Source organism: Choloepus didactylus, chromosome 25, assembly GCF_015220235.1.
Source record: "Choloepus didactylus isolate mChoDid1 chromosome 25, mChoDid1.pri, whole genome shotgun sequence".
NCBI classification, from domain to species: domain Eukaryota; kingdom Metazoa; phylum Chordata; class Mammalia; order Pilosa; family Megalonychidae; genus Choloepus; species Choloepus didactylus.
In genome coordinates, this window is record NC_051331.1 from 3004647 (window position 1) to 3076735 (window position 72089).

The 72089-nt window shown below is 42.3% G+C and overlaps 3 protein-coding genes across 3 annotated transcripts; all 3 read left to right on the forward strand.

The window, feature by feature from the left end:
- Window positions 1–10265: 10265 nt before the first annotated feature.
- On the forward strand, window positions 10266–30602 carry LOC119520212 (olfactory receptor 1361-like). The gene is made up of 9 exons (XM_037817914.1): window positions 10266–10353; window positions 10663–10770; window positions 11272–11325; window positions 11420–11509; window positions 13814–13965; window positions 15402–15441; window positions 20443–20556; window positions 20656–20810; window positions 29661–30602. Exons 1-9 carry the CDS (start codon window positions 10266–10268, stop codon window positions 30600–30602), a joined length of 1743 nt encoding a protein of 580 aa, XP_037673842.1.
- A 23609-nt stretch (window positions 30603–54211) lies between these two features.
- LOC119520611 (olfactory receptor 10H1-like) lies at window positions 54212–55162 on the forward strand. Its single transcript, XM_037818571.1, has one exon. It carries the CDS (start codon window positions 54212–54214, stop codon window positions 55160–55162), a length of 951 nt encoding a protein of 316 aa, XP_037674499.1.
- Window positions 55163–63985: 8823 nt separating this feature from the next.
- On the forward strand, window positions 63986–64936 carry LOC119520586 (olfactory receptor 10H1-like). Its single transcript, XM_037818532.1, has one exon. It carries the CDS (start codon window positions 63986–63988, stop codon window positions 64934–64936), a length of 951 nt encoding a protein of 316 aa, XP_037674460.1.
- Window positions 64937–72089: the final 7153 nt, after the last annotated feature.

Consider the following 72089-nt stretch of genomic DNA (forward strand, 5'->3'; position numbering starts at 1 on the left):
TTATCTTCATTTTATTGAGATATATTCACATACCTTGCAGTCATACAAAACAAATCGTACATTCGATTGTTCACAGTACCATTACATAGTTGTACATTCATCACCTAAATCAATCCCTGACACCTTCATTAGCACACACACAAAAATAACAAGAATAATAATTAGAGTGAAAAAGAGCAATTGAAGTAAAAAAGAACACTGGGTACTTTTGTCTGTTTGTTTCCTTCCCCTATTTTTCTACTCATCCATCCATAAACTAGACAAAGTGGAGTGTGGTCCTTATGGCTTTCCCAATCCCATTGTCACCCCTCATAAGCTACATTTTTATACAACTGTCTTCGAGATTCATGGGTTCTGGGTTGTAGTTTGATAGTTTCAGGTATCCACCACCAGCTACCCCAATTCTTTAGAACCTAAAAAGGGTTGTCTAAAGTGTGTGGAAGAGTGCCCACCAGAGTGACCTCTCGGCTCCTTTTGGAATCTCTCTGCTACTGAAGCTTATTTCATTTCCTTTCACATCCCCCTTTTGGTCAAGAAGATGTTCTCCGTCCCACGATGCCAGGTCTACATTCTTCCCCGGGAGTCATATTCCACGTTGCCAGGGAGATTCACTCCCCTGGGTGTCTGATCCCACGTAGGGGGGAAGGCAGTGATTTCACCTTTCAAGTTGGCTTAGCCGGAGAGAGAGGGCCACATCTGAGCAACAAAGAGGCATTCGGGAGGAGGCTCTTAGGCACAACCATAGGGAGGCCTAGCCTCTCCTTTGCAGCAACAGTCTTCCCAAGGGTAAAACCTATGGTAGAGGACTCAACCCATCAAACCACCAGTCCCCTATGTCTGTGGTCATGTTAGCAACCATCGAGGTGGGGTAGGCGAATACCCCTGCATTCTCCACAGGCTCCTCAAGGGGGCACTACATCTTTTTTTCCTTGTTTTTCCTTTTTTTTTTTTTTTTAACTTTCCCTTCTTTTTAAAATCAGCTGTATGAAAAAAAAGTTAAAAAGGAAACAAACATACAATAAAAGAACATTTCAAAGAGACCATAACAAGGGAGTTGGAAAAAGACAACTAACCTAAGATAACTGCTTAACTTCCAACATGTTCCTACTTTACCCCAAGAAAGTTACCTAATATAGCAACATTTCTGTGAACTTGTTCCTACTATATCCATCAGAAATTAAAAGACCATAGCCATTCCTGGGCATCCCCAGAACGTTAAATAGCTTATCTGTTCTTCTTGGATTATTGTTCCCCCTTCCTTAATTGCTCTCTATTGCTAGTTCCCCTACATTCTACATTACAAACCATTTGTTTTACATTTTTCAAAGTTCACATTAGTGGTAGCATATAATATTTCTCTTTTTGTGCCTGGCTTATTTCGCTCAGCATTATGTCTTCAAGGTTCATCCATGTTGTCATATGTTTCACCAGATCGTTCCTTCTTACTGCCGCGTAGTATTCCATCGTGTGTATATACCACATTTTCTTTATCCACTCATCTGTTGAAGGACATTTGGGTTGTTTCCATCTCTTGGCAATTGTGAATAATGCTGCTATGAACATTGGCGTGCAGATATCTGTTTGTGTCACTGCTTTCTGATCTTCCGGGTATATACCGAGAAGTGCAATCGCTGGATCGAATGGTAACTCTATATCTAGTTTTCTAAGGAACTGCCAGACTGACTTCCAGAGTGGCTGAACCATTATACAGTCCCACCAACAATGAATAAGAGTTCCAATTTCTCCACATCCCCTTCAGCATTTGTAGTTTCCTGTTTGTTTAATGGCAGCCATTCTAATCGGTGTGAGATGGTATCTCATTGTGGTCTTAATTTGCATCTCTCTAATAGCTAGTGAAGCTGAACATTTTTTCATGTGTTTCTTGGCCATTTGTATTTCCTCTTCAGAGAACTGTCTTTTCATATCTTTTGCCCATTTTATAATTGGGCTGTCTGTACTATTGTCATTGAGTTGTAGGATTTCTTTGTATATGCAAGATATCAGTCTTTTGTCAGATACATGGTTTCCAAAAATTTTTTCCCATTGAGTTGGCTGCCTCTTTACCTTTTTGAGAAATTCCTTTGAGGTGCATAAACTTGTAAGCTTGAGGAGTTCCCATTTATCTATTTTTTCTTTTGTTGCTTGTGCTTTGGGTGTAAAGTCTAGGAAGTGGCCGCCTAACACAAGGTCTTGAAGATGTTTTCCTACATTATCTTCTAGGAGTTTTATGGTACTTTCTTTTATATTGAGATCTTTGGTCTATTTTGAGTTAATTTTTGTGTAGGGTGTGAGGTAGGGGTCCTCTTTCATTCTTTTGGATATGGATATCCAACTCTCCCAGCCCCATTTGTTGAAAAGACCATTATGACTCAGTTCAGTGACTTTGGGGGCCTTATCAAAGATCAGTTGTCCATAGATCTGAGGGTCTATCTCTGAATTCTCAATTCGATTCCATTGATCTATATGTCTGTCTTTGTGCCAGTACCATGCTGTTTTGGCAACTGTGCCTTTATAATAAGCTTCAAAGTCAGGGAGTGTAAGTCCTCCCACTTCGTTTTTCTTTTTTAGAGTGTCTTTAGCAATTCGAGGCATCTTCCCTTTCCAAATAAATTTGATAACTAGCTTTTCCAAGTCTGCAAAGTAGGTTGTTGGAATTTTGATTGGGATTGCATTGAATCTGTAGATGAGTTTGGGTAGAATTGACATCTTAATGACATTTAGTCTTCCTATCCATGAACATGGAATATTTTTCCATCTTTTAAGGTCCCCTTCTATTTCTTTTAGAAGAGTTACATACTTTTCTTTGTATAGGTATTTTACATCTTTGGTTAAGTTTATTCCTAGGTACTTGATTTTTTTTGTTGCTATTGAAAATGGTATCTTTTTCTTGAGTGTCTCTTCAGTTTGTTCATTTCTACCATATAGAAACATTACTGACTTATGTGCATTAATCTTGTATCCCGCTACTTTGCTAAATTTGTTTATTAGCTCTAGTAGCTGTATCGTCGATTTCTCAGGGTTTTCTAGATATAAGATCATATCGTCTGCAAATAATGACAGTTTTACTTCTTCTTTTCCAATTTGGATGCCTTTTATTTCTTTGTCTTGCCGGATTGCCCTGGCTAGCACTTCCAGCACAATGTTGAATAACAGTGGTGACAGCGGGCATCCTTGTCTTGTTCCTGATCTTAGAGGGAAGGCTGTCAGTCTCTCACCATTGAGTACTATGCTGGCTGTGGGTTTTTCATATATGCTCTTTATCATGTTGAGGAAGTTTCCTTCAATTCCTACCTTTTGAAGTGTTTTTATCAAAAACGGATGTTGGATTTTGTCAAATGCTTTTTCAGCATCTATTGAGATGATCAATTTATTTTTCCCTTTTGACTTGTTAATGTGTTGTAATACATTGATTGATTTTCTTATGTTGAACCATCCTTGCATGCCTGGAATGAACCCCACTTGGTCATGGTGTATGATTTTTTTAATGTGTCTTTGGATTCGATTTGCAAGTATTTTGTTGAGGATTTTTGCATCTATATTCATTAGGGAGATTGGCCGGTAGTTTTCCTTTTTTGTAGCATCTTTGCCTGGTTTTGGTATTAGATTGATGTTAGCTTCGTAAAATGAGTTAGGTAGTGCTCCATTTTCTTCAATGTTTTGAAAGAGTTTGAGTAAGATTGGTGTCAGTTCTTTCTGGAAAGTGTGGTAGAATTCCCCTGTGAAGCCATCTGGCCCTGGGCATTTATTTGTGGGAAGATTTTTGATGACTGATTGGATCTCTTTGCTTGTGATGGGTTGGTTGAGGTCTTCTATTTCTTCTCTGGTCAGTCTAGGTTGTTCATATGTTTCCAGGAAATTGTCAATTTCTTCTACATTATCCAGTTTGTTGCCATACAGTTGTTCATAATATCCTCTTATAATTTTTTTAATTTCTTTAGGATCTGCAGTTCTGTCACCTTTTTCATTCATTATTTTGTTTATATTGGTCTTCTCTCTTTTTGATTTTGTCAGTCTAGCTAGGGGCTTGTCAATCTTGTTGATCTTCTCAAAGAACCAACTTTTGGTGATATTTATCCTCTCTATTGTTTTTTTGTTCTCTATGTCATTTATTTCTGCTTTAATCCTTGGTATTTCTTTTCTTCTACTTGGTTTAGGATTGGTTTGCTGTTCATTTTCTAGCTTCTTCAGTTGATCCATTAGTTCTTTGATTTTGGCTCTTTCTTCCTTTTTAATATATGCGTTTAGTGCTATAAATTTCCCCCTTAGCACTGCTTTTGCTGCATCCCATAGGTTTTGGTATGTTGTGTTCTCATTTTCATTCGTCTCTATATATTTAGCAATTTCTCTTCTATTTCTTCGTTAACCCACTGATTGTTTAGGAGTGTGTTGTTTAACCTCCAGGTATTTGTGAATTTTCTAAGTCTCTGATGGTTATTGACTTCTAATTGTATTCCATTGTGGTCAGAGAATGTGTTTTGAATAATTTCAATCTTTTTAAATTTATTGAGGCTTGTTTTATGTCCCAGCATATGATCTATTCTGGAGAAAGTTCCTTGAGCACTAGAAAAGTATGTGTATCCTGGTGATTTGGGATGTAATGTCCTGTATATGTCTGTTAAATCTAATTCATTTATCAGATTGTTTAGGTTTTCAATTTCCTTGTTGGTCTTCTGTCTGTTTGATCTATCTATAGGAGAGAGTGATGTGTTGAAGTCTCCCACAATTATTGTGGAAACATCAATTGCTTCCTTTAGTTTTGCCAGTGTTTCTCTCATGTATTTTGTGGCAGCTTGATTGGGTGCATAGACATTTACGATTGTTATTTCTTCTTGTTGAATTGCCCCTTTTATTACTATGTAGTGGCTTTCTTTGTCTCTCAAAACATCCCTGCATTGAAAGTCTATTTTATCTGAGATTAATATTGCTACACCTGCTTTCTTTTGGCTGTAGCTTGCATGAAATATTTTTTTCCATCCTTTCACTTTCAGTTTCTTTGTGTCCCTGTGTCTAAGATGAGTCTCTTGTATGCAACATACTAATGGTTCTTTTTTTTTTGATCCATTCTGCAAATCTATATCTTTTAATTGGGGAGTTTAATCCATTTACATTCAACGTTATAACCATGAAGGCATTTCTTGAATCAGCCACCTTATCCTTTGGTTTATGTTTGTCATATATATTTTTCCCCTCTCTCTATTAATATCCTTTATTGTACCCATACTGAATCTCTTTAGTACTGAACCTTTCTCCAAGTCTCTCTGTCCTTTCTTTGTTTCTCTGTCTGTAGGTCTCCCTTTAGTATCTCCAGTAGGGCAGGTCTCTTGTTAGCAAATTCTCTCAGCATTTGTTTGTCTGTGAAAAATTTAAGCTCTCCCTCAAATTTGAAGGAGAGCTTTGCTGGATAAAGTATTATTGGTTGGAAATTTTTCTCACTCAGAATTTTAAATATATCGTGCCACTGCCTTCTTGCCTCCATGGTGGCTGCTGAGTAGTCACTACTTAGTCTTATGCTGTTTCCTTGTATGTGGTGAATTGCTTTTCTCTTGCTGCTTTCAGAACTTGCTCCTTCTCTTCTGTGTTTGATAGTGTGATCAGTATATGTCTCGGAGTGGGTTTATTTGGATTTATTCTATTTGGAGTTCGCTGGGCATGTATGATTTGTGTATTTATGTTGTTTAGAAGATTTGGGAAGTTTTCCCCAACAATTTCTTTGAATACTCTTCCTAGACCTTTACCCTTTTCTTCCCCTTCTGGAACACCAATGAGTCTTATATTAGGACGTTTTATATTATCTATCATATCCCTGAGGTCCATTTCAATTTTTTCAATTTTTTTCCCCATTCTTTCTTTTATGCTTTCCTTTTCCATTCTGTCATCTTCCAGGTCACTGATTCGTTGTTCAACTTCCTCTAGTCTTGTACTATGAGTGTCCAGAATCTTTTTAATTTGGTCAACAGTTTCTTTAATTTCCATAAGATCATCCATTTTTTTATTTAGTCTTGCAATGTCTTCTTTATGCTCTTCTAGGGTCTTCTTGATATCCTTTGTATTCTGTACTATGGTCTCATTGTTCATCTTTAGTTCTTTGAGTAGCTGCTCTAGGTGCTGTGTCTCTTCTGGTCTTTTGATTTGGGTGCTTGGGCTTGGGTTATCCATATCGTCTGGTTTTTTCATATGCTTTATAATTTTCTGTTGTTTTTGGCCTCTTGGCATTTGCTGAACTTGATAGGGTTCTTTTAGGATGTGTAGACCAATTGAAGTCCTTATCTCTAATTTATCAGATCTACAGCTTCGTGGAGTACACTTTCTCTAACTAACCAGCAGGTGGCATCCACGAGCCACCTGTTCTCCATAAGCCAGTTCTCCCCTGCTGTGCCTTTTTGGTGAGTGGGGGAGTGAGTCTTGTGGGGTCCAATTGGTGTACCAAGCTTGCGTGTGTAGTTGGTGTTGCCCACCCTGTATATGGGGTGTGTTTTTGGGCAGTCAGGGAGGGGGGGTGGCTCTAACAATCAAATCTCCCTGGTGATCCTGGAGTTTTAAAGCTGCTGCAATAGTCTAATCCTTCAGTTCAGTCCTGCCACAGTTTGTCTCTGCCACTGACCCATAAGTCCTTGGTATTGGCGTATGGCTCCTGAGACTTGCAAGTGGGTCCCTCTTCCAGGCCGTGCACCCCATGGTCCTCTGTTGAGGGATGACTGTGCTATGTCACAGGTGAGTGCCATCCCCCTGGGCAGTTCTGGGCTGCTGGGCTGTGTAGGGAGGCTCCCAGTCTGCTGAAATGATGGCTGAGTGGGGCTTTGTTAATTCACACTGCTCCACCTTCCCAGCTCTGGGACAATCAGCTGAGGTTGCAGGGAAGGCTAATGTCCACACCCAGTTTTGTGGAGTGTGCCTGTTATTTGAAGCACTTTCGTCACACTGGGTTGTCTGGGGCAGCTCTGGGCTATGGGGCTGGCAATGGGCAGGAGTGTTTCCTGTCCACCAGGATGATGGCTGTGAGCAGACATCCCCCTTTTCTTGGGAAGTTGTGGTGTTTAGTGAATTTTCTCAGCCATTGGATTATTGCCTTTTGTCTCAGAGCTCTCTTAGTTCTGCTCTTGTCTTGACCTGCCCAAATTGCAAGTCTTTGAAGCTTTCTGTATTGGGCTTCTTAGAGTAATTGTTTTAGAAAAAGAAAAAAGGATTAAAAAAAAAAAAAAAAGGGCCCTCCTCACAGATCTAATGGGTTATTGAAATGCTAAGAGACAAAGCAATTAGGGCCATTAAGGAAAGGTCCACAGGGCAGAGAGATCAGTTTTTCTTCGGGATTTGCATATGAGCCTCAGGGCCTGAGCTCTGCCCTTCCCCTTTCTATGTTCACCAGAACTCCAAAAATCCTCCGCTTTTATTTTGGAGTTTTTCGTGCTGTTTTTTTCTATGTCTGTCTCCTCTCTGCTGGGCTGGCTGCTCTCAGATTCTCTTGTGTCTGGTCTCAGTCTATCTGTGGTTGGAGTTTGGATCAGTAGAATGAGTTTCTGATACGAGCTGCCACTGCAGTTCTCCCTTCTCCTTCCCGGAGCTGACAGCCCCTCCTCCCACGGGACTGAGCCTGGCAGGGAGGGGCGCAGGTCCCCTTGCCGCAAAAACTTACAGATTTCGCTGATCTCAGCAGTTCCACATTTTCATGATTGTTGTATGAAGTATGCCCAAAGTCAGATTGCTCTGTGGTGTCCAGTCCACGCAGTTCCTGGCTTTCTACCTACTTTCCTGGAGGAGTAACTAAAACATACAGCTCACCAGTCCACCATCTTGCCAACCAAAAGCCCTATTTTAAAAAAAGATAATACTTAGCAATTATATAGCGGTTTAACTTTCCAGAGTATTTTCATATCACAGCATTTTTATCTTTTCTTCTTTATTGTGAAATATAGTACACATAAAAATGCATAAACTTATGTACAGAGAGTGGATAATTTAGAATGAGTGCTCTCCATCTACCACCCAAGCCCAGCAAGCCCCATCTGAGCTGCTTTTTCATATGGGTCAACTCCTCAGAATTAACCACAGTCCTGTTTTGATCATCATTTATTGATTTTCTATGATTTTATTACCCATATCTACACCCCTAAGCAATATAATTTAATTTGCCTTAAAAATCTTCATTGATGTATTGTTTACATAAAAGCCTTCATTTTTAATTATACATTTTAATGAGCTTGACAGATTTATTTAATCATGGAATCTCCACCACAATCAAGATCTAGAACATTTTCATCACCTCCCAAAAGTTTTCAGTCAATCCCCCTGTCCCTGGTCCCAGAAAACCAAGATCTGCTTCTGTCACTATAGGCTAAGTTTGCATAAATGAAATCATACAATAGACAGACATTTTTGCCTAGCTTCATTCACTCAGTATAAGGCTTTTGAGAATCATCCATGTTGTTGTGTGTATCAGTAATCCACTCTCTTCTCATTGCTTTGTAGTGCTGCATTGCATGGATGCTACAATTTGTCTCTATGTTCATCTGTTGATGGACATTCAATTTCTTTCCAGTTTGGGGCTATTAAAAAGTAAAACTGTTGTAAATTTTTGAACTTTTTCTCCACAACTTTTAATCTGAAAAAATTTCAACCTACAGTAAAGTTGGAAGGATAGTACAATGAATCTGTGTGCCCTTTATCAGGATTCATCATTTGTTAACACTCTCCACATTTGCTTTATCATACTGTCCATCTACCCATCTATCCATTATCTATCTATCTTATTTTTCTACATCTATATCATCTCATGCATGCATAATTATTCTTTATTAATAATCCACTTGAGAGTATATTGCAGAAATTGGTTTTGAACAATTGTGTTTTTTGCTTATGAGTAGTCTTATGGTACATTTTTTGTGTCTTGTTTTGTTTTGGAAGATTCATCTATGTTGTTATGTGCTATGTTCATTTCTGTATGGCTTTCCATTTTAATAATATACTACAGTTTATCTCTCTATCCTACCCCAATGGGCACATGGGTTATTCTCAATTTTAGTAATTACAACAAACATTCTCATCCATGCCTCCTGGGGCACACAAGCACACACCTACCTAGGAGAGCAATGCCATAGGTGTCTATGTCCTCACCTTTACTAATGTAAAACTCTTTTCCAGGATAGTTGTACCAATTCCCACTCTCACAGGCAATGGGTGAATGTTCCTGTCCCTCCAAATCCTTGCCGATATTTGTTGTTGGACTTCTTATTTTGCCACAATCTGATAAGCATAAAATATCTTTTTGTTATCTAGCTTGCATTCCTTGAGTTAACGAGTGTGAGAACTTTTTCCTGAGTAAAACATTGTCAAGATTACCCAGAAGCACGGGGGCACATTTAGGACTGCGATGTGCAGTGGTCAAATTGTGTAAAATACTTATGCATGTGGCTAAAGATTGCAAGTCAATATGCAAAATAAGTGTTCTTTTTTTCCTTCTTCTTTTTTTCCAAGTATATGGTATTGATGTTGATAAAGTAGCAGAGAGTAATGGAAAATGGAGTCATGGAGGAAAGTTTCCAATTCTAACTGTGCTTCTTACTGGCTTTTTGTTTTAACCACGCTGAGCCTTCCATCTACCGTAAATTGAATAGTCCCTCTCTTAGACAGTTCTGCGAAGAAGAAATGAGATAAAGTATATAAAGTACCATGTTTGACAAGCAGAAAGCAGTCAATAAGTGTTAGCTCCTTATTCCTTCTCTGTTGCATTATATTCAAAATTTAAACACTTAAAAATAGCAAATAGCTAGCTAGCTAGCTGGCTAGATGAGCAAATGAATGGATGAATGAATAAATGTAATCGAAAGCACGGTGTTGGGAAATAACACTGGCCTGAGGACCCAAGTGTCACATGAATAATTCTCTAAGTTGAAATGCCCCCAGCTTAATTGCGAGAACCTGAGAACCGTCTACATGTGAAGTTGCCAGAAGCAGAGTGGCGGAGGTGTTGTAGTACACACATTCTTGAATCAGGTCTGGGTTGTTTTGTGTTTCAGCCCCCTTGGAGAGAATCAGCTTGCAGAGGAAGCTCAATGCCCACTGCCTTCTGTGCCCTGATACCCGAGTCCTCTCCTCCATTGTATTAATTCATGATCAGCCATCTAGAGATCTTGGGTCCCGTGCTGAGTCAGGAAGGAAGAGAAGCTTAGGAGGGTTTAGGGGAGGGTATTTCCTTCCAAGGGCTGGGTGGAGTCATCCAGATAACCCTGCAGGGTGGGAGGGAGCATCTCAGAGCAGAGGGAGCTGCCGCCATGAATGAAGATAAGGATGGCGGTTGGGTGGACCCCAAGGGGCTCACAGCTGTGAGACCCAAACCCTCGCTCAGGCAGTGGAAAGCTGGTAAGTCAAGAAGCTTGGGACTATTTCCCACCAACAAAGAGCTGGGTGCTGGGTTTACTTCCACACTCTAAACCCAGGTAAGGGGAAGGGAAAGCTTGAGTTCCCATCTTGCCTTGAACCCTTCCTCATCCCCTTTATCTTTATCCTCATCCCAGAAGGCTTGGCTTCTCTATCCAGCCTTTTAACATCAGGTGGATGGGAATCTGGAACACTAGGAGAGAGGCTGCTGGTCTGGGTGTAGACTCAGGCATCCAAGGGGAGAGAATGTATGTTCTCCGGGAAAGAAAGGCTGACCTGGTTTCTCCCCAGGGCTACACGGACAGAAGCCACAGGTCAAGACCTGGAAGTATCTCTGCTTGATTGTGTCTCTGATCCTGCTCCTCTTGGTGGTTATCCTCAGCCTGTTTCTTCCCAAAGGTGAGATCGCTGGGACAGTGGGGATGAGGTGACCATAGCAAAGCAGGCACAACCTGTACAGGTGGGCAGCAGGTCCGGGGCAGGCATGGAGCAGAAGGGGTTGACTAGTCTGTGTCCCTGGGTGGTACCAGGAGGGAGCAGACATCTCCACCCAGCCTCAGAGGCATTTGGGGGTCTGCAATGGCTAAAGGAAAGCAGGAATGAGTCCAAGTCATTGGTGAGCACCACCCCAAAGCCAAACCTCCAGCTGGGGCTGGAAGCCCAAGTTCCTCTATAAACAGGACAGAGATCCAATGCTGCAGACAGAGTAAAGTCCTGCTTCACCGATCACCAGCTGGTTACTGTGGACAAGCATCGATGCCTCTCTGATTTCCTCATCTATGTAATGGGTGGGGCACTCCAGAGCCCCAAACTGCCTTGTTCTGGGGCTGGAGAAAGCCTTGGCTTTTGGGGTTTGGAGAACAGGAAGAAAACCCCAGTGTTGCTTGTGCCTCTCACCAGTCTTAGAGCAGACAAAGCAGGTGCAGGGGGAAATCATTCAACTGAAGAGAAAAGGTGAGTGGGGGTTACAAAGGGGACCCCTTTTCCCTAATCAAACCCCTTCCCCCTGGCAAGAGCTTCACCTGCCCTTTATCCTTGGGTCTCCCAGTGGCACAGGGACTGGCAGATGCTGGACACGATCGGGACTTCATTCGGGGTGAAATGTTCCGGCAAATAGAGAGTGTGCGGGCAGACAATGGTGAGTGGATGAGAGAGGGAGGTGGGGAGTGGGAAAGGATAAGGGGCTCCACTCCCTCAACACCTTCCTGTAGCATGGGTCTCAGAGGGGCACCCCAAAACCAAGGGCCATTTAAGTATGAGCAGAATATTTAGAAGGAGGGGATGACATGGTCAGACTGTGTCTGCAGTGGGGAAATTCCAGAAAGAACAAGACTTTTAAGGCAGCCAGACCTGGCCCTGCCACACGATCCCTGGGTGTCCTTGGGCAGCTCACTCCGTCGCCTTAGATCTCAGCTCCCTCAGCTGAAAAAACGGGGAAATTAACAATCTCTTCTTCAAGAATGGGTGTCAGGGTTCAGAACCTCCATTTAAAATTTTTTTTAATTTTAATATGGTTTTATTGAGGTATATTCACATACCATACTGTCATCCACAGTGTACAATTATTCACAGCACCAATGTATAGTTGTGCATTCATCACCACAATCAATTTTTGAACATTTTCCTTATTCCAAAAGAAGTAAAAATGAAAGTAAAAAAGAACACCTAAAACATCCCCCCCACCCTATTTTTCATTTAGTTTTTGTCCCCATTTTTCTACTCATCTATCCATACACTGGATAAACGAGTGTGATCCACAAGGTTTTCACAATCACACTGTCACCTCATGTAAGCTACATAGTTATGAGTCACCTTCAGAAATCAAGGATACTGGGCTGCATTTCAACAGTTTCAGGTATTTTCTTCTAGCTATTCCAATACACTAAAAATTAAAGAGGGATATCTATATAGCACATAAGAATACTCTCCAGAGTGACTTCTTGACTCCATTTGAAATCTCCGAGCCACTGAAACTTTATTTCATTTCATTTTGCATCACCCTTTTGGTCAAGAAGATGGTCTCAATCCCAGGATGCTGGGTTCAGATTCATCCCCAGGAGTCATATCCTGCGTTGCCAGGGAGAATTTCATCCCTGGGAGTCAGGTCCCATGTAGGGGGGAGGGCAGTGAGTTCACCTGCCAAGTTGGCTTCGTTAGAGAGAGAGAGAGAGAGAGGCCACAACTGAGCAACAAAGAGGTACTCAGGGGGAGACTCCTAGGCACAATCACAAGTAGGCTTAGCTTCTCCTTTACGGTAACAAGCTTCATAAGGGCAAGCCACAAGATTGAGAGCTTATCCTACTAAATTGTTAGTCCTCAAAGTTTGTGGGACTATCAATAAGAACTGAGGTGGGGAAGTCCAGCATTTCTGCATTTTCCCCTAGTAGAACCTCCACTTTTAATCACTACAACAGTATGTTGCAGAACGTTGTCCTTTGCAGCTTCTAGTACCTGGAGAGCTTGCTAACCAAACCTATTGGAGGTGGTGCCCTGGGTGCTGCATATTTTAAATACAACTTTTGGTTGAATGGATGATAAATACATTAGATGGATGATAGATAGATTAGATAGATAGATAGATAGATATCATGATTGAAGATGACAGATGATAGATATCATGACAGATGATAGATGATGGATGGATGGATGAATAGAGAGATGATAGAGATAGATGACTGAGATAGATGATAGCTCAGACAGATAGAAAGATGATGGATGATGGACAGACGATGGATTGATGGATGATGGATGGATGGATGATGGATGGATGGATGGATGGATGGATAGATTTGCTAGATAATATAGATAACATCAGTGGACATTCCCCCTCCAATTCCTGAGTTCTTGCCTCAGTTCCTATATATCCCCAGGAACCACTTTAATAGTAAGGCTTTTTTATTCCTTTAGAGAAGTTTTTTCTCAAATTCAGCACCTTTGACATTAGGGGCTGGATAACTCTGTGGTGGGGACCATCTGTGATACGTAGGATGTTGAACATCACACCAACCTCCACCACAAGTGCCAACATCACCCCCTCTCCAGTTGTGACAATGAAAAACATCCTCAGACATTGCCAAACGTCCCCTAGGCAGGGGAAAAAATCAACCCTGGTAGAGAACCACTGCTCTAGAGTTTCTTTAAGCAAACAAGGAAAGTCAAACATACCTCTTCCCATTTTATATGAAAGATAGCCTATTATTCACACTAGTCTTTGAGTCTCTTTCTTTTTCTCACTAAATATACAATCAATATCACTTTACTATGTCCTTCTTATATGGCCCAGTAATGGAAAGTATGAACTGACAAAGTAGTGAGTTCCCAGTTGTTGGGTGTATTCAAGCAGAGACCATCAGGAAGGTGGCCAGTGGGTGGTGGGTGACATATCTCTTCACCAGGTGGAAAGAGGGATCTGCCAACTTTGCCCATGGCTCTGTCCTCACAGGCTCCTTCTGCCAGCCCTGTTCCCCAGCCTGGAAAGCCTTTCAGGGCTCCTGCTACCTCTTCTCCACTGACAATCTCACCTGGACTCAGGCCAATGAGTCTTGTTTCCAGAAGCAAGCACACCTGGTTATCATCAACAGCCAAGCAGAACAGGTGGGAAAGCTGGAGGCAGGACCTTAGCAGGGGGAGGGATATTTTGCAAGAATTTTAGAGTTTGTATCTTTGTCCTTTTTGGCATTTAGCACAGTACCCTGGTATGGTCTTCAAGACCTGTCTCATTTGCCCCAGACCACCTTTACTGCTCTGACATAGGGGAATAGCCCTGTGGTCCTGCCTCCAAGCTCTTATTCATGTGGGTCACTCCTCTTGGATTGCCCTTTCCCTTGCTGGCTGTATGGAGAACTCTTACTCATCCATGAAAACCCTAACAAAAACATCCCTTTTTCCACATCTTCTTGTAGCACCATCAGAGACCGCCATCACAGCACTTCACTCTGCATTAGGGCTGCCTGTCCAGCCATCTGGGATCAGATCTGAACCATATCTGGGTATCCTGGGTCTAGAACAAGGCTTGGCACACACCCAATAGGGCCTTTGGACTGTGTCATCTTCTAGGACTATTCCTAAAGCCACAGACAAAATTCCTTGCCCTGTTAAGGGCTGAGAAGAGCTGCCAAGTATTGGATTAGTTTATGAAGACAACAAGCCAAACTGAAAATAACAATCAAGCCTTACTTATTGGTAGTACAAACAAGAAGCTCAACAGAGAAAGTGCCATCTCTCTGTTGTGACAATGAAAAACATCCTCAGACATTGCCAAACGTCCCTTAGGCAGGAATGTTCCATTTTTCCCCCATGGAGTGGCACAGTACTGAGTACTGAGTCAACGTGGAGAAAAGTACCTTCAAGGCTTTCCCCGTCTTTCAGCAGTGCCTGGAGAAGGCTTCAGAATGAAGATATGTGTGAGAGCATGGTTAGCCAGGGGGACTGGAGAATTTGACCTCAGATCCTTGCAGGGACCGTGTGGGGAGGACAGCTATCCTAACAGGTGAAGCCTGAAAGATCACATGTAGGACTTTTGGCCAAGAGCTGGGCTCCTCACTGACAGACACTGGTTTATTAAAGGACAGTTGCAGCCAGTATTTGTCCATCTCTTCTTTCTAGGCACTTTACCCAATAGACAATTTCATTCTTGAGAATATGCTAAGACTGGGGGACTCCCTTCTTTCTACAGGTGAGGAAGCCTAGTGTGGCACAACTTTTCTGAGATCTTAAATGATGTACATGGTGGATCTGGGATTTGCAGCCAGGATACGGTGAACATTCTTCATGGCTGCGTTCCTCTGCCTTTTCTTCCGAGGTGTCTTGAATCTTAGTCCTTCTCCAGCTCCCAGACACTCCTACCACCAACCTTGCAACTATGATGGGATTCTGTTGCACAAATATGGCTTCTCCCCATCCAGGACTTCCTGACACCAACTGAGCAGATGACTCCCTGGATAGGCCTCTTCCAAAAGAACGGGGGTACCCACAGATGGACTGATGGTTCCGTCCCAGTCTACAAGTGAGTATCCCTGTCTGGGACCCAGGTGCCCCTCAACACCAAGATGGTCTACAACCCAGAGGCTGGTAGGGCTTTCAAGAATTGATTTATGATTATTTAGATGCTCCCTTTTCATGCATTCATAATTATTTACCTGCAGACATAAATTTGACTCTTCCAGTTATTGTTAATTTTGTTACTTGAGAAGAGTGTTCCTGAGGCACAATGGGTTCTCTGTCAAACTGGTTTCTTTGTTGCAGGACTTCTCAGAGCCTTGAATGTACTAATGAGCACTGGGTCTATTCAGGAAGACTGTAACAATGTAGCACTTTCCAAGTGTATTAGTTTTCTAGGGCTGTTACAATAAATTACCATAAACTGAGTGGCTTAAAAACAACAGAAATGTATTCTGTCACATTTACGGAGGCCAAAAGTCTCAGAAATCAAGGTGTTAGCAGGGTTGACTCCTTCTGGAAGCTCTGAGGGAGAATCTGCTCCAAGCCTCTCCTGGCTTCTGGTGTTTGCCGGCAAACCTTGGTGATCTTTGGCTTGTAGATGCATCACTCCAATCTCTCCCTCCATCTTCAGGTTGCCTTCTCTTAGTGTGCCCTTTCACCTTCTCTTTTCTTATAAGGATGCTTGTCTCTGGATTTAGCACTCACCCAAATCCAGGATAACTTCATCTGGAGATTCTTCACTTAATTACATCTGCAAAGAACTTTTTACCAAATAAGCTCACATTCACAAGTACTGGGGGATAGAACTTGGGTTTTGGTGGATCGCCATTCAACCCAATGCACCAACCTTTGTGACACCCTTGTCAACAGCCAAACATTTTGGGTAGAGCATTTCAGAGTCCCCATGGGATGTGCTGCCTGTTTGATCAAGACTAAACTCTTCAGTTTGTCCTTCAAGGCCTTTCACATTCCCCACCCCCCTCAATATTTATACCCTCTAAGTTTCTGCTCAGCCAGAACCAGTCAGACACCTACTGAGTCACTCTGTATCTGCTTCCCCAATCCCCACTGCCCCTGCCCAAGCTCAGAACCGCTTACCTCTGGGTGGACATTTGCATCTGATTGTGACCTTGTCTTCATTGGCACTAACCGTGGATCTGATGAGGCATTAATGAATCCCTGGTTCCTGAGGATGTTTTGGAGCTGGTTACTGTCCACCTTGCAAACCTCACCCCTTACACTTCCCATCACCCCAGTGACCTTCCTTGGGCTCTCCAGTCACCTGGAAAGGTCCAGATGAGCTCTTCTTCCTGGTGTTTGCCTGCAGCATCACCTTCTGCCTTTGCTCTCCTCACCTTTCCTTGCTTGGCCAACTGCTCTGTTCGGGTTCAGGCCCAGGACAGAAGTCATCTCATTGGTAAACTCGTCCATGGTCTGAGCACCTGCTGTATACCAGACACCTTAGGCGCACCAGGCATCACATCCTGAGTGTGCTCCCTTTTTGCAAAAGAGGGCACAAAGGCTCGGTGGCATTAAGGCAGCTTCCCCAGCTCATAGGCAGCAAGTGGCAGAGCTGGGATTTGGACAGGGTCTGTCTGGCTTTGGGGTGGACCTCGGAGAAGGGGAGAGGGCCAGTGTGCTGGGGCAATTGGGAGCTGGAGACCCTCAGCTAGGTCTGTTCTACTTGTCTGAAGACTGTCCTTGTCACAACTCCTGTCTGAACTTCTGAACTTGTTTTCTCCACTTGGCAAATGGCAGGAGGTTGACCTGAAGGTTATTTTAAGAGGAGGTCAATATTTGACTCCCTTTGGGAGACTCAAAAGCCTCAGGGCTGGGGGCTCCAGGCACTGGTCCCACTGCTGAACGTTTGTGGACATCTCTTATAGCAACAGACACTACAAAGAGCTGCACAAGAATGCAATCAACTCAACCTGTGTGATGATGCTTCACCATGGACACTGGAAGGACCTCCCTTGTGACTCAGAGTCCTCTGTGTTCATCTGTGAGAAGCGGCAGAGCTGCTGACCCAAGCCTCAACACTCCACCCCCTGGGGTTGATGTTGATCTCTTGCTGTGTGACTTCAGCCCCTTCCCCTGCCCTATCTGGGCTTTGAGACCCCAGAGGCAACAATAAAGGATGTTTCCCCAACCCCCTGGATCCTTTCCTTAGCTCAAGGACTGCTCACTCTTTACCTCCTTTATGCTGATATCTGCTGCAGTGAATAAATGTGCCAGATGCAATCTTGGATCTCTCCCTGCATGTGTTGGCTTGGAGACGTAGCCCAGAGAAACATGTTCTTAAACTTAATTCATTCCCATGGGTGTCAACCCTTGTAAATAGGAGATTTTGATGAGATTACTTCTGTTAAGGTGTGGCCCAACTGGATCAGGATGGGTCTTAATCTTATTACTGAAGGTCTTATAGAAGGTTACAGAGAGAGAGAAAGCTGGAGGAGCGGCCAGAACCTGGAAGTCAACAGAACCCAGAGGGGAAAGGAAAAGACCTTGCCATGTGCATTGTCCCATGAAAGAAAAGCCAAAGACCAAGGATCCATGGCTGCCAGTCTTTTGGGAGAAAGCATTGCCTTGATGATGCCTTGAGTTTGGACTTCTCCTAGCTTCAAAACTGTGAGCCAACAAATTCCCATTGTTTAAGCCAACCCATTGCATGGTATTTGTGTTAACATCCAGGAAACCGAAACACTGCAGGAAGAGTATAATTCCCACCCATTAATGCCAGGCTTGGGCCAATGAAATGTGCTAGGAATCGACATGTTCCATCTCTATGCAGGAGCTTTATGAGCCCTGGGGTGGCTCTGCCATGTTTATTTTGTCCTTGCCTCAAGAATAGCACATCCCAGAGAGGGGCAGCTCCTTCAACCTTGGTCTTGCAATGAATACCCCTGGAACAGAGCTTCTGCTGACCCATTATGGACTGAGAAATGGACCTTTGTGGTTGTCACACTTGTTACTGCAGCACACTTAGCCTAATCTAACTGATAAAGGGACAAAATTCCATTTCATAAAAATGCTCAGATCTGGGACTTTCTTCTGGTGAAACAGGCCTAAAGCTTGCAGGAAAGGAAGGTTTGGGATCCTCAGATACAGTCAGCATCATCAAAGCCCACCAGCCACTCTAGCTTCCTTTCTGGCTCCCATTGTGCCAAATCAAAGCCCTTCACAGTCCAGCCATTTCCCTTTCTCTACCCCCCTCACACCTCCATGCCCTTCCTCATGCAGTACCCTCTACAATACCTCCCTGCCCTTGTCTTCCCATGGGACATTGTTGCATCCTCCATCTACCTGGCAACACATGCAAGTCTGACACTTGCTTCCCTCTTAAAGACTGTGTCAGTTTATCTTCTAGTTCCATGGCTGCTGCAACAAATAAACCCAACCTTGCTGGCTTAAAACAGAAATTTATTTCTCTCACAGTTCTGGAGGCTCTAAGTCCAAAATCAAGCTGTGGCCTGGCCATGCTGTCTCTGAAGTCTCTAGGACAGGATCCTTCCCTGCTTCTGGTGTTCTGGTGGTTCTAGGAGTTCCTTGGCTTGTGCCTACATCATTCCAATCTCTGCCTCCTGTCACTGGATTTGGGGCTGACCCTAAACAGGTAGGATCTCATCTTGATCCTTAACTAATTATATTTGCATAGGTTCTATTTCTAAATAAGGCTATATTTTGAGATCCTTTGTTAACTTTATAGTTATGATCTACATTAGGTGGACACAGTGGATCTTAATCCTATTAAAAAAAGCATCCTTCAGTCTCTTAACTGCAAATGACCCCTTTCAGTTAATTCCAAAATCTGACTCAGTTTTCTCCACCTTTGCAATCCTGGGTTTCTGAGGCTAAGAGGTGAGCGAGGCTACAAGTGTTTCTGGCTTTAAGGAGCCCAAGGGATATGTACTGTGCACAACCTGACGTGCTCCACTGGCATAGCAATTCCCTGGAAGCCAATTCCAAGTTTTACTCGGGAAAATTCATGGGATTTTCATGACCCCTGAGTGCTCATTAAAAGTTGACACACAATTCCCCATCTCCACTTCATTTGTGCAGATTAATGAGTCCCCAAGGGTCAGCCACGGTCCTTGAGCAAATGAGGTTTGATGCACAAAGATCAGGGCTTGACGTGGAGCAGCCGCAGGCTCACCCCCTCCAGAGCAACGGTCCCCAGACAGTTTTCCCAGTTAGCCTTGAGCCAAAACTTGGGCGTTTGATTAGCAGCAAAGAGACGTGCGTGGGAATTGGGGGTGGCCTTCTCTTGCCCCCAGACAGAAGATTCCCAGGCTCCCAGCAGCGAAATGCTGCAGTGGCACCACACTGCTCTCAGGCAGCAGAACCCAAAGCATCAAAACACAAATGGCTGGCTGTGAGCACTCAACCCTGCTGGGCAGGGAGAGTCTGTGGGTCCCCAGGGCTCTGGGGGAGGCTGCAGCTTCACCATCTCCATCCAAACCCTTACCACACACTGTTACATAAGTTTCATGTTCAACATTGTATTTGTTTCCTAGCTGCTAAAACAAATACAGCTCAATGGGTTGGCTCAACCACAGGAATTTATTGGCTCAGGGTTCCAAAGGCTAGAAGGCTTGCTTCATCCTGGGGTAGGTATCTTCTGGCTAGTAGGCAATCTTTGGGGTTCCTTGGCTTTTACTTCACATGCTGATGCACACGGTGGTGTCTTCTCCTCTCTCTCCTGGGTTCAGTAGCCTTCCGGCTTCTAACTGCTCCCTGTGGCTTCTTTCTCCGTCTGACCTTCACTTTTCTTATAAAGGATTCCAGTGATTGGATTAAAGCCCAACCTCTTTCAGTGGGGTCACGCCTTACTTAACTGAGATCCTGTTTACACTGGGTCCACACCCACCAGAATGTGCACCGAGACGGAGCACGTGTCCAAACACCGGTACACAATTCCATCCTCCACAAGCGTCTACCCCTCCCCACTGGACGGGCATCCCCAGAAGGCAGCGTGCTCTGGGCTTGCTCACCGTCTTAGTAGACTCTCAATAAATACCTGAGAAAGCAGACAGATGCACTCTTTCATAACCCTAGGAGAGCCTGTGAATGGAAACGTCCTTCTGAAATGCGAATGGCGGTTCCCTAACGTGTCCGGGATTCACCTTTCAGGTGTGGCCGTCCTCACAGGAGCCCATCTGCCGGTGCATGTGCATTACGGGCAGTATCTGGAGCAGATGAGGGTCGTCCCCGGCTGCAGGGATCACGTCCTCCGCTATCCGCCCGGCCTCTCTTCCCAGGCCGCCTGAGCCACGCCGGGTCCCCGCTGCCTGGTCCCGTCACGGGCTTTTCCGAGTCCCGGTGGGCGTCGTCTTCCCGCCGCAGGGGATTGGCACGTGCTGCCCCCTCCCCGGTGCTTCCCCGACCCCGGCCTCTACCCCTGGGGGATCCACCTGCCCACGCAGCTGGACAGCCCCGTTCTCCGTGACCCTCTCCAGGCCCGCCCAGCTCTCCGCGGATTAGGTCGTCGGGGTCTCGCAGTGCGCGGCCTTCTTCCTCATTACACTCCTTGTGCTCTTGTCTGATTCCCACGGTCCATCGTCCGCCTCTCCCCTCCTGTAAAGCCCACGAGCGCAGGGGCCGAGCCTGCCTTGCCCACTGCGGCCTCCGGCTCCGGGCTCAGGGTCCGCCTCGACTTCCCCCCGCGCCTCTGTTGATCCCGTGGGGCCGGGGGTGGACTCCACTGAGCTGGAGAGGAGGGTTGTCTCGTGCACAATCTGCTTCCCAGGCCGCGCATCTTTATCGAGCTAACCAGTGAGGGGGGCTTCCTGCCTCCCCCAGTTATCAAACAGCTCATCAAAGCGTGAGGTTTCCCTCCTCCGTTTCCTCTAACGCAACCACTTATCTCGAGAAAGAGGGGCCCCTTGAGCAAGACAGGCCAGCGGATTAAAGAGCCCGCCAGCCCGTCCTAGCCCTCCGATCCCTAGTGTGATCTTATCCTAGAAATATTACAGCACATGCTAAAACTGGAGATGGAAGGTGTCTGAGATCCAGCTCCCTCTCTAGAAGCTCCTGGGCAAGGAGGGGAACAGAGGAGCGCTCGAGTCGTTCAGATCCCGGGAGATAAATGCAGTGAAGACGAGACAAACCCCCAGATGGTTACAGCCCCTTCCCCTTCCCCAAAACCCTCGAAAGTAAGAAGATCCCAAAAGGAAATCCATCTACGATGAAAGTACCGTTAGCAGTAAAGATTATCTGCCAGTTTTCATGTATTTGGGATCAGATTGAAGAATCACAGGAAATTTTAGTTTTTTTGCTTTTTGTTCTGTGTGTGAATTTGAAAAAATGATTGTGTAACACATACACGACATAAAATTTCCCATTAACCACTTTCAAGTACACAATTCAGCACTGTTGATTATGTCCACAATGCTGTACTACATCACCACCATCCATTACCAAAATTTTTCCATTATCCAAAACAGAAATTCTTTACCAATTAAGCATTAACTCCCCATTCCGTATCACCACCCCTGTCTCTGCTAACCTGTAATCTATTTTCTGACTCCGTAAGTTTGCATATTCTAAGTATACATATAAATAATATACAATATCTGTCCTTTTCTCTCTGGCTTAATTCACTCAACATGATGTCTTCGTGCTTCACCCACGTTGTAGTGTGCTAAGAAGTTGACATCTGGGAGCTCATCTGATGCTTCTCAGGGCCCTGGTGAGTGGTGGGTATTATCACTGACTCCAAGATTTCCGTGGTAGGCATTGCACACTATGGCTTTGTCTTTGCATCTATCTCAAGCCAAGGGTCCCATCCCTGGAAGGAGATATCTTCATGTACATTATGAACACACTCCTCCCACCTTTTCATCAACCTCGGAAACAAGGAATGGAGAAAGCCCCTTGTGCTGGTTTGTATATATTATGCTCCCCAGAAAAAGTCATATTCTTTAATACATTCTTGTAGAGGCAGATGTATTAGTGTGGATTAGGTTGGAACCTACTGGTTTAGTATTTCCATGGAGGCATGGCCCCGCCCATTCAGCATGGGCCTCCATTAGTTTACTAGAGCCTTATATAAGCTCACACACAAGGAGCTCACAGCTAGCTGGAGCTGAGACAGACATTTTGAAGATGGCTGTTGGAAGCTGATGCAGACATTTTGGAGAACAACATTTTGAAACAGAAACTGGGAGCAAGCAGATGCCAGCCACGTGCCTTCCCAGCTAACAGAGGTTTTCTGGACGCCATGGGCCATCCTCCAGTGAAGGTACCCAATTGCCGATGTGTTACCTTAGACACTTTATGGCCTTAAGACTGTAACTGTGTAAGCAAATAACCCCCCTTTTATAAAAGCCAATCCATCTCTGGTGTTTTGCATTCTGGCAGCATTAGCAAACCAGAACACCCCTTAAGAAGACCTTCCTGAGCAAACTCTTGAGGTGGCGATGGCACATGGCACCCTCATCTATAAATTGGGTTAAAGATGCCACCTCATGGGACTCTATCAGGATACAGGCATGGAAAAACACTTTCCACATGGTAGGTGCTCAATAAATACATTGAGTTCTGCCTCTTCCTTCTCTTTTGGGCTGGGAGACTTGACTTCACTCTTGCTGGGTTCAGTTGGGTCACAACCAATTTGATATTGACCTTGGGTGGTGAAATGCTTACCCCCACAAATCTGTGTCTGGGAACCGAAGTGCATAATTGAAATGAATCAACGCTCTCAAACTTTGTTGAGATTGAAATCTGAGCCTAATACATGCAGATTTTCCCTTTACCATTGATGGAACAAAAGGAAGGTTTCCTTCTGTTTTATTGAGATAAATAACAGCACTATCAGAGCAGGGAGTTTTCAAGTGATGCTGCCAATTGGGGTTATAGATTTCCTTTGGAAATTATTTTCTTGGGACTTGGCAAACATATCTAAAGTTTCAGAAATAGTTACAAAGTTCCTTTGCTCAAATTATACTTTCAAAGACAGTTTTCTGTTGCAAGAACAAAAAAACACCTTGATTTTGGACTTCTGCCCAGATCTCTGAGACGATAAATTTTGGTTGTTTTAAGCCATCTAGTTCATGGTACTTTATTCCAGCAGTTTTTGAAACTGATACAATCTTTATAACAATCTAACCAAATGGATAAGTTTCCAGAATTTATAAGGAGCACCTATAAAAATTACCAAGAAAGAAACATTAGGAAATTGAACAAGGGATGTAAATAGGAAAGTTGCAGATCTAAATAAAGGTCAGGTATTCCCAGTGAAAATTCAGCATCCAAATTGCAATGTGCTAAAGTGTAAAGTGCACTCTGGGTTCCAAAGACATAGTAAGAAAAAAGAATGTAAATTTTTTGATGCTGAATTACAAGTTGAAACAAGATTTTGGCTCTATTGTGTTAAATAAAATGTATTATTAAAGTTAATTTCACTAGTTCCTTTTTGCTTTTTATAATGTGGCTACTAGGAAATTTAAAATTATACACAAGGTCCTCACCTGATTTCCCTAACACTCTAATGGGTTGGAATCAGTTGAATGGTGGGTGTTTTCGTTTCCTAGGCTGCTCAAGCAAATACCATGAAAGGATTAAGCTTAACAATGGGAATTTATTTCTCATAGTTTTGAGGAGAGTGTACAAATCAAGGCATTACCAAGGTGACACTTTCTTCCTGAAGACTGGTTGCTGGTGATCCTTGACTCCTCTGTTACATGGCAAGGCACACACATGGTGCCATCTGCTGGTCTCTCCCTTCTCTTCTGGGTTCCATTTCAGCTTCTTGCGTCCTGCGGCTCTCTCTCTCTCTCTGTGTGTGTCTGAATTTTATTCTCTTATAAAGGACCCCAGTGATAGTATTAAGACCCATCCTGATTGAGGTGGCATTCACCTTAATTAAGTAACCTCATCAAAAGGTCCTATTTACCATGGGTTCACACCCACAGGAATAGATTAGATTTAAGAACATGTTTTTCTGGGGTACATACAGCTTCAAACCACCACAGTGGGTCATAATGAAAAAGTTGAAAGTCTGCAAATTATTTGCTTTTTTAAAAAGAGTTAATTCAAGGTTTTCACTATTGTAACACTTTAGGCAGACACTTGCTTTCATATATGCTTCTTTAAGGGGAAGGCAAGGGATGAGGTTTTACCTAACCTGCCAATAATAATAACAGCTAGTTGTTATTTATAAAAACAGTTATTGCTTATGAGTCTTCACCGTGGGCCAGGCACTGTTCTAAATATTTTATGTGTGTCAGTTGACAGAGTCATTACAATAACCACACGTGGGAGGTTTTGTTACATTATCCCCATTTTCTAGATGAAGACACTGAAAATTAAGTAACTCACAGGAGGTCCACCAGTTAGTAAGTGAAGGAGCCAGAAATGGGATCCAGGACATCTGACTCAAGATGATTCAAGATGTATATGGTGTGTGAATAAAACTGTTTTAAAAAAAGATGATTCAAGATGGACCACATCTCTGATGACCAAGTTTAGAACTGTGGCTATAAATTGTCCTCTGTAGGCAGCCAACAGCCTCACAGTTAAAATCCCAGCTCCTGGTAAACCAGTATCCTTGTAAAACCAGTAAAATCCCAGCTCTTGGTAAACTACTCCCAAGGGGAAAAAAAATCAAGACTACCCTATTGAGATATCAATCATTTCTTTACTTAGAAGGATCTGGTCTGATGTGAAGATACATAAAGTTGGGTTTTCAAGAAGTGGTATACCCACAAATGTACATGTGATTAAACGACATATTTCTATACTCACACATTGTAACAATGTCCGTTTCCTGGTTTTGGTATTCTACTATAGTTACGTAAGATGCAACCATTGGGAGAAGCTGGGAGAAGGATACATGGAACCCATCTGTACTATCTTTGCAAGTTCCTGGGAATCTATAATTATTTCAAAGTAAAAAGTAAAAAAAATAAGGCATACTTATCATCTGCTATGGATTGAATTGATTGAATTGTGTCCTCCAAAAGACATGATCACCAGGTCTGTGAATGTGAACATATTTGTAAATAGGATCTTTGAAGATGTTATTGGTTAGAATGAGGACAAACTGGATTAGGGTGGGCTCTTAACTCAGTGTGACTGGTGTTTTTGTAAGTAGAGGAAATTTGTACATGGTACATGGTGAGTAAGGGAGGGAGAGAGAGAGGGGGGTGGAAAGAGAGAGAGAGAGAGAGAGAGAGAGAGAGAGCTGGCTTTGTGATGGAGGCAGAGATTGAGTTATGCCACAAGCCAGGGAAAGTCTGGGAGAGGCATGCAATGGATTCTCCCCTTTAAAAGGAGGTGTGATTTGGACTTTTATCCACAAGAACCATGAGAAAACACATTTCTGTTGTTGAAGCCAATTGGTCTGGGGTAGCTTGTCAAAGCAGCCCTGGCAAACTTAGACCTCACCCAAGCTTGGAAACCTATGTGGTTCGACTGTAGAGACCAATCTGTAAGAAGAGATGTACAAAGTATTAGGATGGTTCTGGGTAAGTGAATGCGTGTGATGGCTATGAAAATGCAACTCTCAGGTCTATGACTGTGGGGAGTGTTAAGTTTCTGGTGGCCTCAATTTCCACTGAATCCATGCCGAGAACAATGGCTGAGTGCAGCTGGGATGCCAAGGTGCATTCCTGCAAGATGTGGGTCTCCTTGGACAGGAGGCATTGGCTCCAGAACTCCCCACCAGCCCTGCTGATAATTTCATAGAACTGTGCTTTAAGATATTTTTACCCAACCATCCTTCCTTCCCTCTCTCTTCCACAGGGATCAGACCTACACCATAGTTGGATGGTTTTCCCTCTTCCAGCTCCCTCCCATTCTCCCTCTGTGCTGGTTTGAATCTTTTAAGTACCTCATAAAAGACTATGTTCTTTTAATCCACTCTTGGGGCAGACCTATTGTGGGTGGGATGTTTTGATTGGGTTGTGTCCATGGAGATGTGACCCACCAAATTGTGGGTGGGAACTTTTGATTAGATTACTTCCATGGAGATGTGTCCCCGCCCATTCAAGGTGGGTCTTAACTAGTTTACTGCAGTCCTTAAGAGAGTTCAGGGAGAGAAAGAGAGAGAGAGAGAGAGAGCTAAGAGCTGACCCAGACCTAGATGCTTGGAGATGCAAACAGAAAGATGTTTGGAGAAGCTAAGCTAAGAGACGAAGCCCAGAATTTGCCCTGGAGAAGCTAAGTGAAAACCCACAGATGCTTAAAGAGAAAGCCTCTGGAATCAGAAGCTGAAAGCAGTACAACTCGGGAGCAAAGAACCAGCAGACGCCAGCCATGTGCCTTTCCAGCTGACAGAGGTGTTCTGGACACCATTGGCTTATCTTCAGTGATGATATCCTCTTATTGATGCTTTAGTTTGGACACTTATGGCCTTAGAACTGTAAATTTGTAACCTAATAAACGCTTGTTGTAAAAGCCAATCCATTTCTGGTATTTTGCATTCCAGCAGCTTTAGCTAACCGAATACCCTCACAGGAGTTTTCCCTAGTAAACTTCTTGCTCATCTTATTCTGTCTTAGCATCTGCTTCTTAGAGGACCTGGATAAACAGAAACAATGTAGCAGGGAAGGAGCACATTCAAAGCCATCTCAGAAGCTTGGCATGGCTTGGTGGACACTCTGAGTCATACGTGCTCCACAGACCCCGGGAAGAAGCTGTCATTGAGGTGTCAGGACCCCAAGAGGATGATTCTTGACAAGAGGGAAGACAGACTCCATCTACCAATTCCCTTCCCCAGAGTGTTGTACCATTTGCATTCCTACCAACAGTGGCATAGAGTCCTTGTTTTCCACATCTATGCCAGTATTGAGTGTTATCTGTATTTTTATTTCTGTGAGTCTTCCAGGCCAAAAGTTTTCTCTTGCTCTTGTTAAACCTTTAGGAATTTGAACATCTTTTTTTTTTATTTTATGGAGGTGAAATGCGCATAACATAAAGTGTACAATTCACTGACATTCAGTACATTTACAGTGTTGTGCAATCATCATCATTATTGACTTCCAACACATTTTTATCACCCTCAAAGGAGACCCTGTACCATGATGAATCACTCTCCATTCCCCCTCCCCCGGTCCCCGGCAATCACTGATATGCCTGTTCCAGAGATTTCATTAAAATGGAACCACACAATATGTAGTCTTTCGTGTCTGCCTTCTTTCACATGATGTTCTTGGGGGCCATCCATGTTGTAGCATTTGTCAGCAGGTGAAAAGTTGTTCAACACCATTAGTCATTAGTGAAACACAAATTAAAAGCACAATGAGACACCACTTCACACTCACTAGTATGGCTAGAATTTTTTAAATGAAAAAGAGCAAGTATTGGAGAGGATGTGGAGAGACTGGAACCCCCATACGTTGCTGGTGGGAATGCAAAATGGTGCAGCCAATGTGGCAAACATTTTGGCATTTCCTCACAGAGTTAAACACAGAATTACTATATGACTCAACAATTTCCCTTTTAGGTATGTACCCAAAAGAATTGAAAACAGAGCCTCAAACAAATACTTGTTTATCACAGCATTATTGAAAATGACCAAACTGTAGAAACAACACCAAAGTCCACCAGTGGATGAACGGATAAACAAAATGTGGCAGATCCATGCAATGCAATATTATTCAGCCACAAAAAGGAATGAACATATTTTTAAGTATGCTCAGGGTCATTTTAAGTCATGCTCAGGTATTCATTAGCTTGGCTCAGAGCCAAACTACCTAGATTTCGATCTTAGATCTGCCATTTCAAGTTGCGTGATTATTGGTAAGTGAGATTTTCTGTTTCCTTCCTCATAGGGCTATTGTGAGAATTAAAAAAAAATTCATGTTTAGCATAGACCCAGCTACATAATAAATGCTTAATATATTATAATCACTATTATTAATAATATATTTTAGAGTTTATTGATGGGAAACAAATGGGGACCATGCTATTCCTCTGACATTAAAGAGAGACATGTATGAATACAACCAATGCTTTGGGGACAAAATTCTTTCCCACAGGGATGCTAGGATCAAAGTCTGCACTAGGAAAAAAAGCTAAATGCATGTGTTTTAACAAGCCACTCTGAGACCAAGTCCCAGAAGCCAGAGAGTCCCATATAATGATGCCATGTTGGTTCTGCTGCATACTTCTTATGAAAGCATGCTCCTTTGCCACAGCTCCAGGACAGAGGTGAGGCAACAGTAAACCCAGACTCCTGGAAATGTGACATCTGTGAACCCGGAGGCTCTGGGATCTGAAAGAGGCTCCCTGGTGACTGGTCAAGTAAGTGTATGAACAAGACAAGCTACAGGGGATCTAGACTGAGGGACCACCCCCTGGAACTGCCCCCTTCAGGGGTTGGAACTCTGCTCGTTCTCATCCACAAGGACTGTGAGTGTCTGGAACTAGAGCCTCCTCAGTTGGCAACAGATCATGAACTTGCCAAGAGAGTGGGTACTTGGACCAGAGCCTGGGTATATTCTTATTTCCATGTGGGAGTTTAAGCAAGTTAGATTTTTAGCCTCAGTTGTCTGCCCCATGCACTTGTTGAGTGTTCAATGGGATGGTGCATGCCAAGTGCTTGGCTCAAGGGCTGGTATGTGGTTGGCATCAAATAAATGTCATGGTTCTGCTCAAAATTGGAGGATTTGAGCAGGTGCCATAGAAGAGAGCAAGGAGATTTAACCTACACCTGAGGTTCTCAACCTAGGGTGGTTCTGCTCCCTGCCTACCCAGGGGACATTGGTGATGTCTGGAGACGTTTTTGGTTGTCACAGCTTGGGGAAGGGTGCTACTGGCATCATGGGGGTAGAATTCAGGGATGCTACAAAATACCCCACAGTGTGAATTATGTACCCCAGTTTGCACATGGCCTTAGTCTTTGCATTCTGGTGGGTGTGGACCCATTGTAAATAAGATATCTTCAAGTTGTTACTTCTGTTGTAAAAGTTGTGGCCCCACTGAATCAGGTTGGGCTCTAATTGAGTTCCTAGAATCCTTTACAAACAGAGTTCAAGTCTGACGGAGAGAGAAGCCACAGGGAGCAGCCAGAAGCTGGAAGTCAATGGAACCCAGAAAAGAAAGGAGAAGATGCCGCCATGTGCATTGCCAGGTGACAGAAAAGCCAAGGACCGGACATCACTAGTAGGCAGCCCCAGAGCACTACAGGCTTTGGGAAGAAAGCATTGCCTTGCTGATGCCTCGATTTTGGACTTATCCTGGCCTCAAAACTGGGAGTCAATGAATACCCATTGTTGAAGCCAACCCCTTGCATGGTATTTGTTTTAGCAGCTGGGAAACTAAAAGAGTGGGAAGAGTAGCAGTGAGGTGACCCTCATCCTCCCCAGGAACCCACTCACGGTCAATGCCCTTGTTTCTGTCTTTAGAACTCCCTGGACATGGGCAATCAGACTCAAGTCTCTGAATTCATCCTTCTTGGCTTCTCTGAGCAGCCCCAGCAACAGCAGCTTCTCTTTAGTCTCTCCTTCACTCTGTATCTGATCGGGGGTCTGGGGAACCTGCTCACCATCCTGGCCATCACCTTGGACTCTCACCTTCACCGCCCCATGTATTTCTTCCTCAGTAATTTGTCTTTTCTTGACATCTGCTTTACCTCCACCACCATCCCCAAGATGCTGGCAAACCATCTCAATGGGTGTCCCATCATCTCCTCCCCAGCATGCCTGGCCCAGATGTATTTCTTCATTGCCTTTGGGACAGCTGGCAGCATCCTTCTCTCGGCCATGGCTTATGACCGCTACTTGGCCATCTGCTGTCCGCTGCACTATGTGACGATCATGAATGTCCTCCGATGTGCCTTGCTGGTGGCTGTACCCTGGGTCTCTGCCAACCTCATCTCCATGGTCCACACCATCCTGATGACTCGCTTGTCATTTTGCACCAACAAGATTCTACACTTCTTCTGTGACCTCAACACCTTAATCAAACTCTCCTGCTCTGACACTCAACTCAACGAGATACTGGTGTTGGTCCTGGGGAGCTCAGGGGTTCTGATCCCTTTTGTCTGCATTACAGCCTCTTATACGCCTATTGCCATGGCTGTGTGGAGGGTGCCCTCCACACAGGGGAAGTGGAAAGCCTTCTCCACATGTAGCTCTCACCTTTGTGTTGTCATTCTCTTCTATGGGACCATCATTGGAATCTACTTTAACCCTGCATCTTTACACACCACCCAGAGGGACATAGCAGCCTCGGTGATGTACACTGTTGTCACCCCCATGCTGAACCCCTTCATCTACAGCCTGCGCAACCCAGATCTGAAAGGTGCCCTCTGGAAACTTCTTGGCGGGAATTGCTTTGCAAAGTAAGCCTCTCTAATCACTCTTTTTAGTCACAATTCCTTTGAAACTGGTTCCCAAGATTAGACCACAGGGTGGTTTTTCTTGGATCACAGATACAACATTAAACAACTCTAAAACATTGTTTCTTTTTAAGTTCTTTTTGTCCTTCTGGTTATGCCATGAGAAAGTCTCAGCTTGGAGCTACATCCCTTTCAAAATCGAAAAGGTGGGTCTCGGGCTCAGAGCCTTCATTAGGCAACACTATTTGGCTAGAACTGAAACAACATTCTTTTATTTTCGCTATATTCTCTTCTTGTCTTCTAAATTGGCTGGCATTCATTTGGGAAAAAGGAAAGCCTGTACTAGCTGGCAAAATTATTTATATCAAGTGGCTCTGTTTTTTACATTTATGGTAGTGATCTACTTATTTACAATGGTAAATGTTATGGGTTTTAAAAAAACAGTCAGTCAATAGGAACTCTCATTCATTGCTGATGGGAATGCAAAATGGTGCAGCCACTTTGGAAGACAGTCTGGCTGTTTCTTGTAAAGCTAAACATAGGCTTACCATATGATCCAGCAATCATGCTCCTGAGTATTTACCCAAAGGATTTGAAAAGTGATGTCCGTCTAAAAACCTGCACATGAATGCTTATAGCAGCATTATTTGTAATTGCCAAGAATTGGAAGCAACCAAGATGTCCTTTGATAGGTGAATGGACAAACTGTGGCACATTCATACAATGGAATATTTTTCAGTAATACAAAATATGAGCTATAAGCCACGAAAAGATGAAGAAAATTGTTTTTCTGGCTGCTAAAACAAATACCATTCAATGGATTGTCTTAAGAAGAGGAATTTATTGGCTCACGGTTTCAGAGGCTAGAAGGCTTGCTTCTTCCTGGGGTTGGGATCTTCTGGCTGGCTGGCCATCTTTGGAGCTCCTTGGCTTTTCCATCACATGATGATGCATATGGTGGCATCTTCTCCTTTCTCTTCTGGGTTCTGATGACTTCATTTCTGGCTGCTCTCTTTGCCTTCTCTCTCCACCTGACTTTCACTCTGCTTATAAAGGATTCCAGTGATCTAGGTGAAAGCCCAAACTGATTCAGTGGGACCACTCCTTAACTGAAATAACACCTTGAAGAGATCTTATTTACAATGAATGAATTTACCTCCTCAGGACCAGGGGTTGGTTGCCTTCTGTGGGGGACAGGATTCAATCTCCAACAAACCTGACATGTATATTGCTCAGTGAAAGAAGTCAGTCTGAAAAGGCTACATACTGTATGATACCAAGTAGATGACATTCTGGAAAAGGCAAAACTATAGAGACAGATCAGTGGCTGTCAGGGGTTTGGGGTTTGGAGGTTTGGGGGAAGAGTGAATAGGGGGAGCAGTGGGCATTTTTAGGGCAGTGAAACTATTCTTTGTGATACCATAATAGTGGACACATGACATTTTGCATTTGTCAAAACCCACAGAAGTGCACAACACATGGGCTTTAGTTAATAATAATGTATCAATATTGGTTCAGCCACTGTAACAAACTTACTACACTAATGCAAAATATTAATAATTGAGAAAACTATGTGCAGATGCATGGGTGGGTGGGTGGGTGCATGGATAGGAGAACAATTTGTACTTGCTGTGCAGTTTTTTTTTTTTGTAAACCTAAAACTGCCTTAAAAATAAAGTCCATTATAAAAGAAATTCAGTTGAAAGAAAATGATTGAGTAAATAATAGCATTGCCAGTACTTAAATATGGCAAAATTGTAACCATTCTTGTTCAAATAACTGTGGAGTGGGAGATAGATGGGCTGAATAGATTGCCTATGTTGAGTTAGGGGGAAAAGGCTGGATTTTCACCGTGGTTTTAGGGGCACTGGCTTTAAATCCTGAGAGCTGAAGATTCAAATCCTCCCTCTGCCTTCTGTGTGACCCTTGGGTGTGAGTTTTCTCCTTATTGAAGTGTGGGCTGGTGTGAGTTTTCTCCTTATTGAAGTGTGGGCTGTTCAATATTTCCTTCTAGCCTATTTTTCAAGTGAATTAGCATCAAGTCTTGGTGATAGTGTTTTCTTACCTGTAAACTGGCATTAGTGGTACCAATAATTATGATATTTACATGAAATAAAATGTTAAGCTTGTAGCACAGTATTATGAATACAGTTAACTCCACTGAATTGTATACTTGAAAGTTGTTAAAACTGGAAATTTTAGGTTGTGTATATGCTATCAGAATCTTAAACAAAAACACATAGAACTGTACAACACAAAGTGAACCCTAATATAAACCATGGGCTATAATTAATAACATAATGATAATAATATTGCTTCATTAATTGTAACATACCACCTTAATGCAAAATGTTAAAATAGGGAAAACTGAGTGTGTTGGGGATGTATACATGGGAACTTTGTACTTTCTGCATGGTTTTTGTAAACCTACATCTGCTCTAATAAAACAATTTAATGTACAGCACTTAGCAAAGGGCTATACCTAGTAAACACTTGATAATTCAGACATTTGTGGCTCAAAAAAGACAGATACTACAAGCTCAGGAAGCTAAAGATGCATTTTAAATGAAATACGCTTGATCGCCCTTAACAAAGTATTTTTTTGAACAGGAGATGTGAAGTTATAGATTGAATTGATTTTTAAATGTTTTCAACTTAAAAAGAAATGGAACCACAAAGAACTGAAAAGAACTCCCAGCATTTGAGGCTTTGTCAATTCAAGAGAAGCAGCAGGATTTCGGGTAGAAGAAAACATCGACCTAACAAATAACAGAGATCTTATTGTGCTTTGGAGAATTAATGCCAGCCTTTGTGCCAAGAGAGATATAATGGGCTTATTTTTAAAGAGAGGGCTTAAAAAATAATAAAGAAAGCCCGAATCACTAAATGTAACTTGGGCTATCAGAAACGTCTATTTTAATTTTTTCCTTATTCCCCTCACCAAGTTCTACCGCATCTGCAGCTTCTTTGTTTTCTACTCTCTTCCCTGGACTTTGGAATGCAAAACGGGTTTGCCTGAACTGAACTTCAGTGACTAAATTCTGTCTGTGTTTACCTCCTATATTTCCTTTTCCTTTTCATTTCTCTTCATTTCCGAGTCTCTCTCATTGAGCTTTTTCCTTAGCCTACCTGCCTTAGACTTATCTCCAGACATGCTAATGCGTCCCAACTTACATGATGTAATTTCGCCTTGGCTGAAGCTAACTGAAGAGATGTGTCCTGTGTGTGTGTGTGTGTGTGTGTGTGTGTGTGTGTGTGTGTGTGTAATATTATATAATATATATTATATATAATACTTCCATAATTCAGATGCAATAGTCATGGATAACTCCAAGAGCATAGATAATTGTAAAACATAATATGACAATTTGGAAATGATGAATTTTAAGTACTTACTACCTCTTTTTAGGTTCTAGATTTTATTACTGTCTTCACCATTAACCTTTGATCTTTAAGCAAATCCTTTTTCTCCAAGAACTTTTTACTTCCCAGACTTTCAGATAAAAGGATCAATCATCCTAGAATCTGCATTTGTGTAAGGTCTGTTGTCTGTTGGTTTCAGTGCTAAGGAAAACAAATTAACCTTCTCAACACTGACAGAAGTGATCTGTCAGAAGTTACTAATTTATTTAAGTATAAATTTATATAATTTACTTTTTTGGAATTTTTTTTATTAGAGAAGTTTCTGAAACTATGAATTTGTCTTATTCTAATTATTTTATGTCATTGAGATCATACAATATTTGCTGTTTTGCGTCTGGCTTATCTTCTGTCTTCTTTGGAGAAATGTCTATTCAAGTCTTTTTCCCATTTCTTAATTAGGTTGTTTGTCCTTTTGCTGTTGAGTTGTAGGAGTTCTTTATATATGCTGGACATAAACCCTTATCAGATATGTGTTTCCAAATACTTTCTCTTATTCTGTAGTTTGTCTTTCTACTTTCATTGTAAAGTCATTTGATGCACAAAGGTTTCTAATTTAGATGAAAGTCCAATTTATCTATTGTTTTCTTTTATTGAGCATGCTTTTGGTGTAAAGTCTAACAAACATTGCCCAACACAGATCCTCAAGATTCTTCCCTATGTTTTCTTCTAGTAGTTTTATAATTTTGGTTCTTATATTCAAGTCTTTGGTCTATTTGAGTTAATTTTTGCATATGCTGTGAGGCAGGAGTCCACCTTCATCCAGTTCTAACTACAGCATTTGTTGAAGAGCCTATTGTGATGGTTATGTTCATGTCAACTTGGCCAGGTGATGGTGCCCAGGTGTCTGGTCAAGCAAGCACTGGCCTAACTGTTACTGCAAGGACATTTTTGGCTGGTTTTAAATCATTAGTCAATTGGCTGCATATGTGATTGATTACATCAATGAGGGGTGTGTCTTCTGCAATGAGAGAATTCAATCAGCTGGATTTAATCAAATCAGTTGAAGACTTTAAGGGAGAAGAGAGAGAACCTTCTTCTTTGGCTAGCCAGTGTCTCCTGCGGAGTTCAGCAAGCACCTTCATCAGAGTTGCCAGTTCGCTGCCTGCCCTATGGAATTTGCACTCATGCATCCCCACAGTTGTGTGAGACACTTTCATAAAATGTTATATTTACAGATATCTCTTGTTGGTTCTTTTTCCCCAGAGAACCCTAACTAATACACCTATTCTTTCCCAATTGAAAGGACTTGGCACCCTTGTAGAAAATCCGCTGTCCAGAGATGCAAAGGTTTATTTCTGAACTGTCAATTGTATTCCATTTGTCTACATGTCTGTCCTTGTGGCAGTACCATGTTGTTTTGATCACTGTTACTTTGGAGTAAGTTTTACAGTTGGGAAGTATGAGTTCTCCAACTTCATTCTTCTTTATCCAGATAGCTTTTGCTATTCAGGGCCCCATACCCTTCCACATAAATTTGATGATTGACTTTTCCATTTATGTGAATAAGGCTCTTGGAATTTCGATTGGGATTGCATTGAATCTGTAAATTGCTTTGCATAGTATTGACATATTGACAGTCTTTATTCTCCCAATCAATGAATATGGAATGCCCTTCCATTTATTTAGATCTTCTTTGATTTCTTTCAGCAATATTTTGTAGTTTTCCATATATAAGTGTTTTCATTTTCTTCAAAATATTTCCTAATTTCTCTTGTGCTCTCTTCTTTGACCCATTGGTTGTTTAAGAGTGCATTGTTTAATTTCCATGTGTTTGTGAATTTTCCATTTCTCCTTCTGTTATTGATTTCTATCTTTATCCCATGGTGGTTGGAGAAGATAAATTGTATGACTTCATTGTTTTTTAATTTTTTGAGACGCTGGAGAATGATCCATGTATATTAGAGAAGAGTGTGCATTCTGCTTCTATTGGGTGACGTGTTCTATGTATGTCTGTTGCATTTAGTTGGTTTAGAATATTGTCTGAGTCTTTTATTTCTTTACTGATCTTCTGTCCAGATATTCTAGCCATTTTTAAAAGTAATGTATTGAAGTTTCCTACATTAATGTAGAACCATCTATGTCTCCTTTCAAATCTGTGAATATTTTCTTCATATATTTTGGGGATCTGCCATTAGGTGCATATATATTTATAATTTTTATGACTTCTTCTTGAGTTGAATTTCTTTTTCCCTCATAATAGTTTTTGACTTTATGTCTATTTTATCTGATATTAATATAGCTACTGTAGCTCTCTTCTAGTTACTATTTGTATGGTATATTTTTTCCATTATTTCACTTTCAACCTACTTGTGTCTTTGAATTTAAGATGACTCTCTCATAAACAACATATAGTTGAGTCATGCTTTTTAGTATCCATTCTGCCAATCTCTGTCTTTTGACTGGAGAGTTTAATCCATTTACATTTACAGTAACTACTGATAGTATAGGACTTTCTTCATCTATTTTGCTATTTTGGTCTTTGTAAGTCTTATATGTTTTTTTGTCTCTCAATTCTTCCATTAATTCCTACTTTCATATTTATTTGATTTTTTGTATTGTACCGTTTTAGGACCCTTTTCATTTCATTCTGTATACATTTTTCAAATATTTTCTTTATGATAACATTGGTGCATAAATTTAACATCCTAAATCTATAACAATCACATTTTGTTTGATACCAGATTAACTTCAGTAGTATATCTACTCTGTCTCCCCCATCTTTTTGTTGTACTTGTTGCAAATTATATCTTTATATATTGTATAAAATCATAAATTTATCATGACTTTTTATGCATTTTTCACTTTAGAACTGGAAGAAGTAAAAAGAAGTTACATACCAAAATATATGATACAATAGTACAGGCATTTATAATTACCCATATGATTAACTTTTTCTGAGGTCTTTATTTCTGTATGTTGCTTCAATTGTCTTGCATCATTTCCTTTCAGTCTGAAGGGCTCCCTTTAGCCTTGCTTGTAGGGCAGGTCTAGTGGTGGCAAACTCCCTCAGCTTTTGTTTATCTGGGAATGTCTTAATCTCTCCCTCATATTTGATATAAAATTCTTGGTTGTCAATTATTTCTTTCAGCACATTAATTATTTTGTCCCACTGTCTTCTTGGCTCCATGGTTTCTGATGAGAAATCAGAACTTAATCTTATTGGGGTGCACTTGTGCATAGCACATTGCTTCTCTCTTGCAGCTTTCAGAACTCTCTTCTGGTCCTTAGTATTTGACAGCCTGATTACTATATGTCTGGGCGTGGTTCTCTTAGAGTTTATACTGTTTGGGGTTCGTTGGAATTCTTGTATGTGCATATTCATGTCTTCCATTCAATGTGGGGAGTTTTCTGCCATTATTTCTTTGAATATTCCTTCTGCCTCTTTGTCCCTTTCTTCTCCTTCTGGGACCCCCGTAATGTATATATTGGTATACCTGATGGTGTTGCACAAGTTTCTCAGGCTCTATTCATCCTCTTTTATTCTTTTTCCTTTCTGCTCCTCAGCCTGACTCATTTCAATTGTCTTGCTTTTGAGTTCACTGATTGTTTCTTCTGCCAGCTGCAATCTGCTATGGATAACCTTTAGGGGATTTTTCATTTCATTTATTGTGGTCTTCAACTCCATTTTTTCCTGTTTGTTCTTTTTTAAAATTTCTCTCTTTTTATTAAGCTTCTAATTTTGTTCATTCACTGTTTTTCTGATATCCTTTGGCTCTTTCTCTGTGTTTTCCTTTATCTTTCTGAGCATATTGAGGATCCTTTATTTGAAGTCTTTGTCTAGTATGTCCAAAGTCTGTTTTTCTTCATTGGTGGCTTCTGGATTTTTTATCTTGTTTCTTTGGATAGGCCTTCATTTCCTGCTTCTTTGTTTGTCTTGTAATCTTTTGTTGCACACTGTACATTTTAATCTTTAAAATGTTAACTCTTGGATTTAGTTCCTGACTTATCTGATCCTTAATTTGTATCAGGCTAGTGCTATGACAGAGATTTCTGTGAGGAGCTACCAAAACAAACAAACCAATAAAAAAAAAAACAACATTCACCATCTTTGCAAATTGGCTCTGCATTGGCTCATGCAGTTCTTCAGAATTTACCCCTCCTCTCAAAAAGGTCGACCCAGGGAGGAAGAGAAGTGGAGGGTCCCCTTTGTCCTTTCTGAGCTGCATCTTGTCCTGCATTTCTGCTCACTTATGGCCTTAGGAATTCCTCCATTTACAGGAATTTGAATGCCCTGATGACTCTCTTTAAAATAGACTTTCTCCTCTTCCCAGATGTTCTACCTTGTGACTTAAAACAGGTAATCCTTTGCCTCAGGCTATTTTGACTCAATTGTTTCTTACATGGCTTTAGCTGTCTGCTAAGACAGCTCTGTGCTACTTAAAAAAATAAGTCCTCTGTTAGAGATGAATATAAATGAATTTATTGGCAAAATGGTAGGTCTGAGGTTCACTTTAAAATATCCCAGCCAAGAAACATTATATTTTGCAGGAATAAACATATAAAACAGTGGAACACAATAAAGAAGCAAGGAACAGACCAATGTATGAAGAAACATATTAAAAACATAGCATCTCAAATCAGTGGTGAAATCTTGGACTACGTATTAAATTGTTTTTGAACAGTTAGATGATCATTAAAAACTAAGTTCAAACCCAACCTGAAGTGTTCAGACAATATTCTTTGCTTGATTAAGGTTCCAGAGGTCAGCAAATATTTTTTTGTAAAGGGAGAGTTAATAAATATTTTTGGCTTGGTGGACTACACGGTCTCTGTCATACATCTCAACTCTGCTATCGTAGTATGAAAGCCACAGGAGACAAAACATAAACACATAGGAGTGGCTGGGTAACAATAAAACTTTATTTATAAAAACAGGCAGGGTGCCTGCAGGCTGCTCTTTTTATTTATTTTTTTATTGTTTTCCCCCAACCCTATAGTATAAAGGGGTTAAAAGAAATCAAGGAGGATGTTTTTGATAGGAAAGGCATTAATGCAAAAAAGGCAGGAATCAAAGGAGAAATATTAGAAGACAAAATCAGTATTCAGAATCTCTAAAAAAAAGTCTGAAAATCAACAAGAACAAGATCATCCAATAGAAAAATGAGGAAAGGCTTTGAATAGGCATTCTGCAAAGAGGAAACCCTTATGGCTAATAAACAAAGATTTTCAACCCCACTAATGATTAGAGAAATTCAAATTAAAGCAATAACAGGCGGGGGCGGGACAAGATGGCAGACTGGTGAGCTGTATGTTTTAGTAACTCCTCCAGGGAAGTAGGTAGAAAGCCAGGAACTGCGTGGACTGGACACCACAGAGCAATCTGACTTTGGGCATACTTCATACAACACTCATGAAAACGTGGAACTGCTGAGATCAGCGAAATCTGTAAGTTTTTGCGGCCAGGGGACCCGCGCCCCTCCCTGCCAGGCTCAGTACCGGGGGAGGAGGGGCTGTCAGCTCCGGGAAGGAGAAGGGAGAACTGCAGTGGCAGCCCTTATCGGAAACTCATTCTACTGATTCAAACTCCAACCATAGATAGACTGAGACCAGACACCAGAGAATCTGAGAGCAGCCAGCCCAGCAGAGAAGAGACAGGCATAGAAAAAAAACAACACGAAAAACTCCAAAATAAAAGCGGAGGATTTTTGGAGTTCTGGTGAACATAGAAAGGGGAAGGGCCCTGAGGCGCATATGCAAATCCCTAAGAAAAGCTGATCTCTCTGCCCTGTGGACCTTTCCTTAATGGCCCTGGTTGCTTTGTCTCTTAGCATTTCAATAACCCATTAGATCTCTGAGGAGGGCCCGTTTTTTTTTTTGTTTTTTTTTTAATCCTTTTTTCTTTTTCTAAAACAATTACTCTAAGAAGCCCAATACAGAAAGCTTCAAAGACTTGCTATTTGGGCACGTCAAGTCAAGAGCAGAACTAGGAGAGCTCTGAGACAAAACGCAATAATCCAGTGGCTGAGAAAATTCACTAAACACCACAACTTCCCAGAAAAGGGGGGTGTCCGCTCACAGCCATCATCCTGGTGGACAGGAAACACTCCTGCCCATCGCCAGCCCCATAGCCCAGAGCTGCCCCAGACAACCCAGTGTGATGGAAGTGCTTCAAATAACAGGCACACACCACAAAACTGGGCGTGGACATTAGCCTTCCCTGCAACCTCAGCTGATTGTCCCAGAGTTGGGAAGGTAGAGCAGTGTGAATTAACAAAGCCCCATTCAGCCATCATTTCAGCAGACTGGGAGCCTCCCTACACAGCCCAGCAGCCCAGAACTGCCCTGGGGGGACGGCACTCACCTGTGACATAGCACAGTCATCCCTCAACAGAGGACCCGGGGTGCACGGCCTGGAAGAGGGGCCCACTTGCAAGTCTCAGGAGCCATACGCCAATACCAAGGACTTGTGGGTCAGTGGCAGAGACAAACTGTGGCAGGACTGAACTGAAGGATTAGACTATTGCAGCAGCTTTAAAACTCTAGGATCACCAGGGAGATTTGATTGTTAGAGCCACCCCCCCCCCCTCCCTGACTGCCCAGAAACACGCCCCATATACAGGGCAGGCAACACCAACTACACACGCAAGCTTGGTACACCAATTGGACCCCACAAGACTCACTCCCCCACTCACCAAAAAGGCTAAGCAGGGGATAACTGGCTTGTGGAGAACAGGTGGCTCGTGGACGCCACCTGCTGGTTAGTTAGAGAAAGTGTACTCCACGAAGTGGTAGATCTGATAAATTAGAGATAAGGACTTCAATTGGTCTACACATCCTAAAAGAACCCTATCAAGTTCAACAAATGCCAAGAGACCAAAAACAGCAGAAAATTATAAAGCATATGAAAAAACCAGACGATATGGATAACCCAAGCCCAAGCACCCAAATCAAAAGACCAGAAGAGACACAGCACCTAGAGCAGCTACTCAAAGAACTAAAGATGAACAATGAGACCATAGTACGGGAGATAAAGGAAATCAAGAAGACCCTAGAAGAGCATAAAGAAGACATTGCAAGACTAAATAAAAAAATGGATGATCTTATGGAAATTAAAGAAACTGTTGACCAAATTAAAAAGATTCTGGACACTCATAGTACAAGACTAGAGGAAGTTGAACAACGAATCAGTGACCTGGAAGATGACAGAATGGAAAATGAAAGCATAAAAGAAAGAATGGGGAAAAAAATTGAAAAAATCAAAATGGACCTCAGGGATATGATAGATAATATGAAACGTCCAAATATAAGACTCATTGGTGTCCCAGAAGGCGAAGAAAAGGGTAAAGGTCTAGGAAGAGTATTCAAAGAAATTGTTGGGGAAAACTTCCCAAATCTTCTAAACAACATAAATACACAAATCATACATGCCCAGCGAACTCCAAATAGAATAAATCCAAATAAACCCACTCCGAGACATATACTGATCACACTATCAAACACAGAAGAGAAGGAGCAAGTTCTGAAAGCAGCAAGAGAAAAGCAATTCACCACATACAAAGGAAACAGCATAAGACTAAGTAGTGACTACTCAGCAGCCACCATGGAGGTGAGAAGGCAGTGGCACGATATATTTAAAATTCTGAGTGAGAAAAATTTCCAGCCAAGAATACTTTATCCAGCAAAGCTCTCCTTCAAATTTGAGGGAGAGCTTAAATTTTTCACAGACAAACAAATGCTGAGAGAATTTGCTGACAAGAGACCTGCCCTACTGGAGATACTAAAGGTAGCCCTACAGACAGAGAAACAAAGAAAAGACAGAGAGACTTGGAGAAAGGTTCAGTACTAAAGAGATTTGGTATGGGTACAATAAAGGATATTAATAGACAGAGGGGAAAAATATGACAAACATAAACCAAAGGATAAGATGGCTGATTCAAGAAATGCCTTCACAGTTATAACGTTGAATGTAAATGGATTAAACTCCCCAATTAAAAGATATAGATTCGCAGAATGGATCAAAAAAAATGAACCATCAATATGTTGCATACAAGAGACTCATCTTAGACACAGGGACACAAAGAAACTGAAAGTGAAAGGATGGAAAAAAATATTTCATGCAAGCTACAGCCAAAAGAAAGCAGGTGTAGCAATATTAATCTAAGATAAAATAGACTTCAAATGCAGGGATGTTTTGAGAGACAAAGAAGGCCACTACGTACTAATAAAAGGGGCAATTCATCAAGAAGAAATAACAATCGTAAATGTCTATGCACCCAACCAAGGTGCCACAAAATACCTGAGAGAAACACTGGCAAAACTAAAGGAAGCAATTGATGTTTCCACAATAATTGTGGGAGACTTCAACACATCACTCTCTCCTATAGATAGATCAACCAGACAGAAGACCAATAAGGAAATTGAAAACCTAAACAATCTGATAAATGAATTAGATTTAACAGACATATACAGGACATTACATCCCAAATCACCAGGATACACATACTTTTCTAGTGCTCACGGAACTTTCTCCAGAATAGATCATATGCTGGGACATAAAACAAGCCTCAATAAATTTAAAAGATTGAAATTATTCATAGCACATTCTCTGACCACAATGGAATACAATTAGAAGTCAATAACCATCAGAGACTTAGAAAATTCACAAATACCTGGAGGTTAAACAACACACTCCTAAACAATCAGTGGGTTAAAGAAGAAATAGCAAGAGAAATAGCTAAATATATAGAGACGAATGAAAATGAGAACACAACATACCAAAACCTATGGGATGCAGCAAAAGCAGTGCTAAGGGGGAAATTTATAGCACTAAATGCATATATTAAAAAGGAAGAAAGAGCCAAAATCAAAGAACTAATGGATCAACTGAAGAAGCTAGAAAATGAACAGCAAACCAATCCTAAACCAAGTAGAAGAAAAGAAATAACAAGGATTAAAGCAGAAATAAATGACATAGAGAACAAAAAAACAATAGAGAGGATAAATATCACCAAAAGTTGGTTCTTTGAGAAGATCAACAAGATTGACAAGCCCCTAGCTACACTGACAAAATCAAAAAGGGAGAAGACCCATATAAACAAAATAATGAATGAAAAAGGTGACATAACTGCAGATCCTGAAGAAATTAAAAAAATTATAAGAGGATACTATGAACAACTGTATGGCAACAAACTGGATAATGTAGAGGAAATGGACAATTTCCTGGAAACATATGAACAACCTAGACTGACCAGAGAAGAAATAGAAGACCTCAACCAACCCATCACAAGCAAAGAGATCCAATCAGCCATCAAAAATCTTCCCACAAATAAATGCCCAGGGCCAGATGGCTTCACAGGGGAATTCTACCAAACTTTCCAGAAAGAACTGACACCAATCTTACTCAAACTCTTTCAAAACATTGAAGAAAATGGAACACTACCTAACTCATTTTATGAAGCTAACATCAATATAATACCAAAACCAGGCAAAGATGCTACAAAAAAGGAAAACTACCAGCCAATCTCCCTAATGAATATAGATGCAAAAATCCTCAACAAAATACTTGCAAATCGAATCCAAAGACACATTAAAAAAATCATACACCATGACCAAGTGGGGTTTATTCCAGGCATGCAAGGATGGTTCAACATAAGAAAATCAATCAATGTATTACAACACATTAACAAGTCAAAAGGGAAAAATCAATTGATCATCTCAATAGATGCTGAAAAAGCATTTGACAAAATCCAACATCCCTTTTTGATAAAAACACTTCAAAAGGTAGGAATTGAAGGAAACTTCCTCAACATGATAAAGAGCATATATGAAAAACCCACAGCCAGCATAGTACTCAATGGAGAGAGACTGAAAGCCTTCCCTCTAAGATCAGGAACAAGACAAGGATGCACGCTATAACCACTGTTATTCAACATTGTGCTGGAAGTGCTAGCCAGGGCAATCCGGCAAGACAAAGGAATAAAAGGCATCCAAATTGGAAAAGAAGAAGTAAAACTGTCATTGTTTGCAGATGATATGATCTTATATCTAGAAAACCCTGAGAAATCGACGATACAGCTACTAGAGCTAATAAACAAATTTAGCAAAGTAGCGGGACACAAGGTTAATGCACATAAGTCAGTAATGTTTCTATATGCTAGAAATGAACAAACTGAAGAGACACTCAAGAAAAAGATACCATTTTCAATAGCAACTAAAAAAATCAAGTACCTAGGAATAAACTTAACCAAAGATGTAAAAGACCTATACAAAGAAAACTACATAACTCTACTAGAAGAAATAGAAGGGGACCTTAAAAGATGGAAAAATATTCCATGTTCATAGATAGGAAGACTAAATGTCATTAAGATGTCAATTCTACCCAAATTTATCTACAGATTCAATGCAATCCCAATCAAAATTCCAACAACCTACTTTGCAGACTTGGAAAAGCTAGTTATCAAATTTATTTGGAAAGGGAAGATGCCTCGAATTGCTAAAGACACTCTAAAAAAGAAAAACGAAGTGGGAGGACTTACACTCCCTGACTTTGAAGCTTATTATAAAGCCACAGTTGCCAAAACAGCATGGTACTGGCACAAAGATAGACATATAGATCAATGGAATCGAATTGAGAATTCGGAGACAGACCCTCAGATCTATGGCCGACTGATCTTTGATAAGGCCCCCAAAGTCACTGAACTGAGTCATAATGGTCTTTTCAACAAATGGGGCTGGGAGAGTTGGATATCCATATCCAAAAGAATGAAAGAGGACCCCTACCTCACCCCCTACACAAAAATTAACTCAAAATGGACCAAAGATCTCAATATAAAAGAAAGTACCATAAAACTCCTAGAAGATAATGTAGGAAAACATCTTCAAGACCTTGTATTAGGTGGCCACTTCCTAGACTTTACACCCAAAGCACAAGCAACAAAAGAGAAAATAGATAAATGGGAACTCCTCAAGCTTAGAAGTTTCTGCACCTCAAAGGAATTTCTCAAAAAGGTAAAGAGGCAGCCAACTCAATGGGAAAAAATTTTTGGAAACCATGTATCTGACAAAAGACTGATATCTTGCAACTCAATGACAAGAGTACAGACAGCCCAATTATAAAATGGGCAAAAGATATGAAAAGACAGTTCTCTGAAGAGGAAATACAAATGGCCAAGAAACACATGAAAAAATGTTCAGCTTCACTAGCTATTAGAGAGATGCAAATTAAGACCACAATGAGATACCATCTAACACCGGTTAGAATGGCTGCCATTAAACAAACAGGAAACTACAAATGCTGGAGGGGATGTGGAGAAATTGGAACTCTTATTCACTGTTGGTAGGACTGTATAATGGTTCAGCCACTCTGGAAGTCAGTCTGGCAGTTCCTTAGAAAACTAGATATAGAGTTACCATTCGACCCAGCGATTGCACTTCTCGGTATATACCCGGAAGATCGGAAAGCAGTGACACGAACAGATATCTGCACGCCAATGTTCATAGCAGCATTATTCACAATTGCCAAGAGATGGAAACAACCCAAATGTCCTTCAACAGATGAGTGGATAAATAAAATGTGGTATATACACACGATGGAATACTACGTGGCAGTAAGAAGGAACGATCTTGTGAAACATATGACAACATGGATGAACCTTGAAGACATAATGCTGAGCGAAATAAGCCAGGCACAAAAAGAGAAATATTATATGCTACCACTAATGTGAACTTTGAAAAATATAAAACAAATGGCTTATAATGTAGAATGTAGGGGAACTAACAATAGAGAGCAATTAAGGAAGGGGGAACAATAATCCAAGAAGAACAGATAAGCTATTTAACGTTCTGGGGATGCCCAGGAATGACTATGGTCTGTTAATTTCTGATGGATATAGTAGGAGCAAGTTCACAGAAATGTTGCTATATTAGGTAACTTTCTTGGGGTAAAGTAGGAACATGTTGGAAGTTAAGCAGTTATCTTAAGTTAGTTGTCTTTTTCTTACTCCCTTGTTATGGTCTCTTTAAAATGTTCTTTTATTTTATGTTTGTTTTCTTTTTAATTTTTTTTCATACAGTTGATTTAAAAAAGAAGGGAAAGTTAAAAAAAAAAAAACAAGGAAAAAAAAAAGATGCAGTGCCCCCTTGAGGAGCCTGTGGAGAATGCAGGGGTATTCGCCTACCCCACCTCCATGGTTGCTAACATGACCACAGACATAGGGGACTGGTGGTTTGATGGGTTGAGCCCTCTACCACAGGTTTTACCCTTGGGAAGACGGTTGCTGCAAAGGAGAGGCTAGGCCTCCCTATGGTTGTGCCTAAGAGCCTCCTCCCGAATGCCTCTTTGTTGCTCAGATGTGGCCCTGTCTCTCTAGCTAAGCCAACTTGAAAGGTGAAATCACTGCCCTCCCCCCTACGTGGGATCAGACACCCAGGGGAGTGAATCTCCCTGGCAACGTGGAATATGACTCCTGGGGAGGAATGTAGACCTGGCATCGTGGGATGGAGAACATCTTCTTGACCAAAAGGGGGATGTGAAAGGAAATGAAATAAGCTTCAATGGCAGAGAGAATCCAAAAGGAGCCGAGAGGTCACTCTGTTGGGCACTCTTACGCACACTTTAGACAACCCTTTTTAGGTTCTAAAGAATTGGGGTAGCTGGTGGTGGATACCTGAAACTATCAAACTACAACCCAGAACCCATGCATCTCGAAGACAGTTGTATAAAAATGTAGCTTATGAGGGGTGACAAGGGGATTGGGAAAGCCATAAGGACCACACTCCACTTCGTCTAGTTTATGGATGGATGAGTAGAAAAATAGGGGAAGGAAACAAACAGACAAAGGTACCCAGTGTTCTTTTTTACTTCAATTGCTCTTTTTCACTCTAATTATTATTCTTGTTATTCTTGTGTGTGTGCTAATGAAGGTGTCAGGGATTGATTTGGGTGATGAATGTACAACTATGTAATGGTACTGTGAACAATCAAAAGTACGATTTGTTTTGTATGACTGCGTGGTATATGAATATATCTCAATAAAATGAAGATTAAAAAAAAAAAAAAAGACAATGCTGAGCAAAATAAGCCAGGCACAAAAAGAGAGATATTGTATGTTACCACTAATGTGAATTCTGTGAAAAATGTACAATGTTTTATACTGTAGAATGTAGGGGACCTAGAGATACCAATTAGTGGAGGGGGAATGATAGTCTAATAAGAACAGATAAACTGTGGAGGGTAATCTCAATGTTATGGGAATGCTCAGGAATGATTATGGTTTGTAAACTTTCTTGGATATAGTAAGATCATGTTGGAAGCAATAGAGTTATTTTAGGTTTTTTTTTTCTCTTATTCCTTTGTTTTCTTAGGGGTTGTTAATTTTCTTGGGGTATGGTAGGAACATGTTGGAAGCAATGTAGTTATTTTAGATTATTTGTTTTTCTTACTCCTCTGTTTGGACATGGTTTATTAATTTTCTTGGGGTATGGTAGGAACATATTGGAAGCAAAGTAGTTATTTTAGGTTATTTGTTTTCCTTAATCCATTGCTTTGTTTGAAATGTGGGGTTTTTTTGGTTGTTGTTTGCCTGTTTGTTTTTAATTTTTTGATAAACAAAGTTAAAAAATTGAAAAAAAAATCAGTAGAAAAATGGGAGTAAAAACTAAATGACAAATAGGGTGGGATGGGGGGATGGTTTGGGTATTCTCTTTTCACTTTTATTTTTTATTCTTATTCTGATTCTTTCTGATGTAAGGAAAATGTTCAGAAATAGATTGTGGTGATGAACGCATAACTATATGATCATACTGTGAACAGTTGATTGTATACCATGGATGACTGTATGGTTTGTGAATATATTTCAATAAAACTGAATTAAAAAAAAAAAAAGCAATAACAGGGGACCATTTGGTAGCCATATTGGTAAAATTTAACTTTCAAAGTGTCAAGTGTTAGCAAGGTTGTGGGGAAAGAGATCCTCCAACACATGGGAGAGAGCGTGTAAATTAGCACAATCACATAACAGTGTAATTTGGAAATTTTTCTTAAAATTTAAAAATCACAATTCCTAATACTTGACCATCCTGCTCCTTATTTTGAATTTAAATCACTTGTCTGTGCAGTGAAAGATATACAAGGATGTGTATTGTGTGATTCTTATTAAGGATGAAAAACTGGAAGGAATCTCAGTGTCCAAAAATAGGGTATCAGCTAAATACACACTGCACATATGCATGAAATTGAATATCAAAATCCTTTTATAGAAATGAGGTGACTCTGTGGCAACAGTTCTCAACTGGAAGTGTTTGGGGATGTCTGGAGGCATTTTTGGTTGTCCTGACTGGGAGTAGGGGTTGCTACTAGAATCTAATGAGTAGAGACCAGGGATGTTGCTAAACATCCGATAATGCCCAGGACAGTTCCCTCAGCAGTCAATGGACCGACCCCAAATATGAGTGATGCCACAGTTGAGAAACCCTGGTCTGTATGGATTAACATGGATTCCACCCCAAGATGCTGAATGAAACAGTCAAGTTGCAGGAAGTTCCCTATGGGACAATCTGATCCGGGTGAAAACATCATCCTCCTTACATTTGTTTTATGGGTCTACATTTGTCCGTGTGCCACAGGCATACAAAGATCTGAAAGGATGTCCATCAGATTAACCATCATTCTTGCATGGCTGTGGTGTCAAAGGTCTTTAGCCTTATTGCAGCATTTTGATTATTTAATAAGGAGAAACAAATATTCGTTCACTATTTCATTTAAAAAATCTTTAAAAATGAATGTATCCACTCCTAGGTATATATCCAAGAGAAATGAAAACACATATCCACACAGAAACTTGTGCACAGATGTTCACCACAGCATTATTCACAATCCCAAAAGATGGAAACTACCGAAGTGTTCACACATCGACAGATGGATGAATAATTAAATGGGGTCCATTCATACAATGGAATATTATCCATCCATAAAAGCAATGAAGTTCTGACCCATGTTACAACATGGAAGAACCTCAAAAACATGATGCCAAGTGAAAGAAGGCGGTCACAAAAGATCACATATTGTCTGACTGGATCTGTATGAAACATCCGCAAAAGGCAAATCCATTGATATGGAAAAGAGATGAGTGGTAGTAGATAGGGGAGGAGGGAGGATATGGGGGTGATAGCTAATGGGTATGGAATTTCTTTTCAGAATAATGAAAATGTTCTAAAATTGACCATGGTGATGGTTGCACGTATCTGTGAATTTACTAAAATTTGCTGAATTGTGCAATTTAAGTAGGTGAGTTATATGGATATGAATTGAATCTCAATAAAACTGTTTTAAAAAGGAAAAAGAAGGGGAATTAATTGTACCCTGATGGGGAAAGAGGAAGGGGGAGGGGAATATTGGGCTGCCTTCTTGGCCCCAGCAGGCAATCTCTGAGCTTCTCTTCTGCCAACATTAGCAACCAAGGACCCAAGCCCCAGGGGTGGGCATTAAACTCTTCTTGAGCCCCTGAGAAGCTTGGATAATTGACTTAACCATGGCAGGCAGGAGGGAGGGATAAGGACAACGCAGATCCCATGAGGTTTGTAGGTCTCCAGGGGTCCCACCCTGTAGTGGAGGGTGGGTGAGCAGCAGGACCAGGTTGAGAGAAGGCAGTGGGCACGAAGCAGAGGGAGCATAAACAACGTTGTTTGGGCTCAGACGAGCCCCCAGCCCAGCTGGCGGCTGGGGTCCTTACCTTCCATCCAGCCCACACCCTCAGCCTCCACCTGCAGAGAAACTCCAAACCAAGTTCTCCTGCTAGGGTGGGGGCAGAAACAGGTGCAGGACCCGGAGCCACAGGTGAGTCACCTTCTCTCCCATCCACCTGACCAGTGGGGATGTGGGGAACTAACATCTGCCACCATCTCAGAAAAGTTGCCCCATTTATAAAAATCCTTAGGTGATTTGAGTCTATGGGGCAGGGGACAGCAGGCAGGGCCCGAGCAGAACACAGGAGTGGTCCCTAGCTTTCAGGTGTGTGGTGATGGCTTTACAAGTCTTATCTCATTTGGAGATCTCACAACCTTAGGAGGTAGGTTCATTGGACAGGTGAGAAAGCTCATGAGCAGGGAGAGGTGAGATATCACTCAGAGTTTCCCACGATGTTGGTTTGGCTTTTCATCTTTCTCCCCTGTCTGTCCTGGCTGGAAACTGACAGTAAAAAATGTTGGGGAGAGAGAAAGAGAAAGGAAAGAGGCAGGAGATCCTGGACCGAGAGGCACCAGTCTCCTCCCAGGGGGTTGAGGTATCTGGAAAGCACCAGAGAGGACAGGTGGAGTGATCTGAAGGGTTATGGATGAGAAAGGGAAGACAAAAAGGAGACAGGAGGTGGCTGAGGTCGGAGAGAGGCTGTGGAGACAAGGAGACAAAACAGGTGCACTGAAAAGAGGCAGCCGGGTTGGGAGCAAACAGGTAAGGCAAGACGGAGTCAGAGAGAAAGAAGACAGAGCGAACCCGTTGTTCTCACCCAGGGGCGATTTTGATCCTTGCCTCCAGGGTACATTTGAAATGTCTGAAGATGCTTTTTTTTGTGATGGCTGCATCTTAAACATTTTATTTTAGACTTGCAGGTGATCAAACAATTTTGTGTCCATAATGAAATTTTTCTAGAGATGTTTTCCCACAACAAATGCAATACAGATCCATTGCACTTTTCAGTTTTCAAAGAACTTTTATACACATGATCCCACTTGACCAGTATAATTGTCATTATAAATAAGAGAAGGCAAGCCTCATCATCTCTCTTTTACCATTGAAGAGATGGAGGCTTGCACATTTGCCCCTGGTCAAAAGTTAAACCAGGATCTGGTCTGAAAAGACTTTTGGTTGTCAGGATTGGGGAGGGTGCTCCAGGCTGCACTGAGAGTTCCACCAGGTGGGTTTACTTGAGCACCAGGTAGCAGTCTGTCACTTGGACTGTTCATTTTACTCAGAGAGGAACCTGCTAGGTGTCCTGCTGGTGGATCAGAAGCGAGAGGCCAGGAATTCAGTCTGGGGGTCTGAGAACATGAGGAGGAGGGGGCTTTAGTCCCCTCTCTGCTGTCTAAGACCCACGCCCCATTGTGATTCCTGGTGATGGACTGGCTCCCCTTGTAGCTGTTTCTGCACCCCCATCAGAGGCTGGTGTGTGCAGTTCTATGTCACCTCCCCTAAATGGGTGAACACAGTCCTCTCACGCTCCCTCCCACTTTCCCTACAGCCATGGATTTTTGTGATTTATTCTTTTTACAATTTCAATGGGACCAGAGGATTGAGATTCTTGGAAACTCAGCCATGAGGAAGAGAACCTCTCTTTGGTCCTGGGGTTGGCCCCTGACACACGTTTAGAGCCACTAATAAGTAGTGAGTACAATAGAAATGTTAGGAAAGAGTTTTGGGGTCCATCAGACCTAAGTTCAGATCCTGGTTCCCCCACTCCTGAGACATGCTACCTTTGGCTGGATTGTCCTCTGTGGGACTCAGGTTCAGTGTCTGGAAAATGAGGAGCATCTCCTAGTATTGGTGTAAAGATCCAGTGAGAGACGCATGAGAGCCGACTGGTCTACCACGCACGTCCAACAAAGGGAGCTGTCCCCATCAACGTCAATGTTGTCAACTACTTGGCTTGTGCTATGGATAGCACAGACCTAATCTTGAAGAGTGCTCAATCCAGGGGTGAGAGATGGACCCATCTCAAACCAGATGCCTTGTGACGAAGTCATGAGCAAGGATATTTAGACTCACTCGGAAGTTGTTTTGGAGGCACCCAGGAATAAGCAATTAAGTCTTCTTTTGGAAGAGAAAGTCCAGAAGGGCTGAGCAGAAGAGGTAGCATTTAAGCTGAGTCCATGATAAACTATCATTTCTTGGGCAGAAAAGGGGTACTATGGGGATTCAGGCAGATGGAGCATGCCAAGGAATTTCAAGTACACCCTCTCAATCAGTGTTTCTGAAGTGAGGATGATGATGCCTCCCCCCCAACCCAGCAGGGGACATTTGGTAATGTTTAGAGATATTTTGGGTTGTCACAACATGAACAGGAACGTTATTAACCTCTAGTGGGTGGAGGCCAGGGATGCTGCTAAAATTCTGGAGCTCATGGGACAGCTCCCACTGCAGAGAATGATCTGGCCCCAAATGTCAATAGTGCAAGGGTGGGAAACCCTTCCCTCCTCAGTGCAGAGCCACAGAAGACTTGTTAGGTCAGGTCACACCATCCCAGCCTCCTCTTGGAGGCTCTTGTTTCCAAGCTACTGACTTTGATGCCCTCTTCTAAGCTCTCCGAGAGGTGGGACAGGCTGGAGCTCAATGGGGTCTGTGTCCTTGGGGAACCAACAGCAGCAGCTGTCCCAGAAGTGGGGGAAAGATACAGAGAACTCCAGGGGATGGGACAGAAATCTCCAGAAACTGGTGATGTTGGGGTGATGCAGACTCTAGCCTCTAAAGAGTGGGTGTCCCCTTTGGGTCTCATCTCCTACCTGTTGGACTCATTCATGGATCTGAGCCCACATAAGAGGGTTTTGCTACCTTCAGGTGTTTTTAAATTGGGATAAAATACATATAACTCAGAATTTACCATTTCAACCATTTTTAAATGCACATTTCTGTATTATGAAGTACATTCATAATGTTGGGTAACCATCACAACTATCTAGTTCCAGATGTTTTCCATCACCCCCAAAGGAAACCCTGTACCCATTAAAGAGTCACTCCCTCTTCTTCCTTCCCTTCAGCCCCTGGAAACCACTCATCTTTAAACTTATACACATATAGATATTCACAGAAGCTGTATTCACAGTATCCAAAAAGGGAGAAACTGCCCATGTGTCTGTCCATCACTGGATGAACGGAAAAACAAAATGTGGTCCATCTCTAGAATAGAATGTTATTTGGGCATAAAAAGGAATGAAGTATTGTCATGCTACAACATGGATGAACCTTAACAACATGATGCTGAGTGAAAGAAGCCAGATGGAAAAGGTCACATGTCGTATGGTTCTATTTGTACGAAATGTTCAGAATAGGGAAATCCGTAGAGATTCAAAGAAGAGCATAGGTTTACTACATTTAAAACTTTGCCTTGCCTAATAAAAAGATAATTTAAATATAAGTGATTGATAAAAATACACTGTAATCTCCTCCGATTAAAGTTATTTGCTAAGTCCTAACCATGTACAGGTGCTCAACTTAACTATAAGGGTTTAATTATCATAGGTAACACCTACTCTGTTTTAAAAATAACTCATTTATTTCTCACAGCAACCCTTGGAGAAGGTGGGAGGAAACGGAGGGACAGAGAGGTGAAGGAGATCGCTCAAGGCTACGTTGCCGGCAGAGCAGGGATTCAATTCAGGTCTGCAGACTCCCATGTTCCTTTGTCTGTTTGCTATGTTGCATTGCCCCAGAACATGCAGCCTTGCCTCCTGGGGGTTGGAACATGACTAGAACATTGTTGTTAGTGTTTCCTTAGAGCCCTACAATCTCCTGTCTCTGGTTTCTTGCATTGAAAACCCCAGAGGAAAAGTCTGAGTGGTTCAAATTATGTCAGAGATGCTTTGTAGTCCATGGAAGGGGTAGACATGTCTTGTCCAAGAATGGGGTAGGCACATCTGGTCCAGGACCTGGGGAAGGCACATCTGGTCCAAAGTCTGGGTTAGGCATGTCTTGTCCTAGGATAGGGTAGGCATCTTTGGTCCAGGACCTGGGGAAGGCATGTCTGGTGCCAGGTCTGGGATAGGCACATCTGGTCCAAGAATAGGGCAAGCACAACTTGTGGTAGCTGGATCTATAGGCAGAAGAGGATCTATGAGGAAAGAGAAAGGGGGTAGAGTGGCAATGGGTGGAAGCTCCAGTGAAGGATCATTTCATTTGGGGAAGAAATACAGATGCTGAAAGATATGGTCTTTGGAGTAAGCCCAATGGTGGGTTCATGTCTTGGCTTTCCCATTTCAACAGCTTCACCTTGGCTAAGCTGCTTAACCTCTTTGCATCTCTATTGAACAGTTCTTCACATTTTGTCATATTTGCTTCATCTTTTTTCTTTTCTTTTGCTAAAAACAAATCTACAATCCTCGTGAGGTTGCTGAGAGATATAAAGGCAGAGAGAGGGAGATCAATGAATGCTAGATATTACCATTTTTCAGCGGCAGCCCCTTCTATGATCCTTGGATGGTGGAAGTCGATGACCTTCCACATGCAGAGGTTGATCTCTCCCTGTCCACCCTCCCCCAGCCCCAGCCCCGATGCAGGGAGGCAATCGCTCCTCGGTGTCTGAATTCATCCTCATTGGCTTCTCCACCTTCCCACACCAGCTGCTTCCTGCCTTCTTCTTGCTCTTCCTGCTGATGTACCTGTTCACACTGCTGGGCAACCTGCTCATCATGGCCACTATCTGGAGCGAGCGCAGCCTGCACACGCCCATGTACCTCTTCCTGTGCACCCTCTCCATCTCCGAGATCCTCTACACCTTCACCATCATCCCGCGCATGCTGGCCAACTTGTTCTCCTCACAGCACTCCATCGCCTTCGTGGCCTGCACCAGTCAGTTGTTCTTCACCTTCACGTTCGGCTTCACCCACTCCTTCCTGCTCACCGTCATGGGCTACGATCGCTATGTGGCCATCTGCTATCCCTTGCGCTACAACACGCTCATGAGCCCCTGTGGCTGTGCCTGCCTGGTGACCTGGTCCTGGGCAGGTGGCTTAGTCATCGGGCTGGTGGTGACATTGGCCATTTCCCACCTCACCTTCTGTGGCCCCCATGAGGTCCACCATTTTGCTTGCCACGTGCCACCCCTGTTGATGTTGGCCTGTGGGGATGATGTGCCGGTTGTGGCCATGGGCGTGGGTCTGGTGTGTATCACAGCCCTGCTGGGATGCTTTGTCCTCATCCTCCTCTCCTATGCCTTCATCGTGGCCACCATCTTGAGGATCCCCTCGGCTGAGGGTCGGCGTAAAGCCTTCTCCACCTGCGCGTCCCACCTCACTGTGGTGGTTGTGCACTACGGCTTTGCCTCTGTCGTCTACCTCAAGCCCAAGGGCCCCCAGTCTCTGGAAGGAAACATCCTCATGGCCACCACCTACACCATCCTCACTCCCTTCCTTAGTCCCATCATCTTCAGCCTCAGAAACACGGAGTTGAAGAACGCCATGAAGAAGACCTTCCTCAGCAAACTGTGCCCTGAAAAATTGTGATGATTCCCTGAAGGAATTTCCTGGGGACATCTAAACTGAGTTACCAGATTTTACTGTTAGAAATGACACTCCATAATCATGTAATGACCCATATTTGTCTGATACTTTATGGTTTACTAGGATCATTGTAGGCAACATACAAGTGTACAGAAAAAGATTAAACATCATGCGTGTATTGGGGTTGAGGTGATGTGTGAAAAGACACAATGAACAGCAGATTTGATGATTCCAACCCACGGCAGGATTCTTTGTCATGTAGAACCAACCTGGAATATTTTTCTTCTCTTCACCAAAGTCAGGTGTGTGTGTTGGAGAGGGGTGTGTCTAATTACTCCCACAACCACAAACCCCCACTGCAAAGAAAGAGGAAAGATGTCACACCCTCACCCTCTACTAGACAGCAACAGGTAGCTACAGCATGCATTTTGTAAAACCTGGTGGTAACCATGCTTGCAGTCCACAGACCACACTTTGAATAACAAGGTTTACAAGACAGGAGACCTGGTTTCTTCAAGGAGTAAATGGCATGGGGCTATCATGGATTAAAAGAGGCTCAAAAGCCAAAGAAAAGAAATGCAATGCACGGACTTTGTCTATCTCTGATTTGACTAAACCAACTGGGAAAGGGCATTTTTGAGACAATATGGTAAATTTAAATATGGACTGGCTATGAGATGATATTAAAGAATTATCTATTTTGTAAGGTTTAATAATGGCATGGTGGTTAAGTTAATTAAAAAAATAAGTTTTCTGTTAGAGATGAATATAAAAGACTTTATTGGCAAAATAGTGAGTCTAAGTTTCACTTTAAAATGTCCCAGCCAAAAAAACTTTATATTGTGCAAGCATAGACACATAAAACAGTGGAACAGAATAAGGAAGCAAGGAACAGAGCAATGTATAAAGAAACATATTAAAATGATAGCATTTCAAATTGGTGGCAAAAGCTTGGACTACATACTAAATTGTATTGGAACTATTAGCTGGTCATTAAAAAACAAGTTCAAACCCAAACTGAAAAGTTCACACAATATTCTTGGCTAGATTAGCGTCCCAGAGGTCAGACCACTTTTTCTATAAAGGGCCAGTTAATAAATAATTTTGGCTTGGAAGGCTACATGGTCTGTGTTTTATAACTGAACTCTGCTATTGCAGTGTAAAAGCCACTAGAGATAATACATTAACACATGGAAGTGGCTGGGTGCCAATAAAACTTTATTTCTAAAAACAGGTAGTGTGCCTGCAGGCTGTTTTTTATAAACCCCTAACACTATAGTATAAAGGGGTTACAAGAAACCAAGGAGCATGTTTCTGATAGGAAAGGCATCATGGCACAAAAAGAAGGCAAAGGAGAAAAATTAGAAGACAAAAATCAATATTCAGAATCTCTAAAAAAAAAAAAATGCCTGCAAATCAACAAGGACAAGAGCATCCAGTAGAAAAATGAAGAAAGGCTTTGAATAGGCATTCTGCAAAGAGGAAACCCTATGGCTATAAACAAAGTTTTTCAACCCCCCTAGTAATTAGAGAAATGCAAATTAAAGCAAGAACAGGAAACCTTTTGGCAACCATACTGGTAAAATTTAAGTTTCAGACTGTCAAGTGTTAGCAAGGGTGTGAGGAAATATATCCTCCAACACATGGGAGAGAACATAAATTGGACAATCACGTGACAGTTTAATTTGGCAATTTTTCTTGGAATTTAAAAATCACAACTCCTAACACTTGACCATCCTGCTACTTAACTTGAATTTGAATCAATTGTCTGTGTGCAGAGAAAGATACACACATTGTGCATGTCACACAATGTGTATTGTGTGACTCTTATTGTGCTGGTTTGAAGCTGTTCTGTATCCCAGAAAAGGCCATGTTCTTTTAATCCACCCCTGTGGTAGAAGACCTGTTGTGGGTGAGATATTTTGAGTAGGTTGTTTAAATTGAGTGTGAACTTGACCATTCAAGTTGGGTCTTAATCCTTTGCTGGAGCCCTTTATGAGAGGATAAAGGGCAGAAACACAGAGACACAGAGAGATATTAGAGAGAAAGGCCATGGAGAAACTAAGAGAGAGCTCAGAGATGCTCAGAGAGAAAGCCACTGGAATCAGAAGCTAAAAGCAATGGAACCCAGGAGAGAAGGACCAGCAGGTATCACCATGTGCCTTCCCATGTGACAGAGGAACCCCACAAGTCAGCAGTCTTTCTTCAGAGAAGGTGTCTTCCTCTTGATGCCTTAATTTGGACATTTTCATGGCCTTAGAACTGTAAATTTGTAAACTAATAAATCTCCATTGTAAAAGCCAAACCATTTCCTGTATATTGCGTTCTGGCAGCGTTAGCAAACTGAAACCCTTATTAAGGATGAAAAACTGGAGGCAATCAAGGCATCCAAAATTAGGGGATCAGATGAATACAGACTGCACATATGCATAAAATTGAATATTAAATTCCTTTTAATAAAAATGAGGTGGCTGTATAGCAACAGTTCTCAACTGGGAGCATTTGGTGATGTTTGGAGGCATTGTTGGCTGTCCTGACAGAGAGTAGGGGATGCTACTGGAATCTAATGAGTAGAGACCAGGGATGTTGCTAAACGTCCAACAATGCCCAGGATAGTTACCTCAGCAAAGAATGGACCGATCCCAAATATGAGTGATGCCACAGTTGAGAAACCCTGGTCTGTATGGATTAACATGGATTTCACCCCAAGACGTTGAATGAAACAGTCAAGTTGCAGGAAGATCTCTATGAGAACATCTGATCTGGGTGAAAACACCATCCTCCTTATGTTTGTTTTATGGGTCTACATTTGTCCGTATGCCACAGGCATACAAAGATCTGGAAGGATGTCCATCAGATTAACCATCATTCTTGCATGGCTGTGGTGTCGAAGGCCTTTAGCCTTATTGCAGCCTTTTGATTATCTAATAAGAAGAACCAAATATTCATTCATTATTTCATTTAAAAAAATCTTTAAAATCAAATGCATCCACTCCTAGGTATATATCCAAGAGAAATGAAAACTCGTACACAGATGTTCATCACAACATTATTCAGAATCCCAAAAGGAGGAAACTACCCAAGTGCCCACATATAGACAGATGGATGAATAAGCAAAATGTGGCCCATCCATACACTGGGATATTATTCATCAATAAAAGGAATGAAGTTCTGATCCATGTTACGACATGGAAGATCCTCAAAAACATGATGCTGAGTGAAAGAAGCCAGACAGGAAGGACCACATATTGTCTAATTTCATTCATATGAAATATCCAGAACACGCAAACCCATGGAGACAGAAAGCAAATGAGTGGTAGTAGACAGGGGGAGGTGGGAAGATAGAAAGTTGATCAGTAATGTGTGTGGGGATTCTTTTGGGATGATGATAATATTCTAAATTCGACCATGGTGATGGTTGAACATATGTGTGATTAACCTAAAATTCTGTTGAATTGTGCACTTTAATGGGTGAATTTTATAGTATATAAATTATATCTCAATAAAATTGTTTTGAAAAGGGGAAAAAAGCAATTTAATTTGAAGTGGCCCTGATGGGGAAAGAGGAAGGTGGAGGGGAATGTTGGGCTGCCTTCATGGACCCAACAAAAACTCTCTGAGCTTCTCTCTTGCCAACATCAGCAACCAAGGACCCAAGCCCCAGGGGTGGGAATTAAACTCTTCTTGAGCTCTTGAGAAGCTCAGGTAATTGACTCAACCATTGCAGGCAGGAGGGAGGGATATGGACGACACATACCCCCTGAGGTCTGTAGGTCCCCAGGGGTCCCACCCTGTAGTGGAGGGTGGGTGAGCAGAGGGACCAGGTTGAGAGAAGGCAGTGGGCATGAAGCAGAGGGAGCATAAACAACACTGTTTGGGCTCAGATGAGCCCCCAGCCCAGCTGGCGGCCGGAGTCCTTTCCTTCCATCCAGCCCATACCCTCAGCCTCCACCTGCAGAGAAACTCCAAACCAAGTTCTCCTGCTGGGGTAGGGGCAGAAACAGGTGCACCCAGAGCCCCAGGTGAGTCATCTTCTCTCCCATCCACCTGACCAGGGGGGATTTGGGGAACCAGCTTCTGCCACCATCTCAGAAAAGTTGCCCCATTTGTACAAACCCTTAGGTGATTTGAGTCTTGGGGCAGGGGACAGCAGGCAGGGCCCAAGCAGAACATGGGAGTGGTCCCTAGCTTTCAGGTGGTGTGGTGATGGCTTTACAAGTCTTATCTTATTTAGAGATCTCACAACCTTAGGAGGTAGGTTCATTGGACAGGTGAGAAAGCTCAGATACAGGGAGAGGTGAGATATCACTCAGACTTTCCCATGATGCTGATCTGACTTGTCTTCTTTCTTCCCTGTCTGTTCTGGCTGGAAACCAATGGTAAAAAAATTTAGGGAGAGAGAAAGAGAAAGGAAAGAGGCAGGAGATCCTGGACCGAGAGGTATCTGGAAAGCACCAGAGAGGACAGGTGGGGTGATCCGAAGGGTTATGGATGAGAAAGGGAAGAGAAAAAGGAGACAGGAGGTGGCTGAGGTTGGAGAGAGGCTGTGGAGACAAGGAGACAAAACAGATGCACTGAAAAAAGGCAGCTGGGTTGGGGACAAACAGGTAAGGAAAGACGGAGTCAGAGAGAAAGAAGACAGAGCGAACCCGTTGTTCTCACCCAGGGCTGATTTTGATCCCTGCCTCCATCTACATTTGAAATGTCTGAAGATGCTTTTTTTGTGACAGCTGCATTTTAAACATTTTATTGTAGACTTGCGGGTGACTAAACAGTTTTGTATCCATAACAAAATTTTTCTAGAGATGTTTCCCCACAACAAATGCAATAAAGATCCATCGCACTTTTCAGTTTTCAAAGAACTTTTATATACATGATCTCACTTGACCAGTAAAATTGTCATTATAAATAAGAGAAGGCAAGCCTCATCATCTTTCTTTTACCATTGAAGAGATGGAGGCTTGCACATTTGCCCACGAGTAGTAAAAGTTAAACCAGGGTCTGATCTGAAGAGACTTTTGGTTGTTAGGATTGGGGAGGGTACTCCAGGCATCTAGTGGGTGGAAGCCAGGAAAGCTGCTCAACTCCTTACAATGCACAGGACAAACCCACCCCAGAGAATGATCCGGCCTCAGACATCACTAGTGCTGAGGCTGAGAAACCCTGCCTTAGGGGTATTTGTGGGGCAGCTTGTTCATGGAGAGGTCCCTGGGTGGGCAGCTGGCTCCACTGAGGGTTCCTTCAGGTGGGTTCACCTGAGCGCCAGGTAGCAGTCACCTGGACAGTTCATTCTACTCATAGAGGAAACTATTTTGCTGGTGGATCAGGACTGAGAGGCCAGGAATTCAGTCTGGGGATCTTAGAACATGAAGAAGAGGGGGCTTTAGTCCCCTCTCTACTCTCTAAGACCCACGCCCCATTGTGATTCCTGGTGATGGATGGGCTCCCCTTGTAGCTGCATTCTGCCCCCCGATCAGAGTCTGGTGTGTGCAGTTCTGTGTCACCTCTCCTAAATGGGTGAACACTGTCCTCTCAGAACTCCCTCCCACTTTTTTCACCTCGTGGATTTTTGTGATCTATTGTTTTGTTAAAATTTTAATGGGATCTGGGGGTGAGAGGGTTGGACAGTCGGCCATGAGGAAGAAAACCTCTGTTTGGTGTTGGGGCTGGCCCCTGCCACTCATTAACAGCCACTAATAAGTGGTGAGTACAATAGAACAGCTAGGAAAAGAGTTTGGGGGTCCATAAGACCTAAGTTTACATCCTGGCACCTCCACTCCTGAGACATGCTACCTTTGGCAATGGGGGTGTCCTCTGTGGGACTTAGGTTAGGTGTCTGGAAAATGGGGAGCACGCAAGTCCTTCCTATTGTCAGTGTAAAGATCCAGTGAGAAACGAATGAGAGCCGACTTGTCTACTATGCACGTCCAACGAAGGGAGCTGTCCCCATCAATGTCATCGTTTTCGACTACTTGGCTTGTGCTATGGATATCACAGTCCTGGTCTTGAAGAGTGCTCAATCTAAGGGTGAGAGATGGACCCGTCTCCCACCTAGTGCCTTGTGACAAAGTCATGAGCAAGGATATTTAGACTCACTCAGATGTTTTGAAGGCATGCAGGAATAAGCAATTAAGTCTTCTTATGGAAGAGAAAACCCTGGAAGACTGAGCAGAAGAGGTGACATTTAAGCTGCGTCTATGATAAACAGGTATTTGTTGGGTGGAGACGGAGGAGGGTTGGGATCCAGTCAGAGGGAGCATGCCAAGGAATTTCAACTACACCCTTTCCAGAAACTAGAGATGTTGGGGGGATGCAGCCTCCATCCCCCAAAGTAGTGGGTGTCCCGTTGGTTCTCATCTCCTACCTGTTGGGCTCATTCATGGACCTGAACCCACAAAAGAGGACATTTGCTACCTTAATTTTTTTTATTGGGGTAAAATACATATAACACAGAATTTACTCTTTCAACCATTTTAAAGTGCATGATTCTGTAGCATTAAGTGCATTCATAATATTGGGCAACCATCACCACTATCTATTTCCAGAATGTTTTTCATCACCCCCAAAGGCATACCCATTAAGCAGTCAGTCCCTATTTGACTTTCCCCTCAGCCCCTGGCCATCACTAATCTTCTTTAAACTTATGCACAAATATTCACAGCAGCACAATTCACAATAGCCAGAATGGGAGAAACAGCCCAAATGTCCATCACCGGGTGAAAGAATAAACAAAATATGGTCTATCCATACAATAGAACACTGTTAAGACCTAAAAAAATGTGCTACAATATGGATGAACTTCAAAAACATGATACTGAATGAAAGATTCAAAAGGTCATATATTGTATGATTCCATTTATATGGAATGTTCAGAATAGGCAAATCCATAGAGACACAAATATTATAAACTTTTAAAGTTTGCATTGCCTAATAAAAAGAGAATTTAAGAATACTTAAGTGATTGAAAAAGACACATTGTAATCTCAAAGTTATTTGCTGAGCACTAATTATGTACATGTGCTCAACTTAACTATATGGATTTTATTATCATATGTAGCTCCTACTCTTTTTGAGAATAACTCGTTTAGTTCTCACAGCAACCCTTGAAGGTAGGTAGGAGAAAATCAAGGAATAGAAAGTGAAGGAGCTTGCCCACAGCTATGTTGCAGGCACAGCAGGGATTCAAACTCAGGTCTGCAGACTCTCACTCTCCCGTGTCTGTTTGCTATGTTGCATTGCCCCAGAACATACAGCCTTGCCTTCTGGAAGCTGGAAAATGGCCAGAACATTATTGCTGCTCGTGCCTTAGAGCACTGTGATCTCTGTCTCTGATTCCTTGCATTAAAACCCTAAAGGAAAAATCTGAGTGGTTCAATTAAGTCAGAGATGCTTTCTGGTTCAAGGGTGGTTAGGTACATCTGGTAGGCTGGGGAAGGCAATCTGGTCTAAGGACGGGAATAGACACATATGGTTCAAGGTCTGGGGTACGGACATCTGGTCCTAGGATGAGATAGGCACATCTAGTTCTAGAATGTGGCAGGTGCATCTGGTCCAAGGATGGAGTAGGCACATCTGGTCCTAGGATGGGGTAGGTATGGGCATGACTTGTGGTAGCTGGAGCTATGGGGAGGACAGGATCTATGAGGAAAGAGAAAGAGGGTAAAATGACAATGGTTGGAAGCCCCAGTGAAGGATCATTTCTTTTTGGATGGAAACACAGAGATATGGTGAAAGATATTTCTTTGGAGTAAGCCCAACTATGGACTCTTGTCTTGACTGCCATTTCAACAGCTTCACCTTGACCAGATTGCTTAATCTTTCTGCACCCCAATATTCTCTTTGTATTATGCCTGAGGTAATCAAAATGGGGGTGATAAAAAGAGTACCTTCCTCTTTCAACAGCTGGATGGATAAACAAACTGTAGCCCATTCATACCATGGAATATTATTCAGCAAGTAAAAGAAAGACTTGGAGGAAACTTAAATGCATATTGCTAAATGAAAGAAGCCAATCAGAAAAGGCTACATACTGCATGATTCCAACTATATGACATTCTGGAAAAGGCTGAAGTATAGAGAGAGTGAAGAGATCAGTGTTTGCCAGGGGAATGGGGGAGGGGTATGAGTAGGTGGGACTCGGCATTTTAGGGCAGTGAAACTATTCTGTGTGATACTGTAATGGTGGGTAAATGACATTACGCATTTGTTAAAAGCCATTGATCTGTACACACACAGAATGAATCCTTGTGTGAACTATGGACTTAAGTTAATAATAATGTATCAATATGGGTTCATCCATTGTAACACATGTATCACACTAATGCAAGATATTAATAATTGGGGAAAATGTGAATGGGAGTGGTGGTGGTTTATGGGAACACTGTATTTTTTGCACAATTCTGTAAATCTAAAACTGCTCTAAAAATAAAGTCTACCTTTATAAAACAAACAAAACAAAATAAACTATAGGATCATGAGGTTTTTATTTTTCATTTTTTTACTATTTATTATGGGAATTGTCAAAGAATAGTAGGAAGAGTATAACAAATGCCCATGGATGTATAATCTCTATTTAATAGTTATTAGCATTTTGTCATATTTGCTTCATCTTTTTTCTTTTCTTTTGCTAAAAACAAATGTACCTTCCTTACTAGGTTGATGAGAGAATTAACTTATATAATGCATAGAGAAGGAGCTCAATCAATGTCAGATGTTACCATTTCTCAGTGGCAGCCCTTCTATGATCCTTGGATGGTGGAAGCTGATGACTTTCCCCCACACAGAGGCTGATCTCTCCCTGTCCACCCTCCCCCAGGCACAGCCACGATGCAGGGAGACAATCGCTCCTCAGTGTCTGAATTCATCCTCATTGGCTTCTCCACCTTCCCGCACCAGCTGCTTCCTGCCTTCTTCTTGCTCTTCCTGCTGATGTACCTGTTCACGCTGCTGGGCAACCTGCTCATCATGGCCACCATCTGGAGCGAGCACAGCCTGCACATGCCCATGTACCTCTTCCTGTGCACCCTCTCCATCTCCGAGATCCTCTACACCTTCGCCATCATCCCGCGCATGCTGGCTGACCTGCTCTCCTCGCAGCACTCCATCGCCTTCATGGCCTGTGCCAGCCAGATGTTCTTCTCCTTCACGTTCGGCTTCACCCACTCCTTCCTGCTCACCGTCATGGGCTATGACCGCTACGTGGCCATCTGCTACCCCCTGCGCTACAATGTGCTCATGAGCCCCTGTGGCTGTGCCTGCCTGGTGGCCTGGTCCTGGGCGGGTGGCTCAATCATGGGGCTGGTGGTGACAATGTCCATTTTCCACCTCACCTTCTGTGGCCCCCATAAGGTCCACCATTTTGCTTGCCACGTGCCACCCTTGTTGAAGTTGGCCTGTGGGGACAATGTGCCAGTTGTGGCCATGGGCGTGGGTCTGGTGTGTATCACAGCCCTGCTGGGCTGCTTTGTCCTCATCCTCCTCTCCTATGCCTTCATTGTGGCCACCATCTTGAGGATCCCCTCGGCTGAGGGTCGGCGTAAAGCCTTCTCCACCTGCGCGTCCCACCTCACTGTGGTGGTTGTGCACTACGGCTTCGCCTCTGTCGTCTACCTCAAGCCCAAGGGCCCCCAATCTCTGGAAGGAGAGGCCTTCATGGGCACCACCTACACCATCCTCACCCCCTTCCTGAGCCCCATCATCTTCAGCCTCAGAAACAAGGAGTTGAAGAGCGCCATGAAGAAGACCTTCCTCGGCAAACTCTGCCCAGAAAAATTGTGATGATTCCCTTGGGACATAGTCCACATCTGTGCCAATGAAAGGATGTTCATTTATGATTGCAGTGCATTATGTAAGCCATTAATAAAGGGATGTTAAACAGTGGTTCATTCACACAGTGGAACACAAAGCAGCCTTTAAAACCATAAAATCTTTGGATGTCATTATTTTTACCCCTCCCTGGCGGTCTTATCCAATCTTTTGGCTTTACCTACCATCTATACACAGACAACTCCCAGGTTCTTATCTTTATGGTCGAGCCAACTGCCTACTCAACATCTCCAGGTGGATTAGATAAGCCTCTTATGGAAAGGGATGGTCCAGACACACTACATATCTGGGACCTACTATTTCTCCACTCTCATCTCTCTCCTCTCTGCCCTTTGAGCTGGGTTCTCCCATGTTCCATCCACACCAGCCTCCTTGCTCTCCCTCAAACCCATCAAATACATTCCCATCTCAGCACCTTTGCACTGGCTGTGACTTCTGCCTCCAATACTCACCCCCAGATATCCACGTGGCTCCCTCCCTTATTGCCTGAAGTGTTCGTTCTGCTCAAAAAATCATAGAGACCTTCCCTAGCCATGCTACACAAAATAGCAACCCCCCCTCCCGTTTCCCATCTCTCTTGATCTGATTTTTTCTCAGTGTGCTTATGATCACCTGGTGTGTCTCTGCTTATGGGATATTTCCTGTCTCTGACCTTTAGAAAGTGGCCTCAAGGAGGTCAGTGTCTTGGTCCATTTGGTCCACTGCATTATGCCTAGATGGCATATGGTAGACACAAATATTTGTTGAATTAGTTAATTTAGAAGAATGAGGTCAAATGAAGATAATCACAAGGTATACATTTTGCCCTTGCAATTGGAAAACCTTTCAAGTTTGCTAACACTGTGGAAGTGGGCATGGGGAAATTGATTTCACCATACGTTGCTGTGTTTCCCCAGGCAAATCACTTCCCCTCTCTGAGTCTATCTTGTAAGAATGTGAAAGCAGCTCCCTTCTAAGGCAGTCTAAGGCTGAAGTGAGACAATGCTTGTGAAGGACTTGGCACGGGGTCTGGCACACAGATGCCTTTGATAAACAGCATTTAGGGTGATACCATAATTTCAAGTTTTTCTTGATGAGCTTGCAATCAGAGAGAGAGGTTTGAGGTGGGGAAACGACCAGTTGGAAATTTCAGTCTTTGTCATGTTCATTTGTGTAGCCCAGTGGTGGAAGGTGTGAAACCTCAGGAGAGGGGTGTAGTCCAGCAGGAGGCACAATTGGGGGAACTTCTAATCCAGCTGAGCTCCATGACTGGCCCCTCTTCTTCCAGAATCCCCTTCTCCATGACCTGCCTCCTTCCTTTAGCTCCTAGTATCCATGGATGGTACCCATGCCCCATCACCATGGTAACAGCTGATGGGAAGAGAGATAGGCTCTCTCAAGAGATACAGAGAGATGCTCTGAGCTGTGGCGAGGGCTGTGCAGTGGTTAAATGATGGAGCAAAGTGACCTTGTATAAATCCCTTCCTCTCTCTTAGCCTCAGCTTCCCATCATTAAAATGGGTTTAATAATAACATATCCACTTCTTAAGGTGCTTCTGAGGAATAAACAACATCATCTATGTATGACAATTGCCAGTGACTGGTATACAGTAAAAATGCCAGATTTTTAAAATCTTTTTAATAATTATCTTTGCCTTTCTATGTGTCCAAGCCTGTGCTGGGTTTGGGGAGTAGAAAGATGCAATCATTGCTAGGCTCTGACTTTGAGGAGTTTCTGTGATGGTTGGTGAGATGATACAGAAAAATATTCAGGCAAGCACCAAGATGTGGACTAAATGCTAAGGGCTGCCAGAAGGGAAAGGCTGCTGTAACTTGGGATGTGTAAGCCAGGGGTCTCCTCAATCCTGTACTCCAGGTTGATTCTCACCGGGAATGGCCCTCAGGGGACATTCAGCAAAGTCTGAAGACAGTTTTGATTGTCACGACAGGGGTGGGAGAGGGTGGATAGTGGAGGGGGAAGATGTCTACTGGCATCTAGTGGGTAGAGATCAGGGATGCTGCTAAAGATCCTACAAAGCATAGGACAGCCCCCTGCTGTGGGTTGAGCTTGTCCCCCAAAACTTATGTTGAAATCCTAACTCGCAGGACTGCAGAATGTGACCTTACTGGGGAAACAGGGTTGTTGCAAATGGAATTAGTTAGGAGGCGGTTATATCGGAGTAGGCAGTGCCCTCATCCTCTGTACAGTATCTTCATAAGAAGAGGAGTGGAGTCAGACAAGACCCAAAAAAGAAGACGGCTATGTGAAGACGGAGATCGAGACTAATGCAAGCCAAGGAGTGCCGAGGTTTACCAGCCACCGCCAGAAGCCAGGAGAGCGGCAAGGGACAGATTCTCCCCCGGACCCTCCAGAAGGAGCCCTGCCCTGAGGACATCTTATTTCACACTTCTATCCTCTGGACCAGAGAGAGTAAATTTATGTTGTTTTATGCCACTGAGTTTGTGGTAATTTATAAAGCAGCCCCAGGAAACTAAACAGCCCTCAACTCAAAGAATGATTCATTCTCAAATGTCAGCAGTGTCCAGGCTGACATATCCTTCTGCATCTATTCAATAAAACCTCCCTGAGCACCTACTGCGTGGCCAGACACTTTCTAAGCATTACTGGGGACATGGTGTTCAACACATTAGGCAATGACCCTGAACTCAGGGTTTGCAGTTGAGAGAGGAAGACGGATATTAAAAAAAAAAAACCACTCCAATTAATATATAATTACAGATTGTGATAAAAGCCATGAGGAAAAGAAATGAGTTGCTAGGAGGATGTGTAACAGGGTTGTGACCAAGTATGGAGAAATCAGGGAAGGCTTTCTTGAGGAAGTGACATTGAGGCTCAGGCTTAAGGATGTGAAGGAAGAGGCTGGGGTTGGGTGTCCCAGGTGGAAGCAGCAACTTGTGCAAACGTCTTGAGGTATGAGTGTGCTTGGTTTATTACAGGAACAGCATGGAGGTTAGTGGGGCAGAAGAGGTGAGAACAGGACAGGACTTGGAGAAAAAGTTAGCCCAGACCCAACCATGCAAACCTCAATGTCCCCACTAGAGTTTGTACCATATCCTTGAGAAAGGGAGTGTCTTAAGCAGAGGGGTGAGGTTTTAGACTTGCCCTTTTGAAAGATCTCTCTGGATGCAGGGCAATGACAGCCTGGGGCAGGGATGAGTGGGTATTGGGAATAGAGCTAGAGGGGAAGTCTCCTTGAAGAGAGGACTGGATTTTAAACCATAAGCAAGAGGTTCAGAGTCAGCATCCGAGGAAGAGCAGGGAAGAGAAGGGAAGGCAGCCAAATGCATTTCTCAAGCTGCAAGCAGCACTGCAGCACCTGGCTCCAATGAGCTCAGGGAGGGGGTCCCTTAAGGTCTGAGGAGCTCTTCATCAACAGCCCACCTCTGGGCTCTGACCCTGCCTTGGGGAGACCAAAGAATGTGCACAGCGAGAGCCGTTAGCAAGGAATGACAAACAGCTAGGAATGTAGGGGATGGGGAAACTTCAGAAAGTGGATGTTGAGTAGTGGAGGGAGAGAAGGATGGAACCCCCGGGAAGGGGTTGGGGGCTGACTGCTGCTAGTGGTCATCTCCCCCAAGACGCTGGCTGTGTCACCACTGACCTTCAGGTACTCATCCCTATTTTCCATCACCAGATATATTGGTGATGATTTCTGTCTTTTGATCTCTTGCAGGGAAAGAGAAGTAAGATTTTGAGATGGTCTAATAGAGCCAGAATTAGGGTGAGATAAGGGAGGTACTCATCTTGAGCACAAAATGTAAGAGGCATAAAAAAACTCAGTAAACAAGGTAAATAATAATTTTATGCAATATCTTAAAAAATCAAAATTAATGCAAAAAAGTCCATGGTGAATAAAATATCAACATTTTAAATGAAGACAGAATGCAACCCTGTACTTTCTTAATTCCCTTTCACCTCACTGTAATCCAGTCCCTGGAGTCTAGAATATGCCATTTATAAAAGCAACTAAGCTCATTATATTCGACTTCTTTGGTTGTTTTGAATTCACAAAACTAATACTAAATAAAGGACTAAATATGTTTTTTTTTAAATTTCAGAATTCATTTACGTTGGTCAACTGAATTAGAGCAACTCAAGTTTTTCTCTGATGACTACAAGGTCTCTTTTAATTTCCTGGCTGCTAAAACAAATACTATGCAATGAGTTGGGTTAATAACAGGAGTTGATTGGCTCATGGTTTCAGAGGCTAGGAGACGTGCCTCTTCCTGGGTCAAGATCTTCTGACTGGCTGACAACCTCTGGGATTCTTGGTTTTTCCATCCCATGGCAATGCACATGGGGACGTCCTCTTGTTTCTCTTCCAATTCTGTTGATTTCCAACTTCTGGCTGCTCCCTGGGGCTTCTCTCTCCATCTAACTTTCACTCTGCTTATAAAAGACTCTGGTGATCTGAATTAAAGTCCAGCCTGATTTCGTTGGGCCACTCCTTAACTGAAGTGACATCTTGGGAGTGATCTGATTTAAGATGGGTCCACACCTATCAGAACATGTCCAAACTGAGGTCCACAATTCCATTGACCACAAATCACATTGACACTTCTGGATATGACCAAAGAACCAGTGTCTCAAACCTTCACCACCAGAGTTTTCAAATTCACACAGTCTAATTCTTACCTGTTTCCCAGGACAACCAATATACTCTGAGATGCCTCTGGATCCATCACTAGCTTTGGAGCACTGGCTAGATCCCAGGACTTGTCCTGGATACTTACACATTTCCTCAAGCACAATAACTCCAGGAGAGGCTATAGCCTGTACTGCATTTGGAACCCACATTATATTGGGGAGGGAAAGTATGCACCCAAAATGCTGCTAATTACCTATACTGGGTCTTCTCAATATAACGCAGAATCTGGATTTAAAAGGCGGTCAGACTTAAAATATAGAATATATGTTACAAGGATATAGAATGAGGCTAAAGAATGGGGAGCGGTTGCTCAATATGTGCAGAATGTTTATCTAAGTTGAACTTTAAACGTTTGGAAATGGGCAGAGGGGACAGTTGCGTGTTACTGTGAGAATAATTAACAGAGCTGAATCGTGTGTGAATGTGGTGAAAAGTTGAAGTTTAGAGTCATGTATGTCACCAGAAGGAAAGTTAGAGGCCAAAACATGGGAATGTAAAACACAGTGAATCTTGTAGTGGACAATGTCCATGACCGTACAAATATAAAAAATTATTACATGAACTAGAACAAATGTATGACACTATTACAATGAGTTAATAACAGAGGAGTTTATGGGGAAAAATGTACCTATTGCAAACTAGGATTATAGTTAGCAGTAATATTTTAATACTCCTTCATCAACAGAAACAAATGTACTACACCAATACTATGTGTCAATAATGGGGGTGGAGGTGGATAAGGGGTATAGGAGGGTTTGGGTTTTCTTTTTTTAATTTATTTTCTGTAGTAATGAAAATGTTCTAAAATTGATCATGGGGATGTATGCATAACTATGTACTGATACTGTGAGCTAGTGATTGTATATTTTGGATGGTTTGTTTGGTATGTGACTATTTCTTAATAAAACTGCATTTTAAAAAGGGGGTTGTCAGAACTCTTCAGGACAAGCAACATAATATTTAAACATGACACTTATGTTTTTATTATTATTAATGCACTTAACAAAAGCCAAACACAGAAATGCTACAGCCAGTTCTGCCCAATTTAGGACATGTCTCCCCAACTCTCTTACATTGAGTTTCTTGTTAAATTCCTGAGAACACCACACAGATTTCATCGATGACTGTTAAAATGTGTCTCTTCTTTCTAATCCAGGACTTCTGTCCTTCCTGATAGAGACTGATCTCCCTTCCCCATAGTCCCTGAGAAATGTACATTTCTGATTCCTAGCTCCAACTTAAAGAAGAGGTTCAATTCTAGTGCAAGACCTTTAGTAGACTGACTTAACATGTTTATCTCAATTTCTCCATTTTCAAAATGTAACTAATAATCCTATCTACTTTGTGAGTTAAAAAATCCATTCCATATCAATCACTTGATATCATATCTATCATTATTTATCAGGGAAATGCAAATAAAAACTACAGTGAGATAACAATTCACACCCACTAAGATGGCTAGAATCAGACACTCAGACAGTAACAAGAATTGGAGATGATGTGGAGAAATTGGAGCCCTATACTCTGCTGGTGGGAATGCAAAAGAGTGCAGCCACTTTGGAAAACAGTCTGGTAGTTTCTCAAATGATAAAACATAGAGCTACCACACAACCCAGCAGCTCCTCTCCTAGGTATATATCCAAGAGAAATGAAAATATGTTCACATAAAACCTACACACATATTTATAGCAGCATTATTCATAACAACCAAAAGGTGGGAAAAATCAAATGTCCATCAACTGATGAATGGATAAACAAATAGTGGTCTATCCATACTATGTAAGAATATTTGTTCATATAAAGGAATGAAGTTCTGATACACGCTACAATGTAGATGAACCTCAAAATAATTATGCTAAGTGAATGAAACCAGTCACAAAAGACCACATATCATATGATTCCATTTATCTGAAATGGATAGATTAGTCAAATCCATAGAGACAGAATGTAAATTAGTAGTTGCTTTGGGCTGCCAGGAAGCTGGTGGAGAGGGAGAGACAAGGAGGTTGATGACTAAAGGGTACAAGGTTTCTTTTGCAGGTGATGAAAATATTCTAAAATTGGTGATGTTTGCACATATTTGTGAATATACTTTTAAAATATTGAATTATGAACCTTAAATGGATGAATTGTGAATTATATCTCAATAAAGCTTTTTTTTTTAAAAAAAAGACCATACCCAGCTGATGATAAATGCTCAATAAATGGGGAGCTAAATTATTAAAAAAAAATAATAAAAAGTAAAAAAAAAAACACAAAAAACTGAAACTGCTACCAGCATAACAAGAAATAAGGAAAGAAAGGAAGGAAGGAAGGAAGAAAAAGAAAGAAAGAAAGAGGAAGAAAGAAGGAAGGAAGGAAAGAAGGAGAAAGGAAAGAAGGAAAGAGGGCTGGGAGCAGGCATGGAGAGTGGGAATCAGAGAAAGATAGAAAGAAAGCTTCTGTCTCCAACTCAA

Coding starts and splice junctions, on each gene's coding strand:
- LOC119520212 (XM_037817914.1), top strand. CDS start 10,266: ATGAATGAAGATAAGGATGGCGGTTGGGTGGACCCCAAGGGGCTCACA. Junction 10,354..10,662: donor GCTCAGGCAGTGGAAAGCTG/GTAAGTCAAGAA, acceptor GTTTCTCCCCAG/GGCTACACGGACAGAAGCCA. Junction 10,771..11,271: donor CAGCCTGTTTCTTCCCAAAG/GTGAGATCGCTG, acceptor GCCTCTCACCAG/TCTTAGAGCAGACAAAGCAG.
- LOC119520611 (XM_037818571.1), top strand. CDS start 54,212: ATGCAGGGAGGCAATCGCTCCTCGGTGTCTGAATTCATCCTCATTGGC.
- LOC119520586 (XM_037818532.1), top strand. CDS start 63,986: ATGCAGGGAGACAATCGCTCCTCAGTGTCTGAATTCATCCTCATTGGC.